Raw genomic sequence first — 72,089 nt, 5'->3', positions numbered from 1 at the left:
GACTGGTGGAGTTGGGGAGCTGAACCACAGCAAGCACAGACAAGGCTTCCCCGTGCTAAGGGCAGGTGGTAGCAAGATGTCTCACAGCCATGGGTACTCCTGGGAAGCATAACAGAAGGTTTCAGCATAAAACTAATTCCAAAGCCACTTATATGTTGATGGCAAGCTTCCTTCTCCTCATAATATCTCTGGGTGAGAAGCGGGAGTGATAATACCCCTTAATGGCCCATGCATTAGGGTCTCCTCAAGATTTGGCTAGAGGAAAACAATCACTCCCAAAGATGGCGTCAATTGCTGTACTTTCTTCTCAAAGAATGAGACATCCCATTTATGACCAGCAAGACCAAGATGCGTAAACTATTATCATGGCCAGTAGTGTCTACTTCTCCATGACTGTAATGTTACCAGTCTGACATTGGGAATTCAGTGAACCTGTACTGAGTTTTGAGTTTCTAACGAAACCTGAACCCAGAGGAGGTGTTGATGACTGTAGGTTTGTTGCAAACATTTTCTGGAGCACCAATTATTATAATCTGTTAAAATTAACTTTAAAAAACCCAAACCCTTTGTTTCTGTGGGTAATATAGACTCATATAATGTTGTGCCTATGTAATGATTTCCATCCTGGGTCATCACCAGTAACTGAACCTAAGCCCTCCAATGTGAAAATCATGACTCTCTACCAGGGAGCTGAAGGAGTAACCCCTCAACTTGGTAACCATAGTAGATTATATCCTCTGGGACCAGCCACTGGAGGGAAATATAAAACATTGAACACTGGGTCACATGCTACCCAGGTGGGTGAGCTCATTCTGTGGACTTGAACCAGTTCAAATTCTGGATGAATCCCTATTTGTAACAGCTACCATAAATAGTCATTACTGGAAACTGAACCTGAGACCTCCAGCAGTGGAAGCATAAGCCTCTGCTACTTGAACGTAAGGAGTAACTTCTTTAACTGCTAGCAGTAAACTCTTATAATCTTATGTGGGCCAGAAACTTGGAGGAAAACATAGCCTAAAAAGCACACAATCTGGGGTTTAGAAAGCAATGAAAGTCTTAATGGCTTTTACTGTTATATTTATGTAGTAGGGGTCTATTTTAAAAACTATGTAGCACAACTGAGAGTGCCAATCTCAGGTCAGGGTGTCAGAAAACAGGACAGATGCCCCAAACTGGTGGCATATTCTATAAACCAGTGACAGCTGTGCACTCCTGGATTACTATATTAATCTTACCATGGAGTCACAAACAGTCCCCTTTAGGCTCTCTGGAGCATCTTGCCACCCAGGCAAACTGGACTAAGAGATCTAAGAGATGAAAGGTTATTCAAATCAAAAATCACCACACATTAGATTTTTCCCAGCCCCAAAGGGCCAGTCACTTACCCTAAGTCAACGTATACTCAGGATCTCACACCAAAGCCAACACTGTAGATAATTTCTCTAGTAAACTAACTAAAGATGTATTAGCTAAGAAAAAGAGTTATTGAGAGGTTAAAGCAGGTAGACTACATTACAGATGACTCAGAATTTGTAAATCCAAATGATTACCAGGGGTATAATAATCTGCTGGTTTTTCATAAGTCTCTCAGGGTTACCCAAAAGGCTCTGGGGATCTCTATCCAATCACTCAGGTTTCCCTCTGTCAGAATCCATCAGTCCAGAGAAGCAGAATCGCTCCCAGGGTTCCTTCTTATAGTTGAAAACAGTGTGGCAAATGTTCTCAGCATAGCATGGGCTCTTGCTTTGTTGACTAAATGCAGACAAAGTTTGTGGATTTTCCATTGCTGACTGCAAAGACCCATGCTTTGATGTTAACATGTGACTTCATTTACAGTTCCAAGGCTCCAATCCCGTTTCATGGGTAATTATACATAATGCATTTAGTTACGGCCATCCAGACAATCTTTCATTAGTTTACAGGAGTAATGTGATAGCCCAAAACAATCCTTCATTAGTTTTCAGGAAGTTTTACATATTAAGCGAACTCACATCTAAATGCTAATACAGCCATTTGATCTAGAGCTAACTAAATACAATGTAAATCAATAATCTTCAGATGGGTGAAGACAATAATATTAGCATTTCACTAGTATTCAAGCATTTAGGGCAAATGTAATTATCGGGCATATGCCATGTACATGTAATGTGATAACACCCCTCTTTGACCTACCCTAACAAGCGAATCGGCTTGAACACATTATGACCTTTTCTCATTTCTTTGGTTTCTATTAGCATGCGAGTGAATTAACCTGTTGCCTTGGTCTGAGCTGGCAGCCAGCTAGGTAGCATCACACTATGTAAAACCCGTTTCTTGGCAATCGGAGATCTACATTTCTTTCCCTGGCTTTGAATTGCTTTCAGAAAGAGGAGGTCATTATACCACCTGCCTTGGTTATCGAAAGCATGCCAACATTGTCATGGAATAATCAAGGCGATGCTTCTTAAATAGGAAACAGAGCTCTGACATGGTGGTACCTTCTGCTTCAGTCGATGTTGGACTAATTGTTTTCCTGTTGTTGTTCAGTTCAGGGTTTCATTGGCCTTGGCAGATTTTGTAGCCAATTACAGCATATTTTTAGTGCTGGTGCACAACCATCATGCTGAAAATTATTAATAACCAATGTTATGCATGCTATTCACAGTACATTCATAAAGTTATCTTCTTGGTAGATATAATGAGTTAGCAGTTAGTAGTAATAATAATGTTAATTATATTTCATAGAATATCAGGGTTGGAAGGGACTGTGATGATGCACTCTATGATTTTATGAAAATATGCTAATGTAACTGGAATATGCTTCATGCAAAAGGTCTCTTGTTAGGTATCATTACAAAGCTTATAATCTACTGAGTGATCATCCTATTTGTATAAATGTACCACTCTTGTATCTGAAACTAGAAATATGAACTATAACTCTGAGGGCCTATTGTAATTATGCAAAGTGTGGGCCATTAATGGTGGTTTGGAATCTTGATAACTCCCATTAACCAGGATAATTGACTGCAGATGGTTCTGTTTTACCTGTAAGTCTTCCTGTATACGTGTGCTGACAAGTGGGTAATGTAGTCTCACAGGGACATGTGACCATGTCACCTGAACTGGAATCCATCTTTCCATTGAGAACGTGTGTGTATGGGGGGGGGAACGGACCAAGAGAGGGACAAAGGATTCCCGCCTTATGCAAGATATATAAATGGGTGGAACAGAACAAAAAGAAGGGCTATCATGAGAAATCCCCTAGCTACCACCTGAGCTGGAACAAGGGCTGTATCAGGGGAAAGGATTGTGCCCAGACTAGAAAGGCATAAAATCTGTGTGAAAGAAATGTATTGAAACATCTTTCAGGGTGAGATATTATCTGTACTCAAATGTATTACTGTATTAGGCTTAGATTTGCATGTTTTATTTTATTTTGCGTGGTAACTCACTTTGTTCTGTCTGTTACCACTTAAATCCTACTTTCTGTATTTAATAAAATCACTTTTTACTTATTAATTAACCCAGAGTATCTATTAATACCTCGGGGTGGGGCAAACAGCTGTGCATACCTCTCTATCAGTGTTATAGAGGGCGAACAATTTATGAGTTTACCCTGTATAAGCTTTATATAGGGTAAAACAGATTTATTTGGGTATAGACCCCGTTGGGAGTTGAGCATCTGAGTGTTAAAGACAAGAACACTTCTGTAAGCTGCTTTCAGTTAAGTCTGCAGCTTTGGGGCAAGTAATTCAGACCCTGGGTCTTTGTTGGAGCAGACGGGCGTGTCTGGCTCAGCAAGACAGGGTGCTGGGGTCCCGAGCTGGCAGGGAAAGGAGGAGCAGAGGTAGTCTTGGCACAGCAGGTGGCAGTTCCCAAGAGGGGTTCTGTGATCTAACCCATCACAGGGACCTTTCAGGTAGTTGAAAGCAGCTATCAAATCCCCCCCCCATTCTTCTCTTCTGCAGACTAAACAATCCCAGTTCCCTCAGCCTTTCCTCTGGAGATATTTAAGAGTAGGTTAGATAAATGTCTATCAGGGATGGTCTAGACAGTATTTGGTCCTGCCATGAGGGCAGGGGACTGGACTCGATGACCTCTCGAGGTCCCTTCCAGTCCTAGAATCTATGAATCTATAAGTCATGTGCTCCAGCCCCCTAGTCATTTTTGTTGCCCTCCACTGGACTCTTTCCAGTTTTTCCACATCCTTCTTGTAGTGTGGGGCCCAAAACTGGAAACAGTACTCCAGATGAGACCTCACCAATGCTGAATAGAGGGGAATGATCACATCCCTCAATCTGCTGGCAATGCCCCTACATATACAGCCCAAAATGCCATTAGCCTTCTTGGCAACAAGGGCACACTGTTGACTCATATGGTAGTACTCTCCATTTTGAAAGATTCCCAAAAGACTTTACAAACTTAGGTCATGATCCTGAATCTGGATCTATGTGCAGAGGCTAAATAGAATCATAGAAGATTAGGGTTAGAAGAGACCTCAGGAGGTCATCTAGTCCAACCCCCTGCTCAAAGCAGGGCCAACCCCAACTAAATCATCCCAGCCAGGGCTTTGTCAAGCCGGGCCTTAAAAACCTCTAAGGATGGAGATTCCACCACCTCCCTAGGTAACCCATTCCAGTGCTTCACCACCATCCTAGTGAAATCGTTTTTCCTAATATCCAATCTAAACCTCCCCTACTGCAATTTGAGACTATTGCTCCTTGTTCTGTCATCTGCCCCCACTGAGAACAGCCAACCTCCATCCTCTTTGGAACCCCCCCTTTAGCTAGTTGAAGGCTGCTATCAAATCCCGCCTCACTCTTCTCTTCTGCAGATAAAATAACCCCAGTTCCCTCAGCCTCTTCTCATAAGTCATGTGCCCCAGCTCCCTAATAATTTTCGTTGCCCTCTGCTGGACTCTCTCCAATTTGTCCATATCGCTTCTATAGTGGGGGGGCCCAAAAATGGACACAATACTCCAGATGTGGCCTCATCAGTGCCAAATAGAGGGGAATAATCACTTCCCTCGAAATGCTGGCAATGCTCCTACTAATGCAGCTCAATATACTGTTAGCCTTCTTGGCAACAAGGGAACACTGTTGACTCATATCCAGCTTCTCATCCACTGTGACCCCTAGGTCCTTTTCTGCAGAACTGCCTCTTAGCCAGTCGCAGTAGCAGTGCATGAGATTCTTCTGTCCTAAGTTAAGGACTCTGCACTTGTCCTTGTTGAACCTCATCAGATTTCTTTTAGCCCAATTCTCCAATTTGTCTAGGTCACTCTGAACCCTATCCCTACCCTACAGTGTATCTACCTCTCCCCCCAGCTTAGTGTCATCCGCAAACTTGCTTAGGGTGCAATCCATCCAATCATTCAGATCATTAATGAATATGTTGAACAAAACCAGCCCCAGGACAGACTCCTGGGGCACTCTGCTTGATACCGGCTGCCAACTAGACATCGAGCTGTTGATCACTACCCATTGAGCCCGACTATCTAGCCAGCTTTCAATCCATTCATCCAATCCATACTTCTTTAACTTGCTGGAAAGAATACTGTGGGAGACCGTATCAAAAGCTTTGCTAAAGGTAAGATATATCATGTCCACTGCTTTCCTCATTTGCACAGAGCCAGTTATCTCATCATAGAAGGCAATCAGGTTGGTCAGGCATGATTTGCCCTTGGTGAATCCATGTTGACTGTTCCTGATCACCTTCCTCTCCTCCAAGTGCTTCATAATTGATTCCTTGAGGGCCTGCTCCATGATTTTTCCAGGGACTGAGGTGAGGCTGACCAGTCTGTAGCTCCCCAGATTCTCCTTTTTCCCTTTTTTAAAGGCACTACATTAGCCTTTTTCCAATCATCCAGGACCTCCCCCAATTGCTACGACTTTTCAAAGATAATGGCCAATGGCTCTGCATAAGCCAACTCCCTCAGCACCCCTGATGCATTAGATCCGGCCCCATGGACTTGTGCATGTCCAGCTTTTCTAAATAGTCCTTAACCTGTTCTTTCACCACTGAGGGCTGCTCACCTCCTCCCCATACTGTGCTTCCCAGTGCAGCAGTCTGGGAGCTGACGTTATCTGTGAAGACCGAGGCAAAAAAAGCATTGAGTACTTCAGCTTTTTCCACATCATCTGTCAATAGGTTGTCTCGCCCATTCAGTAAGGATCCCACGCTTTCCCTGATCTTCTTCTTGTTGCTAACATACCTGTAGTAACCCTTCTGGTTATCCTCCACATCCCTTGCTAGCTGCTACTCCAATTGTGCTTTGGCCTTCCTGATTGCACCCCTGAATGCTCGAGCAATATTTTTGTACTCCTCCCTAGTCATCTGTCCAAGTTTCCACTTCTTGTAAGCTTCCTTTTTGTGTTTAAGCTCACTGAAGATTTCTCTATTAAGCCAATCTGGTCACATGCCATATTTGCTATTCTTTCTGCACATAGGGATGGTTTGTTCCTGCACCCTCAATAAAGCTTCTTTAGAATACAGCCAGCTCTCCTGGACTCCTTTCCCCCTCATATTAGCCTCCCAGGGGATCCTGCCCATCGGTTTCCTGAGGGAGTCAAAGTCTGCTTTACTGAAGTCCAGGGTCCATATTCTGCTGCTCTCCTTTCTTCCTTTTGTCAGGATCCTGAACTTGACCATCTCATGGTCACTGCCCAGGTTGCCATCCACTTCTACTTCCCCTACCAATTTTTCCCTGTTTATGAGCAGCAGGTCAAGAGGAGCATGGCCCCTAGTTGGTTCCTCCTGCACTTGCACCAGGAAGTTGTCTCCAACACTCTCCAATAACTTCCTGGATTGTCTGTGCACCGCTGTATTACTCTCCCAGGAGATGTCAGGGTGATTGAAGTCCCCCATGAGAACCAGGGCCTGTGATCTGGAAACTTCTGTTAATTGTCCGAAGAAAGCCTCATCCTCCTGGTCTGGTGGTCTATAGCAGACGTACATCACAACATCATCCTTGTTGCTCTCGCCTCTAAACTTAACCCAAAGACTCTCAACAGGCTTTTCTCCAGTTTCATATTGTATATTCATACAGTTTCATAAATCAAGGGGTTAAATAGAGACGTAGCTTAGACAAATGCAGCTCTCATAAAGAGATACAGTAGGTCTCTGTTGCCACAACACAACAAATTAATAGTCTCCTTCAAACACTGCTAGGGCAATTTCATGAGCTTACATAATTCTGGTTCTGCATGAATCAGCCATATCAAGTCTTTACTAGATGTCAATATACCACATTCATCCTTTTGTTTAAGGAGTCCAAAACATTTTCTCTCTGTCACTTTAATACATACAGTGGCTGCCTTTAAAAAGTCAACATTTATCAATTAGTACACACAGCAGTATTTGAAAATGATCAGTTGTCACAGCTTGAGTAATGAGAGAGTTGAATTTTCTTCAGTGCTTATTTGGGTTTTTATCTGCCAGCGTCATACTTATATGCCAATGGTTTCTTTACAAGACCAGCAATATGCTTAGATAATTGTAGATAGATTCTTTGTCATGCACAACATTTAAATAGTTTAAATGGCAAGAAAGCAATCATTTCTCTAGCTTTCGTGCTTTGTAGATTGGCATGTCATATATTTATACAAGTTAGTGAAACACACACTGTGAATACATTCGTACCTAGAAAAGCAATTCACTGTATCTGGCCAAGGGCTTAGAAGTAGACTCAGTGGCAGGGACTGATAATAATTAAACATGACAGCTACCCAATAGGTAGGCTCAGTGCAGATTCTGCAAGTGTCAGGAGCATGATCCTCGAGCCTTGAGAACAGTGAGTGATGAATGCTAATCAAGCGCACTTAAAAAAATTTGCAATAGTTACTTCTAAAAACTGACATGGGAAGAACCATCTCATTAATAGAGGGGGATGTTTTAATTGTTTCTTGTATTTTGAAGGTGATAAATAGCACACATCTTCCTACGGCACAGCAAAAGCACAGAGTGATGATGCAAAAGTGATAAATGTCTTGGGCTCTGAGAAGCTGTCACACAGCCAGCTATGGAATAAGGACAAATCTAGCCAGATGAAGAACATTTTGTATCAGCAGGTGTGGAGGGAATATAGCACCTTATAAGAGGCACTGAGCACCTACCGCATCTGATCCCACAGCCCCCAATTCAGCAAAGCCCTGACGCATGGGCTTATGTAACCCTTCTGCCAGGTGGAGGCGGAAGCAACAAGGACTGGATTCAATATCTAGGGGTTCCTTTTAACAATACAAAACAGAACTGGCTCGAGCCCCCACCCAGTAACCTGGCAAAACTTAACCCCATCCCTGGGTGCCTCTTTGAGACAATACTTCCCCTCTCGCAAGTGCTGAGTCGGCGTAGAACAAAGGAGAACTTTTATTAAAAGGGAAAGGGAATCGAGCATTAATTTGGAAAAACACCATAACCACATTCAAAAGCATTCAACCATAAGCAAACCCAACCCCACAATGCACTGGGCAGTGTACTTTGTCTCAGTTTCCCACCTTGCAGTGGGAAAGTCGACAAACGAATGTCCCTTTTAACATGTCACTCTCCTCTGCCTCCGCTGCATCCCTCTCGCAGTTGGCTGTCCTTGGTTAGAGCTCAGAGGTGTGTTTGCAGGAGGTCACCTCCCGTCCCAGAAAGCAATGTCTCTGTGGTCACTGTATGGCTCTTCAACTGGCTGTTTGCCACCACTGTCTGCTGGCAAGTTCAAGGGTGTGCAGGGGCTGGTGGATTCTGAAGGAGAGAGGATGTTGCATGAAGTTAATTTGTTTTATTTTGGGTAAATCAGGTTGGGAATCTTGCTCTTTTTCAGTGAAAAATATCAATTAAAATGAATTTATTTTCTGTTACATTACCATTTTTATTGAAAATTAGAGCTGGTTGAAGCATTTCTGTTGAAATGCATTTCTGGTAGCTAATGGCTTTTTTGTGGGGGGGGGAATGGTTTTCATTGATTATTTTTTCCCACAGAATCAGCCTTTTCCCATCAAAAATACAGTTACATGGAAAAGTTTTCATTGCTCTAATTTTTAGTGACAAAGTGGTTGTCATCTGCAATGTCAGGCTTGGCCATGATTCAGGAAAAGCAGTGAAGGTTCTGCACATGCTTCAGTCAATGGGATGCATGCATGTGTTCAAATTCCATTGACTTGAATGGGAAAACACACCCTTAAAGTTAAACCTGTACTTCAAATGCTTTCCTGAAATGGGGCCATGGATGGTGAAGTAGAAAGGGAATTTCTGTTATTTAGCCTTGTAGCCCTAGTCATGGACCAGGACTCCTTTGTACAAAAGATGGTCCCTACCTCAAAGACCTTACAATATAAATCTGTTTTGAATATATATAGTCTTCAATCAGCAGGCCTGAACAGCCATCTTACTTGAAGAATACATGATGCATATGGAATAGAAAGAACAGGAGTACTTGTGGCACCTTAGAGACTAACAAATTTATTAGAGCATAAGCTTTCGTGGACTACAGCCCACTTCTTCGGATGTATAAAGCTTTCGTGGACTACAGCCCACTTCTTCGGATGCATATGCATATGCATCCGAAGAAGTGGGCTGTAGTCCACGAAAGCTTATGCTCTAATAAATTTGTTAGTCTCTAAGGTGCCACAAGTACTCCTGTTCTTTTTGCGGATACAGACTAACACGGCCGCTACTCTGAAACATGGAACAGAAAGGTCATGTTTATAATGTTTACACATACTGTTTTGTACTGCACACATGAGGTCAATATTCACTGACGTTCTACACTGATAGAATTTATCGCAACTATCAAAACATTAAATTGTAACAAAAGATCATTTTGATGAGCATGTTGCTTATTTTGGTACAATGCTCAGGTAAGATGGTGCCTCATCTCATGCAGGAGAGGAATGCTGCCAAGAAAAATGTATCTTATTTTTTTTAGAAGTCACCTTTCCTAGGAAAAATAAATAGATGGGATGAGTTATATGTGCACTTGATAAAAAATGTCCATATCATGTAACCTTTCTCCCTAGCCCCTATTTTAATTTTTGTTCCAATATTTTTTATTGAGATAAGAAGTGACCTGTCCACCAAAATATGCAAAGAGGCAACAATTTTTATATACAGGATTTAGAGTTCACTCTCCAAATGGAAAATGGTGCAACACCAAGTGTAGTGAATTAAGTCACTTAAGTCAAAACTTTCAGATGTCAATGTCTAAAGCTGGACACAATCCATATTTAGATTCCTGAATAAAAATGATTTCCAGAGGTGCTGAGCAATGTAACCTTTATGTTGCCCCTTCATAAGACACCGCATCCACTAGTGCTCACATCCATTCTTATTAGTGTGAAGGAGTTTTAAAAATATAAGAATTGTGGAATCGCAACCCTGATTAATTAACGAGCAAAACAAATGCACCTCCATCATAGGAGGCATAAATCTTTCCAGTATGTGAGGATTGCTTTCTTACTCCCCGGAAATGCTCACTGGTTCATTAGACACATAGGGCTAGATCCACAAAGACACTTGGGGCAGTGAGGCGTAGCAACACTGAGCATAACTTTTAACAGGTAATGGGCAGAATGAACTTCCCATCCTGTGCTGATCCCCCTCACAGAGGAAGTGGCAGGTTCCTTCCCACTGGACAGGTTGTGGGGTCTCCACACTGGGGCCTAGCCCTGCACAGCAACTCCAGCACCTAGCCCAGCTGGCATCCCCACACCTTTCCGGATGAGCTCCTCCCTTTTAGACTCATAACCCACTTAGTGGTGACCCCTCCAAAGCCTGGACACTGAGTTGGAGTAGTGACTTCCCGGGCACAACGCTGATGTAGTCAGGCGGATCACTGCACTTGTGGTCAAAGCCTTGGTGCTGGCAGGCACAGCCCAAAGCTGCAGCTGTAATCTTACTCACACCAGGCAGGCAAGTGCTTCGCTGGCAGCCTGCTCCTTGGAGCCCAGTCTAGCAGCCGCCCAACCAGCCTCATCCCCCATCACCACCAACCTTAGGCAGCTGCCTGTCTGCCTATAGCTAGAGCAGCCTCTGCCTGCACTGTTTATGCAAGAGGCTGGGTGCTGCGCATGACCTCCCTCATAACTTCAATATTGTATGAGGTCTGACTGAGGTTTAGCTTAAATAAGGATTCACCCAGCGCCACCTACTGGCTGAAGTGTAATACAGTTTAGCATTCCTCTACAAGCCCTGTGATTACAATGCTCACCTGGATCATGGGAGACATCCAGTTCACGTCCCTCCTCCACTTGACGGGGAGACAGGATCTAAAAAGTGTCAGAGTTAGACTCTGGACTCACGGTTTGTCAGACCACTCTGTTTTATTAGCCCAGCACTCTGCTAATACATTCAGATAATGTGAGACCCCATGCAAGACCCAAAAAGTCTTATTTATACAGATAAAAGGGCGCAAACTAAACAAAGGGACAAAGAGAGCAAAACTGTAAAATTTACCTGGGGCACAACATGCATATCCTACTTCCTTACTAACTCTTATCGATCTAAGGCTAATACTTCACCAATCGCCCTTAAGTGGAGCAATTGTTCTATCTTAATGTCTGCTTTCCTGACACCTTGATCGCAGCATTTCTCATTTCTACTTAAAGGCACATACAGCATTATTTAATTCATTCTATTTCTTTAATATAATTCATTTCACTTTCACAAGAGGGATGAGTGCCCTAGCCACTGCCTATGGTATACACGGATGTGGGGCTCCCTCAGCCACTCCTGCTGAATTTGATGACCTGGGAGGTCCCTATCTGTCCTCCTATGGTTTGATTCATGAACATTCTTGGTCAACAAACAGGACTGTATCAAAGAACTACCTGCCTCTAAGGCCCATTTCTCCTCCTAATGGGAACAACCCACAAAGCCCTGAGTATTGGTTAACTGGTCAGACTGAAAAGCGGTGACATTATTGCCAGTCCCACAATTCCTGAAATCATGAGTCAGGCTCCCAAAAAATCCTGAGATTGGCTTAAAACTAGTAGCTTGTTTTAAATAATGAACTTTGAAATCTTTTTATTTGCCTTCCAGTTTCTGAGTCTTTTCGGATTCACTTGCTTCACATTTTCAGGCTTGAAGAAGGGTTGCAGGGGCACAAGACACCCCCAAATCCCACTGACCCTGGGAGCCCTGGAGCTGAGTAGCACAGCACAAAAATAGGACAGTGCTGGTGGGGCCAGGGTGAACAAGCTATATGCTGATCTCTCACAATCCTGATGCAGCTTCCATAGGCTGGGCTGCCATTAAGATTCCTGTGCAGTCTAAGCTTTCCACAATGGGACAATCCTTTGCGATGATGTAGAGCTGCTTAGAGTCTGATGCTAGAACATTACCAGGTTTGTGATCCCTCTAGGAACTTGCTTCCATGGGGTGGAGAGTGGATTTGTTCCCATAGTTTCCTTGGAATGAGGGATATTTTGTGCAAGGGCAAGTGCTTTCCTTATCCCCATTGCTCAGCCTTCCCCTACAACTAAATTCAATTAAGAGGTCCTGTCGGTGCGATGTGTCTAGTCCACCAGGCTAGAAGCAAATACCTTTTTGTCACGGGAAAGTATGCACAGTAAAAGATCCTTTGTGTAGATACACTGTGTTGTCCAGCCTGCCCCGTCATCCTCATTCCAAAATTGCACTGGAGCAAATCAAAGTGTTTAAACTCCATTTCATAGCTGCCTGTTTTCAGGCCCGTGTCTGCTTTTCAGCATCCCTTGCAGTTGATCCAAAATGAGCTGAAGAGAGACAGCAAGAAGAGAGGATGAGGGAGGAAAACAGGGAGGGGAGGAGGTGAGAGTGATTGTCACACAGAAGCATCTTTTCAACATCCCACTGATTAGCCATACCATGTCTATGAATTATTCAGGCCTAATTTTCCACCAGCTCAATGGTTTGAAAAGAGAAACTATCCTGTGCATGCAGGTAAATGAACTTTGATATCTGAAATTGCATGTCTGCACAGGAACCTTTGAAAAGTTAGGCCTATGAGATTTGTCCCATGAGTCAGTGGCAGGACCAGGAATAGAACCCCGAAGTCCTATTTCTCTCAGTCTCTGTTCAAGTTAATGGGGAGTTTTCCCATTGACTTCAATGGGTACAAGATATCATCCTCGGTCATCTGCTATAACCATGAGAAAATGCACTTGATGCTTAAATATCTATAAAATATACCAAACATTGTATCAATCCAACAAAGGAAACCTATTCTTATTGCTTAGAACTTGAAACAACCTGTTTATAGAGAATGAGAGAACACCTCCATTCACAGTTTAATGTGGACAGAGGAAAACTTGTTAGAGTAATTGAATGGATACTCTAATGAGAAGGTTTGTAAAGACTCCCATTACATTTCCTGCCATGAAGACGCTGTGGGATTTAAAACCTTTATGATTCTAATGTAACTTCTAACTGTCAATATTTCTTTATATGCACTTAGCACTAAACCACATCTGCTAACGTGAGTTTCATCTTATTGAGTGAGGAATCTATTAAATTTTACAACAGTAGGTTAGACTGTAGGCTTACTCAAGAGTAAAAATATTACCATACAGATGTTTCCTAATTCTTCTTGGTTCACCACACACAAGACACACACAGAGCAATTTTATTAGTAAAAAAAACCACTGAGCTAACATTTCAATGCCATTTTGAAGATTTCCTAGGAAGAATAGAGCAGCTGAATAATTTGTCTAGGGAGTTATCCACAGTAACTCCAAAACCATCCTCTCCCTGAGGGAAGAATCAAAAACTCTTTTTTCAGGTAACGGATACTGAATAATTTGCCTTTTCTCTCAGATCCCTCCTTAAGAATCACTGCTTCCATGATACCCGTAAGAAACAAAGTAACAATAATTATTATTTTAAAGAAGCTTTCTTAGAAGTGAGACATGCAGGTAATTCACATGCCTATGATAAGAAACCATGTGATCCTAATGCTGTAACACTTGTCCTTCCCCAGACTCTGTTTGTTACTCTCATTCATCATGCCACATCTATAATTAGATTGTAAGCTCTTGGAGGCAGAGCCAGTGGGGAGCTGGAGCTGGTTCGCACTGGTTCACAAGAACCGGTTGTTAAATTTAGAAGCTGGTGTAGAACCAGTTCCTAAAGGGGCAGGCGGGTGAGCAAACTCTGGTCCGCGGGCCACATCTGGCCCGTGGGACCATCCTGTCCGACCCGCCTGAGCTCCCAGCTGGGGAGGCTCCCCCAGCCCCTCCCTCGCTTTCTCCCCCCTCGCAGAGCCCAGCGCGCCACGCTGCCGGCGCCAGTGCTCTGGGCAGCTCTGCAGCTCCTGCCACTTTGAGCAGCAGGGTAAGGGGGTGGGGCTGTGAGCTCCAGCGGCCACGCGGCATCCTTACACAGCAGCATGGTAAGGGGGCAGGGCCGGGGCTGGGAGAAGGGGTTGGATAAGGGGCAGGGAGCGGTTGGAGGGGGCAGAGGCTTGGGGGGGGGCGGTCAGGGGACGGGGAATGGGGGGGTTGGGTAGGCGTGGGAGTTCCGGGGGTCTGTCGGAGTGGTGGTGGATGGGGTCGGGGCAGTCAGGGGACAGGGAGCGGGGCGAGTTGGGTAGGGGATGGGGTCCTGGGTGGCAGTTAGGGTGGGGGGTCTCGGGAGGGGGTGGACAGGGGACAAGGAGTGGGGGGGGTTGATGGGTTGTGGGTTCTGAGGGGGGCAGTCGGGGGCAGGACGTGGGTTGGGATCAGATGGGTGGGTCAGGGAGACAGGCACGTGGGGCTTGTATTCACCGCGCGGTTCCCTACCGGGTCTTCAGCAGCACTTTGGCAGCGGGGGTGTGTGTCTTCACTTGCTCCAGGTGAAGGACCTGCCACCGAAATGCCGCTGAAAACACGGAGCGAGTGAAGATCCCACCCACCACCTAAGTGCTGCCGAGGACCTGGTAGGGAACTGGTTCTTAAGATTTTGGGAGCTCATCACTGGGAGGGCCCATAACTGTTCATTCATTTTGGAGTTACTTTCATTGCATGTATTTAGCATAAGAACATAGGATTTACCATACAGGAGCAGACCATTGGTCCACCTAGTACAGCATTGTGCCTCTGACAAAAGCCCATACCTAATGGATTGGCTAATGCTGTGCCATCACTGCTAGAACTACTGATGTCTCACCAGGCTTGAGCAGTGATTCATTTAAATCTTTCTCCAGCCAGATCCTTAAAAACATCTACTGTTAAATAACCCATCACTTTGTCTATCTGCTTCCTGTCTCAGTCAGACTACTTGATGCTTACATGGTGTCTTCCATCCAAAGTACCATATGGCTTATACACAGAACGCTCCATTGAAAGGCAGGCATCTCTGGGGTCAAGTGCAAAAACAACAACAACAACAATCCGTATTCAATAGTCCAGGAAGGAAAGAGAGTTTTGATAATGGATACCCACCTAAACACCGACTTTTACCAAACATGTTATGGCAAAATTAGGGCCTGATTTTTCTAATTTGTGCATTTAGAGAGAGATGCATTCATATGCAACTAGACAGAATAAGACGTATGAGCCAATTAAGGGATGCATAGACCTTGTGTTGGCCCTCTGGGAGGTGATGAGTTTCACCCCTAATTTGCATATACAGTTACCACAATCATCTATGCCAGCAGTTCTCAAACTGGGGTCCGGGGACTCCAGGGTGTCCGCGAGTCATGTCTGGGGCTGCCGGCCCCACTGATCAACTCCTCCCCCTCCGTCCCAGTGCCTCCTGCAGAAGGTGCTGGCAGGGAGGGGAGGAGCAGGGACAGGGGGCGCTTGGGAGAGGGGGTGGAAAAAAGCAGGGAAGAGGAGGGGCAGGGGTGAAGCGGGTCAGGAAGAGGTGGGGCAGGAGTGGGCCTTGAGGGAAGAGGTCGAGTGAGGGTGGGGCCTGGGGCTGAGCGGGGTTGAGCACCCCCGGGGAAAATTAGAAGCTGGCGTGGGACGTCCTTGGAAATTTTTAAATCGAAATGGGGGTTCGCGGGTTGTTAAAGTTTGAGAACCATTGATCTATGCAAATCCAGTATTTGCACACACATTTGTGCATCTAACTGGTCATCTAGCTGCACAATTGCACAATATGCCTACAGAACTGCAGTAACTGTACTTGCAAATTAGGTGCAAGAGTTCACAAAGTGAGACCTTTGAAATTCCTTGTAGAAGGCGCTAGAAACAATAAACCAGGTAATCTGACCTGCTTTGTCCTCACTCAGGCTATTGGTATTGCATCTGAAACACAGCATGAGATTATGAGAGGAAAAGATTTCCTGGAGATGATGAAGCGTGAGCACCTTTGTTTCATCTTGATGATCATCAGTATTGCAGTTCATTATTGGAGAAGATTAAGGATGAGAATGCTCTTTGAACTTGAATGCTGTAGGTAAATTCATTAGATTCTGAAAGCTTACAATTCACATTCATTGAAGGATATGATGCTCATCCTATCCCCCGGCCTTAAATGAGTGTTGTTTCGATATGAATTAGGTGTATAATTTTGGCTTTCACCTGATGAAGAAAAAAGGCTATGTCATTTTAAATTAGGAAGCTGATTTATAAGAAAATACATTGATTTTAGTGCCTGAGGCTTTAAATGAACCGATTATTCAAAGGAGATTAACATGTGGACATAATTTGCTAGAGGATTTCCCTGAGGGCTAATATGAGAAAATGAGTCAGATGTGTTACGTTGATTAATGCGGCTGTTGGGTCATCATAATTCAGGCAATCAATTAAATCAATGTAAAGGGGTCAACAGCATCTGTCCAAACTGTACAGAATATAAAGGGGAAAGTGAGACAGGAAGGAATAAATAAAATGCATTCACAGGAGGAACACATGCAAAGGTTGTGTCACTGACTGGACCAGTAGTTCTATTTTTATTTTAGACTGACTAGCCAAACAACCACTGATATATTATCACAGACTTAACACACATAAGGTTGTTCAGAAGTGCTTATACTTCAAAATGTGTGTCCTGGCCTGCAGGGGAATATTCATTGCAGTGTGTGATTATTGGCTATAACCTTTCTTCTTAGACTGAAAAAATAAATAAAGAAAGGTTCTTAGCCATCAGCCATTATTGACTTTCATACAAGATGAAAGACATTATGGTAAATGACATATAACCACCTATTACACACACACACACACACACACACACACACAAAAGGCAACAACTTGATGGCTGTCTTCAATTTGTAAAAGGGCCTCAAACCAGATACAATAGCAGAGTAAATTAAGAACAAAGCGACATGGAAATGGAAATCAGCACTAATTTATTTAGGGGGAGGAAATGTAGTTCTCAGAGATTAAAGATAAATTTTCAAGATAAAAAATCATATTGAAAAACACCCTTATAACAGTAACTATTAACTTTAGATTATTAAAACTGAAAGGATCTCTCATATCAAATCTACTTTTCTACATTTACACCAGGGTATTTGGCATTTTACTAAATATGGACTACGAAACTAGACTGGGGAGCTTCAACTTGATTTGTAAAGAGCGTCTCTTCACATCAGCCGGGCACACCAGGTCAGACATTTAGGTGTCCTCGTCCCTCCCATCTCCTTGGCATTTCATTCCTGGCTAGTTTTCCCAATCAACTTCCTGGCTTCTGAGGATCCCTTTCCTAGGCACCTAACTCCCCATGCATTGTATGGGAAGCCTGGCTGCCTAACTTGAAGTCAAGTAGTAGGTGGCAGATGGCCTGGTAGGCAGGTGTCACAATAGCAAGGGGAAAAATGCTAAGTACATTTGAGGATCTGGGCCTAAGTGTCTCAGTCACTTTTGAAAATTAGATGTCCAAGTCCCTTAGGCCTTGCAATACGGAGCCAGAGCTACATCAAAGTGCTTCTAAAAATCTGGCCTAGGTGCCTCAAATTTGGCACCCAAAATTTGTGTCTCTTAAAATCAGTAGCCAATTTGAAAATGTCCGGCTTAAATTGCAATTTAAAACTCGTGATTTTCAGATTAATAGATTTTAAGGCCAGAAGGGACCACCATGATCACTAGTGTCACCTCCTACACAACATAGGCATTGGGATTCCTCCAAGGGATTCCTGCATCTCAACTTGTGGTCGAACTAAAGTCTCTCTCGCTCAATGGGTGAATCACTTTTCTGGGTAATGTTTTTCTAGCTAAAGGGAAGTGTGTGCTTATAATTTGTGGCCAAAATTTCAATCCTAAATGCTTAATGTGAGGGATTAAAATCCCTGTTGCACCTATGTGGAAGGCCGGATTTTCAGAAGGGCAGAGCTCCCATTGAGTTCAGTGGATGTCCTGCACTTTTGAAAATCCGTCTATTCTCATTTAAGTACCTAACTATGGATTTAGATCATTAACCCTAAGAAATGCTGGCATGGGTCTCTTGAAACAACCTGCATCAAGCATAGTGGTCTTAGGCCTGATCCAAAGCACAGTTATTTCAATTGAGTTCGGATCAGGCCTCTAGTTTCTCCTCTCACAGATACCACAAGTCTATATTAATCTACTTCTTTTTTAGTACTGTTGATATGCCTTTACTCATTGCCTTACAATAAAAGCTCCAGTAACTTCTCTTTGTTTCCCTAATAATTATGCAGTGTGGTCTTTTTTCCATTTAAATAGAAATCATTTTTAGCATGTCATTTTTCACTTTCCTCAAGGCCCTAGTCTTTTCTTTACTCATTGTGACACATAGCTCCACTATGCTCCTGCTGACAACCACATCTGTTTGACATATGCACGTATTCACACTTGAAATTGTTTTCTTAATAAGATTAGCCATGTATGAATCTCCATTCTAAGATAATCTCTTATATGTTCCTTAACATCTGAGAGACATTTTGCAATGAATTTGTCCTCATTTGCCTTTCCTAATTTCCATTTTTTTAATCTTTTCCCCCTCATTTGCCTTATTAGGTGCTAAATCATATCCCAAATAGATTTATTGTGAACAGAGTAGGAGGCCAGCATGTGGTATAGCCATGATAGACTCCACTGATTTTGTGCTTGCAAAAATTGAGCAAAATTACACACATGCAATTACTTGTGTGAGTGCAATTAGGGCTATTTACACGCCAAGTATCTGATTTGAAGGTGCAGTATGGTACCCAGATGTCTGTAACTTAAGTGCAAATAATTGTGAGCAAAATTGTATCCATACATTGAATACATACATACGTGTGTAGCAAACATTAGTGCATTACTGTATGTGTAAGTGTGTAAATACTGTATAGATCAAACATTAGTGCAACGTTATGTGTATTTATATATAGCAAGCATTATATCATTAATCTAATATTAAATAAAACCTCAAAACACTCCTTGGCTTTCTCCTGTCATTTTAGTTTCTTCACTCCAATCTTTTACTGCACTTTTTTCCTGTGTCTTTTTTTCAACCTGATTTCCTCTCTCTCTCTCTCTCTCTTTCTCTTGCCATTCCCTCATTCTTTCTCTGTATGGGTTGTCTTTCCTTCTTCTGTATTTTTATGTTCCTCCTTCCTCTCCATCTGGATCCTATTTAAATCACGCCTCAATCTCTTCCTCCAGTATATTTCAATACCCTTCTCTGAATCACCCCAGATCCCCAATTCTCACTCCCCCACTCCTCCTAGTCACCCAGCTCTCACATACCACATCAGAGTTGAGGAACCTTCCTCTCTCCCTAGGATAGGACTGGGCTGCCAGAAGAAACTTGACTTCTCTTCTCCCCAAAACTTCTAAATCAGCACAGTGTCCCCTAAGACCAAGGTGTTCAGAGGCAAGTGTACCAGCTACTTCTTGCCCAATACCCCTGTTCTGCAGCACCCTGGGCTTTCTTGGGTTGTCTCCTATCCAACTACTGGGCAGACCCAACAATGCTTAGTGTATAGAATAGATGAGATCACATCACCAGTTGGCATGGCGACAGACTACTTGATTGACTTATTTGTTTTTTGCCTGTGAAACAAAGAGAAATGCATGCTGTCTCCTCCTAGGGCCTGGCACAAGGGATGTACTCCTCAGGAGCTTCAGAAAGCTTCTCAGAGTGGCAAAGCTACATGTAACTCTCCTTGAGATGATGCCCTTCTGCACTGCCCCCTACTTGGGGCTTAATTGGCACAATCTGATCCCAAATGAACAACAAACCTCACAGTAATGTCAGCCTCCCAAGTCTGACAGGCAATGGCTGGCTTCTGTGAGCTGTGTGCACATCAATTTTCTAATTGGATAAGCAGTGCCTGCCAATCAACCAACCTAACAAAACAATTTCATTTGATCTGTTAATTTCTCTCTTCCTCTTGGCATTCACTTCAATGTGTTCTTCATTTGTATTCCCCCTTCATTCCAAACACAACGGATTCTGTTTACCTCTTATGTCTAAGTAGCTGCCCTCCAAAGGCACCTTGAGAAGTTGCAACATTTCAGATAGTCACTTAGGCCTAAGTTTTTGTCTGCCTTGCCTCAAAATGACCTTAGCAAAGATCCTACTGAGAACCAAATGTTGTGTTATGTGCCATAATTTCTGAACTGGCCGAGTCTTGGGTCGATGGTCAATTACTAGGATATAGTCATAGATTTTAAGGGCAGAAGGGACAATTAGATCATCTTGTCTAATCTCTAGTATAACATAGGCCATTGCATTTCATCCAGTTACCCCTGCATTGAGCCCAATAACTTGTAGATTATACACCTTTTTAGTTACATAGCATTAAAATGGTGCTCAATACATTGCAGGTGAGGAATATCTAGGATCACCCAAGTTTTCTATCTGTTGTTTTTCAATACCATGGATCACTGTGGTGCCTAAGTGCTGAGACAGATCTATTCTTCCTCCTTGGCTAACCAGTTCAGTCCTTTTTTTTTTTTTTTTTTTTTAGGAGGCGGTTTCCCCATAATCCTTCATTGAAAAGAGTTTATTTATTTATTTATTTATTTGTTTATTTATTTTTATTTTTAAAATAGACTCCCATTCCTTATTTACCTAACAATGGGCAGACATGACTACAACAGCGGGACTGAACTACATTTCCCAGAATACTACAAAATGATTGTCAAGATGACTGCTAGATGATGAGAGGGTTCACTCCTCTGTCTTAGTTATAACCCATCTGCCCCCAGCTTCATTCTGTGTCTTCATTATAGGGAGCTCCTGAATGCAAAGAAATGTCCAGGCTAAACAACAGTGTAGCATTCACTGGCCATCCCATTGCAATAAACATCTAATCAGCTTACTGCAAACAACAAAATAAGGTACTCTTTATCAATTAATATGCAGCTCAGTATCTGTCTCTGGGTTTAATAATATAATAAGTAACTGGCCTCTTAAGTGTGTACTTTTATCACCTTTTATATACATAATTGTGTGGAAAGATTGCCCTATTAAACATCCTACTTTCCCCCAATATATTTCTTATGTCAGAGGAAGGCCTTTATGCTTGAGCTGCAGGTCACACAAAAATGAAAGAAAGTCAGCTAGGAAAAGAAAAAAACAGAACCATAGACATTCTTTAGTTTAGAGTATATACATTTCCCCATACCCACTGGCAGTAGCCTGTGTTTTCGTCCCATGCATCCCTCCCAGCCTACCCTATCCTGGTAGGCAATGGACACAATATTTCTAGCAAGACTTTAAATCCCATAATAAAAATACCATGTTAGCCAGTCTGAGGGATGTCTTACATCCCCCTTATCTTAATGTAACCTACAGGCTACAATGAGCAGTTGCCTTTGGGAAACTTATGTCTTTAGCTTCTTCTAGTTGTCCTGCTTTCTTAGTGTATTTTTATGGTAGGGCATTTCTTAGGGCTTGTCTACACTACCGCATGGGGTCGATCTAAGATATGCAACTTCAGCTACACAAATAGCATAGCTGAAGTTGATGTACTTAGATCTACTTACTGCAGTGAAGACACCGCAGTAAGTCGACAGCTGACGCTCTCTCGTCGACTCCGCTTGCACTCCTCATTTTGGTGGAGTACCAGAGTCGACGGGAGAGTGCACCTATTGCGCATTTAGTGCGTCTATACTAGATGCGATAAATCACACCCCGCTGGATTGATCGCTGTCCGTCAATCCGGCAGATAATAGACAAGCCTTAGTATTATATTAGATTGGGCATTGACATCAGCAGCCTTTTCTTGCAGACTGGTTGATGGACTGTCATAATGAGGCTTCCCTATGTGCTTTGTAAATCAGGTGTGACAATGATGTTGATTGTCTTTGTAGAGCAGAAGGGCTAATGCAGAAGAGTAGGGTGAACTTGAGAGCAGAGGCCATAAACATACTGGATCAAAAGACCCAATGCTAACAGGGATGACAAAACTTCTTCACTGAATGGATGAGAGACGGAGATGAAAAAGTAAGGCGGATGGCAGGCTAAAATATATATTCATCGGCACTGCAAGCTGTTCTGAGAAATCCTGAATAAAATAGCAGGTGTATTCAAGATAGCCAACAATGAACAAAGTCCCTATGGAAATGGGATAAAATGTAGTTCTTTATGCCCTGGATGATTCATATATTATAAAGCCAGGACTATTGTGATTATTTAGTCTGCCCTACTACACAACATAGGTCAGAGGATTTCATCCAGTGATTCCTGCATCTTGTGTTTGAGCTACAGCATCTTTTAAAGGCTACATCTACACTACTAGCTAGAGCTCCTGTACACATACTCATGCTAGCTTGGCAAGAACCAGTGGTAATATAAATAGCAGTATAGCCTGTGGTAGAACGGGCTAGCTGTGCCAAGTACAAACCTGCCAGAAACCGGTGAGTACATACTCAGCACGGCTAAGTCATGCCTCTGCTGTTGCTGCTTATGTTACTGCAGCTATATTGCTATTTATATTCGCACTAGATCCATGAGAGCTAGAGTAAGTTTGGGTACACCACTTCGGACTCGCACCTGAAGCTCGTCCTGTAGATGTAGCATTGGAAGTCATTTAAACCCAGCACTACTTTATTGCCCGTCTACTGTATTTTTAAGGCACCCAGTCATTGTAGATTATGTTTCCAGAGGTTTCGATGTCTTCCATTGTTTCCTGAGTTGACATTTGAGGTTGCCACAATGCTGCTTCACGGCAAGCCATAGTTCATAGACACTGTATATTGAGCTAGTTGCTCAGCCCAGTGAATCACCTGAGAGCACTTTGGAGCAGCCTTCTAGTAAGAGAAAACTCAAGGGGAAAAAACATTTTAAGATTACAACTGATAGATCTTTTCCCTCCTCGGGTACTGCTCCTCACATTGGTCTTCTTGGAACCCCTGCAGACTTCTTCCCACCCTGACAGTACTTCTATACTCCTAGTGACACTTCCTCCCCAACCCTTAGGTTTACCTGCTATTTGAGGACTTCTGTAATTTTAACTTCTCTTTTGTACACACTCGCTGGACCCATTATCTGTCGTCTTTGTGTGCAATCCATGGCTGAGGCCTCATTCCCAAAGAAATGCCTCCCAGTGGTCATTAACATTTGTGATGCTAGTGCAAGCCCAAAGAATACATGCACAAGTTAATCAGGAAGGTATTTCTTTTAAATGCAAATGTAACGCTTGTGAGATATCCTGGCCTGAAAGATTTAGATCCTCCAGCTTTCTGCAGATGAGCTAAAGTACAGGTGGGACACAGTGCAAGCCCCCCCTTCCCCAGCAACCTTCCTGTGAGCCTATAATAGAGGTTCCATTTCTAGGGGAAATGTAGCTCATACTCTATGTCAGGGGCTCTCAAACTGGAGGTCGGGACCCCTCAGGGGGTTGTGAGGTTATTACATAGGAGGTCACGAGCTGTCAACCTCCACCCCAAACGCCGCTTTGCATACAGCATTTATAATGGTATTAAATATATAAAAAAGTGTTTTTTTAATTTATAAGGGGGGGTCGCACTCAGATGCTTGCTGTGTGAAAGGGGTCACCAGTACAAAAGTTTGAGAGCCACTGCTCTATGTCCATTTAAACCTTGGCCAACCAGAGTGATCACAGTACTTTTTGTTGGTGTGAAAACCAGTCCTCTGAGAATTGGACGGAGACATATCCCTCTCCCTCACCCCCCCCCCCGCTCATCTCCTATAGGAGAACACACAACTGTTGGCAAATAACTTTGTGTCACTGTTGAACTGCAGCCAAGTCTACCAGGGCATGTTCATCAGATTAGCTTTGACACTGGTTAGTAGGTTGCTGTAGCTCTGTTAGGATTAGCTCCTTATCTTTGTAAACTGATATTCCTATATTCAAAACAAAAAAGAACATGGCCTTCAGCCCAGTAGTTAGGTGCTTTATGTGCTGCAGTGGCAAATAAATTGTTTGTTGCTTTCATCAGATTAATATTCCCAAATTATTTGATGGGGCTAAGGCCTGATTTTGAGACTCACTCTAATACTGCAGCAGTGTTGCCACATGTTGTGGTTTTATTACAAGTCTCACAATATTTACTGTTTTACTTAAAGCCCCAGCTTCTGGAGTCATGGTGTAATGTGGGAATCTCTGTTTTCTTTCTTTTTTTTTTTTTTTTTAATAAAATCTCTAGCCCTCATGGCTGCAAAAACCTTGAAAATACAAGCCCTAAAGGATTCAAAACCCAAAGGCACCCTACCTTAAATTTTTTTTTTTTAAACTCACAATTTTTTAGCCAATCTCATATTTGAAGAGAGTCAACTCATTGGCTGACTCATTTTTGTATGGTTGGGATGGGCAATAGTTCTGCAAGCACAATTTTGCATTCACAGTTAAAGATGGGTCCAGTTAAGAGCTACCTTATTTGCAAACACAGGCAATGTGTTACCCATCTGAGTTCCATGACTGCATGCTCCATTCAGATAGGCTCACGAAACTGCGGGTGCATTTATTTGTGGACACAAAAATATGCTTGTAAAAACAGAAACTGAATTGAGGCCATTTCAGAAATTGGGTTCTTAAACTGACTCTTTAAAATGGAAAAGATTAATTGGGGCAGCAGGAGGGAGGGGAAAAGGGAAGGAAAAGCTTCTTTCTCAAATATATAATACTTTTATTAATGCCAAACACTTATCTTAAAAGATTAAGGGACAGGTTATGTATAGTGTGTTAAAACAAGTGAACAGTCGAAAGGAAACAATTCCAAAAAGAAAATCATGAAGCAGAGATGTGTTGCATGAGAGTAGTTGAATTTGCATAGGGTTAAACAAGGATTCATGTACATTTATTTTGTTTGATTAATTTTATAGAACATACATACTCTGTGTTCTGCCAGAAATGGTTTTTATTATTATTAATTACCATAAGAACCTTCTGTCATATGCTTGAATGCAGGTGCACTAAATGTATTTGCATTAACTGTTTCCCAGCAATTGACATAAATTGCATTTCCCTGCATTAAAATATATTTGCCATTTCCATTTAATTCAGACGGACACGTTTCTTTAAAAATCCGTGGGCAACCAAGCTACAGCCAAAAAAAAGAGGTCTAATTATTTGTAGATTTAAACCAAAAGCAATGGGCTCCAGAAACAAAATATCAGCTGTGCAGTCAATTGAGGATATGTACACGAAGGATGTAATGGCCAAAACATGTATTGTTGGGAATAAGCTGATTTCTGATTGGCAAAAGTTAAGGACAACTTTGTTCTCTGCAGTCATAATGCATAAGAAGAATGAAGCCTGATTTTAAAAGGGGCCAAATGCCTGATGCTCCCATGGGAGTTTACCCCACCAAATTCACTGGGGTCATACAGGTGTAAGAGAGCCAAACTTGCCCCTCTGTGTGTAAATTTCCCCCTCTGAAATGTGGTGTTAATGATACTTATGTGCTTCTCCAAGAGTGTATAAGAATCAGTTAGATTCTGATTGTACAGAACTCTAAAGATATAAAGCAACATAAAAATGCAAAATGACATTACCACGTTTGGCAGGGGGAAACTTGCAAAGCCTGGCACTAAAACATCAAAATGTTCCCAAAATTCTGAATAAAGAGAAAAGTCTCCTTATCAGGAGATTTCAAGCCTGATTCTCCACTGCCTAGCAGCTTGTATGCTCATTTGTACCTGTGCAAAGATATTGTAAAAAGCTAACAGTGTGGTGCGAGTGGTGTATTCTAATCTGTTATCATTTTAACCCTGCTTTTGCACAGATGCCAATAACTACACAATGTGCAAGGCACAGGAGAATCATGCCCACCCTTAGGGTGACCAGATGTCCAGATTTTATAGGGACAGTCCCACATTTTGGGGCTTTTTCTGATATAGGCTCCTATAAACCCCCATCCCCGTCCCAATTTTTCACATTTGCTGTCTGATCACCCTACCCACCCTTCATTTCTTATAGCAGGGCAAGGGCATTCCAGAAGTCCAGAGTGAAAGCCTTTTTGTCTCACAATGCCCATGGAATTCAAAAACTCACTCCCCAACACTGGAGAGGACAAGATAATACCAAATGTATCAGTAACACGCAAGGAAATGTCATCCAGTCAGGGATTTAAACAAAAACTAAATTTCATACTCAGTACTGAAAGGATCTAGTCACAACGTAATCGCATTCATGCATTCTCTCTGGAGTGCTTATAACCTCTCAGCATGCGGCATCTCTGTTTACTTTGGTGGTGTTTGTGCATTTCTTGTTTTATTGCAAGTGTCCTAGCAGTTACTCATCATCTAAGTAAAATAAAAATAGTGCACAGCTGTCAGGAAAAAATCTGGAATGATGTTACCTTTACACACCTTAAAGGGGCCTGATTCTTCACTGCACTGCAGTGTTTTATTCAGCATACCAGAGAAACTACTTATGACCACAGCACTGACGTACATGTCATGCAATCCATAGAGAGTCAGGGCAGAATTCGGCCCTGATCGATGAGGTAATGGAGCTGTATCTGTCCTACATGGAAAGTCGGGCCCCAATCTTTGATCAAAAAGCACACAGCAGAACTAAGGATGGGAGGTGGGGAGCTTACCAGACATTAAGACAGCACATTAAAGGAAATAAACTAGTTTTTCAATGTTTTATTTTTGTTTCTTTTTAACAAGGAAAGATTATGTCTAACTCTTTGGTCAGGCAAAGCTCTCCCACAGGCACGTCTGGGAGGAGGTTACATTTCTGTTTCAGGAACGCTGATTGGAATCTGCTGTGGACAAGTAAAGATGAGGACAGCTAGAGCACATTGATACTTGGAGACCAAGTTACAACACAGTTTAGCTCCACAATCTCATACATATTAGTTTCTGGAAAAGCAAGACATCAGATGTCTCTGGTCCCATTGAGACATCCAGTTCCTTACCTAAAGCACTGAGGATCAAAAAGTATTTAGTCCCAGGAAGTCTGGACTTCACTGCATTAACTCAAGGAATAACTCGAGTGATGATGACCTGACTCCTGGCCACATACAGAAACCTCTCGCTGGAGGTTAGCAGTGCTTTAAGCTCAAGCTAGCTGGCCTAGCAGGAGATGTGGGTTGAAGCTTGAGTGCTGCTGATGCTTAAGCTAGTAATGCAGTGGGGATGCAGGCCAAAGCTCTAGGTAGCACAACTCATCAGCTGCTACTCCAATCGGTGTGTAGCTTGTTATTTCACAGTGTGGCCTTTGTCACTCAAACTAGACTAGCTTGAGTGGAGAAACTCGAGCCAGCTGTTGCCGTGAAGACAAACCCTAGTTTTATTTACAGACATCAGAGAGTCATGTAGTCATGCAATAGGGCAGTAGCCATCATGCTTCGCACTAATAAAGCTTAGCCCTTATACAGCTCTTTTAATCTCCAAAGGACTATGCAGATGATAACCTGCACAAAAGCCCAGTGAGGTAGGCAAATTCTATTAATTCTATTTTACAGATGGGGAAGCTGAGGCAGAAAGGTTAAGTGATTGGACCGAGGCCGCAGCAGGAGCCTATGTCGGAGGTTGGATTTGAATTCAGCAATTCCCTATGCATGACACCTGTCCCTAAATACAGACAGCACAGACTGTTCTGCACTGGCATTTTTTGGTTTTAAAAAGCTGTGACTTGTTTCTTACTCTAAAATATATTTACAATTTGCGGCTTTAAACCAAATACTAGCAAGCTGTGGTTGGTCACAGCTCCGTCCCTGGATCTACTCTGTAATGCATATATAATAATAAGAGATGGTTCAGTCACAGACCAAAATTTAAGACCTGTTTCATAATTTAAGGACACTTTGCTTTGCTCCATACAAGACTTAAGCATGGGCCTCTGTGTGTCCCACCCATTCACCTCCACCTCAGCAGTCAGTTGAATTATTCTTATTTATATTACAGTAGTGTCTAACTGCCTCAGGTGAGATTGGGACCCCATTGTGTGAGGCACTGTACAAACACATTGTAAGAGACAGTCCTTGCCCCAAAGAGCTTACTACCCCAAAAGATAAGATAGGCAAAGAGTTGGATGGGAAACAGAAGTGACTTCCCCAAGGATGCACAGAAGGTCAGTGGCAGGGCTGGACTAGAATCCAGGCGCTATGTACTTGACCACACTGCCACAATTCAGATTTCATGTGTTATTGTGGTGTTCATAATAGGTACCCAAGAGAGCTAGGTAAATACTGCAAAAAACATTCTATGAATATTCACTCCAGCCCCCCTTTGTTTTTACTTTCTGTCAACATTCATGCATTTAAGTTTTACTGGAAAATTATGGTTAGAAAGCAAATTTCCAAGTCGTATGAGTAAGTACTTGCAATAACCAAGGAGTGATTAAAAAGACTAGGACTGTTCAGCTTAGAAAAAAGACACCTAGGGGGGATATGACAGAGGTCTATAAAATCATGAATGGTGTGGAGAAAGTGAACAGGGAAGTGTGATTTATCCCCTCACATAGCACAAGAACTAGGGCTCACCCAATAAAACTAATAGGCAGCAGATTTAACACAAACATAAGGAAGTACTTCTTCACACAGCGCACAGTCAACCCATGGAACTCATTTCCAGGGAAATTTGTGATGGCCAAAATTCTAGCTGGGTTCAAAAAAGAATTAGGTAAGTTCATGGAGGATAGGTCCATCAGTGGCTGTTAACAAAGATGGTCAGGGCTGCAACCCCATGTTCTGGGTATCCCTCAGCCTCCGACTGCCAGAAGCTGGGAGTAGATGACGGGATGGATCACTTGCAATTTCCCCGTTCTGTTGATTTTCTTTGAAGCGTCTGGCACTGCCCATGGTCATAAGACAGGATACTAGGCTAGATGGCCATTGGTCTGACCCAGTATAGCCATTTTTATGTCCTAACCAAATTTTAAAATCACTTGCCTGAGCATGTCTTGCTCACTCATTTAATCAGGGAGTAGGAACACCACCATGTGACTTATCTGACCAATCACAACTAACCAAAACAATTTGAATAGTTACCATTAAAGTGAACTGTTCACAATCAATCCAAAGAGTCAAAAAAATCATTGAATAATTTTAAAAAACACATACATTTGAGAAAATTGCAGTCTGCTCATGGATATTCTGTGAGCAGAAAAACAGGTTGTGTCTTTTGGATAAATTATTCATTGTTAACTATTTGCTCAGCTCTAGTATCCAGGAATAGTCTGGGAGTCCCTTAGGATTTAAAGCAAGCTGAACAACTGACAATATTAGAAGAATTCAGGTGTGGTTTTATAATATCTGGTTCAATGGGCTGCATTAGATCACTCTCACTAGCAATTATGTGTTTCACCAGGCATCTGGAAGCTTCATCTATATTTATGTTTTCCTGCAGGTGAAAGAGAGAGAAATTAATTAGCCAAACAGTAGGCACAGTATGTCGGATATCTTCTATATTCTAAGGTCAATTCTGGGCAACATCTAACGTTTACTTTCCTATAAAAGCAGACTTTAAAAATTGACAGCATGTAATAATGTTTTGTACAGATTATATTAATTAGGCATTATATACATCATCATTCAAATATCTATTAAATAACACACAGCAATACCATTTAGCCTACGAAAATCATTGGTCATTTGTATTGCTTTATGAAGGATAACACACCAGCAGAGAGTTTCAAAAATGGGTACACCTGAATAAATAGCCATATATGTGCACCTGCATAAGTAGCCTGATTTTCAAAAGTCTTGAGTACTCAGCAGTCATTACTGCCTTCTATCGCATTTGTGTTTTAAAATCTTGTCCATTTTTTCAGTTGATTTTTCTGCCCAGTGCCCAAAACGATACGTGATGAACAAGATCCCTGAATACGCAGATACAGAATTGAGTTTCTCCCAGTACAAGTAAGCTGTAATGCAATATTTGGGTTCATTGTTTTGTCTGTTATCGATACAGAGTTAGCACCTATTGAATTCTCAGAAAGCAATATCACTTTTAGTCCAGCTTCAGAGATAGAGATCCCGATCCCGAGGAGTTAGGCTCAGAAGCCCGGCATATCTTTATACATTTGCCTTCACGTCTTTAGTTGTCCTGCTCCCCTTGTAGCCAACGGCAACACTCCATAGATACAATGGAACCAGGTCTCATCCCTTTGTACTATAATAAAGAGCTGAAATCTAGGGAGCTGATCAGTCTTTTAATTGGTTCCTGGGTTTTAAAGGATTTCTTTCTCTCTCTCTCTCTCTCTCTCACACACACACACACACACACACACACACGACTCTGCTTACATATTTAAACTTTGACCCCTAAATAATATCCCTTGATTGTAAACAAACAAATCATAACACAAGACATTTATAAATCTAACAGCTAGTATAGAACTGGGAATCAATATACACCACCTGCAACCTCAGAACTACAGTGCATCACATGATTTTCTGAGACCAGACTCCTAAATTCCTCAGCCATGCAACAAGTCATTTTCAGGGCACTGTGAAATTTAATTAGAAGACATAGCCAACAAGAAAATGATCTCAAAGTGCCAGTTCTGAAAAAAGAAGATGAAATAGAATCTCTCTCTCTCACACACACACACACATACACACACTTCTGCCACATTGTATTTGATGTCCTTAATAAAGTGACAAACATTCCATCTACCCCCAGGCTGCCTCCCTTCTGGAGAGGCAGGACGAAGTTCTAAGGAATACTTCATCAACTATCTGAAAATTACCTAAACTCTAGTAATATTTAAAAACTGTAAACAAAACGCCTCATTAGTTGTGGCTTGAAATAAGCTTCCTAAGGGGATGATAGAAGGGAAGGGAACACTGGAAATGAGCAAGAGGGAGGTGTGAATATTTCGCCAGCATAGCTCCATCAGTTAGGAGCGTGTGTGGGGAAAAATCATACCCCAGCCAACAAATATCCTGGCAAAAGTCCTGGTATAGATGCAGTTAGACTGGCAAAAAAGGCCTTTTGCTGATATAGCTTGTTTTTTTTCAGGAATCTGGTATAAGCTATACCAGCAAAAGAACTCTATTGCTGGCGTAAGATGTATCTCCACTATGAGTAGACGAGGTAAACAAAATCTGCCTGTGGTCTCAACCTTTCATGGATTCCTTCTGTGGCCTTAGGCAAATTATTAAAGGGAGTAACCTCCCTACCTCAGTTTCCCGTTCTGTAAAAACAGCTGAAGACGTGCTTTTTGTCACCACAAGCATAAAGTGAGGTTTAAGTAAGTGGGAGTAGAGCTAGTTCAGTGGTTTGAGCATTGGCCTACTAAACCCAGGGGTTATGAATTCAATCCTTGAAAGGGCCATTTAGGGATGTGGGGCAAAAATCTGTCTGAGGATTGGTCCTGCTTTGAGCAGGGGGTTGGACTAGATGACCTCCTGAGGTCCCTTCCAACCCTGATATTTGTCCATTCTTTGAGGATGAGCATATTCCTGTGCTGTCTACTGGACACAAATGCTTAGTGAGTATGTTTCTGGATGAGTGGGGGACTGATTGCACCATCACTTATACTGGCTTTACAGAGGTGATACGCAGGGTTGTCTACATACAGCATTCCACTATTGTAACTCAAGAATTTATTTTAAACCCAATCTGATAGATTGGTGTAACAGGCTGCATGTGTAACGTCGACAGACCCCGGTTGTCAGTGGGTGGGCTCAAACTTGGGACCTCTGTAGCAGGGCCGGCTCCAGGCACCAGCTGAGCAAGCAGGTGCTTGGGGTGGCCAAGGGGAAGGGGCAGCATCTCGGGCTCTTTGGCGGCAATTCGGCGGAGAGTCCCTCGGTCCCTCTCGGAGGGAAGGACCTGCCGCCGAATTGCCGCCGAAGAAGAAAGTGGCGCAGTGGAGCTGCTGCGGATCGCAATCGCAGCTTTTTTTTTTATTCTCTCCCCCCCCCCCCCCCCCGCCGCTTGGGGCGGCAAAAACCCTGGAGCCGGCCCTACTCTGGAGCTTAGCGCATGAGCTAAAAGCCAACTGGCTGTTAGCTAAGGCTGTAGAGCAGACTCATGAATTGCTTTCTCTCTCTCTCTAAGTGGTCTCAGTGCCACTAGATGGGACACAACACCACATGCAGAAAGTGTGTGGGTTACACAGGCACACGGGTTTCATTTTAAATCAGTTATTTCACTTAGATGAAGTCAGTTAGGAACACATTTACGCTAAATTGAAATATGTCGATTGTAGGGTGTGTCTACACTCTGACCTGCAGAGGGGGCGTGACTCCCGGCTCGAGGAGACATACTTGCACTAGCTCCTATTGAGCTAGCATGCTAAAAATAGAATGTCACTACAGCGATGGAGCAGTGGGAGGGGCTAGCTGCCTCAAGTACGTGCCTAGCGTCTCAGACAGCGACGTCTTTGGAAAAACTCCCATGGACTTCATGGATCAGCCCCTAAGCTGGAGGATAAACAAACCTGCAAATCTCAGTATTATACAGGTGGTGGCCTCTTATTTTATACCTTGCACATATGCTCTAGACAGGTGGTGTATATTTTAGAGCGGTTTCATTATAACAATACGTGCCTAATTTTATTTCAAATATACCATTCACACACCATCTGCCCCCATACAGCCTTTAGTATCTCTGAATTCAACCAAGGCATAAATAAACACCCTGCTACTACATTCGGTGGCCTGATGAAGAGAATGAGTCCTTGGTTTTTAATCATTTAATTTTTCAAATATAATTTTCTAAACATCTTTATTAACATTTTAGTTACCACAAAATATCTCTTAAACCACCCACTTTAATTAACCCCCAAGTATATCTGTGGCCCAATCTGAGCATTTCATAAACCTTAATGAATTTATCCTCATGTCACCTCTGTGAAGTAGGGAGGTATTACCTATCCCCATTGTACAGGTGAGAACTGCAGCACAGAGAGGTTAAGTGACATGCCCAAGGTCACACAGGAAGTCTGTAGCAATGCCAGGAAGTGAATCCAGTGCTCCCAAGTCCCAATTCAGTTCCTTAACCACTTGCCTCCTTACGTTTATATAACCTTTTGTTGTGACCCTGACCCAGCATCTTAGGGCCGTGGATTGATCTCTGCTGTATTTCTTCTGCCTTCTGGTCTGTCTAATGAAATATTGATTTCCACCCCCACCCCCAATGTGTTCTGCAACTAAATCAATAGCCCACTAGACTGCAAAGCAGCTGTAGACAAAAGAAGGTGATCTGCTATCCCAACATGGACACCCACAGGTTCATGGATTTTAGAGAGTCGGATGTGCTGAAAAATCAGGGGAAGGGTGTGTTCAAAGAAGCAAAAGAAAAGATAACTACCAGAGACAACACACAATAAGATGGTGATGATGGACAGGTTAGAATAATCAAACATGCCCCAGTGCTGGTACTGAAACAGCTCACAGTATAACAAGAAATAACATTCATTGTCTTCTAAAATAGACAAAAAACATAGGAGGAGTAACTGACAGACTGAAGTAGTGTCTTCCCATTCTCCTCCTTTACCATTCCCTTATTGATTGCCTTTGTTCTGTACAATACAGGCCACAGGAATCCCACTTCTGAATGCAATTCAAACAAAGAAATGTTGAAACACTCAGTCCACCCTTGGCTTTTCCTTATGTTTTAATCACCTTATAGTTGCATGTTGAGTATGCTCTTCCCTTCATTCTAAAGGGTGCAATACAGAACCCATCTCTGGGATAGTGCCACTTTAGATCATCATGGACCTGGCCCCATGGATACTGTGGGGAATGCTACTCCCCACCTGGGATTGCTGCCACTCCTGTTTTAGCCTCCTGTGAAGTCACCTTTATGGCTGTCCAAAGAATATGGAAGTTCTAGCTATCTAAGATACTTATATGGCCCCATCACCATAGCAGAATCTCACAACCCCGCAGTGAGCTAGGGAAGTACTATTATCTCCATTGACCAAGTGAGCTACTCATACACAGAGAACTTAAGTGGTTTGTCTACAGTCTAAGGTCACACAAGAAATTGTAATTTGCTTTGCATTACACCTTTAACTATAATTCCATAAAGGAAGGGATAGCACCTCTATTTGTGTGCTGCTTTCTGTGGGTTTTACATGACTTACAACTTTTTAGCCAATTGCTACAGGAAATAATGTCCCTGTCTAGAAATGTAACCTTAAACGAATGAGAAAATAAATACTTTATTGAAAGGGTCTCCGAGCACTGCACAGTCTCAGCGTGCTACTTAGTATTCCTGACTTGTTTCCGCCCCCCATCTGTCATCTCATTCTAACACAAATGCGAACCATTAACATCAAGAGCATTCAGTTTTAATATCTGAAATAAATCCGCTTGGACTAGACTGGCTTTTATTTCTTTACTGATGAAAAAGGACCTTTGTTAGTTTTATGGGCCTTTCACACTTCCAGTGAAACATTTTATTCTTTGCAATGTGGAGAGCTTGGATTTATTGCCCGGGTTGCCCTCGGGTGCAAAATTACTCCTAGATTTCTATTGTCAAGTAGCTTCTTTCTATGACTGCAAATGTGTTGCTTCTGAAATCGGCAGGGATCTATAAATGAGAGTTAGACACATGCAGGTGTAGTTGACCCCACTTGGATCTGGCCTTTGGACTTTCAGAGGTAAGAGTACAAGCCTGTATCACTTGAGCTAAAGGAACTGATAGGAAAATACCTCCCTCTAACTGCAAGTAGTAGCAGATGTATAAACCTCCAGCCACTAGATGGGGGCACAGACCCACACTCATACTCATCTAGTGCAAGTTAACCATTTTCCTACAGTTTCCCCACCAAACACTGGAACAGACTGACTGTGAATCAACCACCTGGGAGCCCATGATCTCGGTCCCCACTGCAACCAGATAATACTCCCTTTCAAGAAATGCAGCAGAGAATCACCAGGGCAGGGTGGCGCAGCCATCCGGCCTGTGGTCTCAACAGGAGATTTTTGCTCTTATATTGTGTTTTCAGGGAAACAGAGTCTGCAGGAATTCTGCAAAGAGTACAGCTGAAATGAAAGAGTCCCCGTTACTGGTTTGGCTCCAGTAGACAGTGTATAACAGCAGCAGCTGATACTTTTGCGATCACATGTGCTAGAAACTTCCTTGGATGAATTAAAAAGGAGAAATTAGGGAAGAGAGTGTCATGAATCCAGCCTGGCAATTTCAAATGGGACACTTTGGTTTCAATTAACTGAAGAACAGATTAGATTTGATGTGACAAATACATGTCCCAGCCTAGTTTTTCTTTGTGGAAATCAAAACTAGCTACCCTGTTCCATTGAAAATCTTCGATATGGCTTGTTTTTAATAGTCATATTTACTACTTAGAAGCGCTTACTACTTAAATAAATAATACCTAGCTCTTATATGGCACTTTTCATCCATAGATCTCAAAATGCTTTATAGAGGAGGTCAGTACATAATCTCCATTTTATAGGTGGGAAAACTGAGGCACTAAGGAAAGTGACTTGCTGAAAGTCACGCAGTAGGTCAATGACAGGACTAGAACACAGGTCCCCCAAGTCCCAGTCTTGCACACTAGCTGCTACTAGGACACACAGTATGGAGAGGAAGTGCATAGCCTGATAGACAAATGAACTACCATTATCATCCCTAGTTTAGGGATGAAGAGCTGAACAATTATATAACTTCCCCAAGATCACAAGGGAATCAGTAGCAGATTCCAGACGTGAACCCAAATCACCCACTTGCTAGTCTGGTACCCTAACCACACTTCCTACTCTTACCTCAGGGGTTTTCTTTAGTGGTTAGGGTAGGGAACTAGTCAACCTCGGTATAATCCCAGCTTTGTCACTATATGAATTTAGGAAAGTTACTTAACCTCAAATTACCTATGTATAACCTCAATGGAATGAATGCACACCTACTCAATGTTTGTAAAGTTCTTTGGATGAAAGTGACTATAGATATGCAATGCATTATTAATAGACTTGCTGGACAACTTAGGACAAAAATTAATTTCCTTTCTCCTGCATAAATTAGTAATGCCAGCCGGATATTATGTATAGGGGGGAGGGGGATAGAGGAGGTAATCAAACTAGAACTAGAGCAATTCTTTGCAAAACAGCACACACAAAACTTTAGCAACTTGCAATACATTTTCAAGTGATTTCCGAGCCAAGACTTAAAAGTATACCTAGTTTTGCCTGACCTGGCTTGTTTCCACATACAAATCATGTCCATTTTCATTGGGAAGTGACAATGAGGCTGAAATTATTGCCCTTGCGGGCACAGTTTAAAGCCCATCTATTTGAACAGGCAATAGTGGTGATGCGTAGGTGTGTGCTGAAAGTCATGGATCTCTGTCTGATAGCAAAGCATGGAGGAGGTTTTCAGCTTTATTGGTGTGTGGTACGAAGGAGAAGTCTTGCTGCTTTGGACAATGCATCTTTTGCAACTGCTATGATATTGTGGCTTTAAATTTATGACAGGATTGCCTAAAAAATGTGGAGAGTTTTTTAGACTGAAATCTATACAACTAAATAAAATATTGGGAGATAAGCATACATCAAAGAGAGACCAGGCCCTCAAGTGAGAATGTAGCAATAAGTATCAATTATCACTGTTTTGCACTGTGTTCTTACACTGTGTTCTTACACAGCAAAGCAGCCTGTCAGAGTGAATCTCCAAGTCCTTTCAGTACCCTGAAAATGGAAATGTATTAAATATTTCCCTTAAAAATATCAAAGAACCAAAAAAATATGAATACATTCTGTGTCCCTAAATATTTTGTTTTTAAGATAATTAAGTTAAGAAAAAATAGCACTAAGGAATGATACAACAATATCCTATGGTATAATTCTCCAACAGTTTCAAATAGAATTTTAAACTCCCTGACAGCCGGAAAGATGATCGGTATGTATATAACACACAGTCTTCTGCAATGTATCCAGAACTAAAGGGGGCATTTTTATAAATAATCACCTTTCTTTTCCCAAAAGGCATGAATCATATTCACTCTGCTCTGAAAGCTATAACAATTCCAAGCATGTTTCCAAAAAATCCTCTGGAGAGCTAATTACACCAGAATTGAGCAAAAAAGAGTCATTACCTGTTTGAACTGCTAGCTGCTGTATGATGGATTCTCAGTCAGTAGTATTCTACTTCAGAAAATAATTTCTATTCGCTATGTAAAATGTAGGTGGATTTTTATTTCCCCTACCCCTGAGTTCAATGATTTAATTTGCCCCTGGCTGAAAAAGACTAGAGCCTTTCCTGGTTTTAAAGTAATTGTAATCATAACTTTAAAAAAAAAGTTGCATCATGGCCTTAAATTCAGAACTAAGACAAACTGGGAAGCAATTCTGATCTCACTTACACCAGTTATACACTGGTGTGACTCTCCTGATTTCAGTGGAGTCACTCCTGATTTGAAACTTTCTAAGGTCCTGACCCTGTAAACATGTGAGTCATTTTACTCATGTGAGTAGTCTCATTGGATTTAATGAGACTACTTACATGAGCGAGTGTTTGCAGGATGAGGTCCTAAGATGAATCAATCAGGTTCACAAAGTTCAGATACAAATCCAAAGTTTATCTGAATTATTTCTACCAGCAAAGCCTGAAAAATTGGTGTGGAAATTTACAAAGAACAGCTTATCAGGATAATGGTGGCACTTCTGTGTCCAATCACAGTTGGGAGTGAAGGAAGTATCTGAACATTTCAAGATATCAGATCATCATCCGTTAGTGTACAGGTACAAAAGATAGGGATGATGTGCGTTGTGCCCCCTGACCATTAATAATTGGTTGTCCACTTTAACATGGCTGCAGGACTCAAAACTCAGTCATACTTGATGTCTTCCCCACCTCTACATGGTTCGAACTGTGCTTTGGGAACTGTTTGACTATTAGAGATGTGGGAACTAAATAATATAAGGCCTGAACCAGAGCTTTCTCTAATTTAGAATTAGCTAAAAATCCAACCTCTTTTGGTTCAAAGGAGTTTGGATTAATGCTCCACCCATGGTATTCTTCCATTTTCATTGTCCTCTGCTCTTCCAGGTTCCACCCAGAATAACTTCCCAACATCACCCTGGCAAAATAGCTCAACTTTGCCACAGATGAACCATCCTTGAGCTCAGCAGTACATTCATGCTCCATCAACATGACTGAATGCTGAGTTCAGAGGGCTTGCTTGGCTTCTCTGAACAGACTGCCAACACTTTGGTGACGACTGCCATGTTCATTTTTACCATGGGGACACCTGACTTCTAGGAACCAGATTAACACCACAAACTCATTTCTCACAGGTCAAACACCAGTGATCAAATGAATGACCTTGCTAACCTGAACTGGTAACCTAGAGGTTTGTAACTAAGAAAGGCAGAATACTCTAAAAAATTATGACTTGGCTCATCCTGTTCCTACTGATATTCATTAGTAAGCCTTTTAGGTCAGGGAACTTAAATTTAGCTGCTTTTCATACATGATCACAGTCTTTTTGAGTCTTTCTTGTCTTCAGACATTAACTTAAACTTACATGTCTTGTCCCTAGCATGCAAATGATATGAACTTAGATTCCCAGGCACATCAGTACGAAGGTGGAAGTGGTTGTAAGACAATTTGAGTCTATAGAAGTCTAGCATACCTCACCTTACACATCACCTTTGAGTTGGGCCCTAAACACCAAGGTATTTGGGTGCCTAAAGATGCAGATAGGTACCTAGTGGTATTTTCAAAAGTGCCTAATGCCTAATTCCCTTTGAGTTAAAACCCCTAACTCCTCCACCCCTCCTTGTTTCAGCTGCTGTTCTTAATGCCTCTTTTGTCTTTGTTATTTGAATGCACAAGATGTGTTGTCTGGCCTCTGTTCTTGTGCAGAAGCCTGTGTAAGACATTTTCACCCATCTCTTGAATCTAACTCAAACAATTTTTATTGTTAACGCTTAGATAACGCTTCTTTTTCATGTTTTTCATGTTTTTCTTCTCTTGGTTTCCAGTCTGGCCTGGAAATGGATGTGTCAAAATACCATAAAAAACTAGATGCTATTGAAAGCAACAGAGGGTCCTGTGGCACCTTTAAGACTAACAGAAGTATTGGGAGCATAAGCTTTCGTGGGTAAGAACCTCACTTCTTCAGATGCAATCTTCTTCTTGCATCTGAAGAAGTGAGGTTCTTACCCACGAAGGCTTATGCTCCCAATACTTCTGTTAGTCTTAAAGGTGCCACAGGACCCTCTGTTGCTTTTTACAGATTCAGACTAACACGGCTACCCCTCTGATACTAGATGCTATTGAACGACTGCCACCACCAGCAGGAGTGAAACACTGGACTCTAGTGGCCAGATCCTCAGCTACAGTAAGCTAGCAGAGCTCCACTGACTTCAGTGGAGCTACACAAACTTACACAGCTGAGTATCTAGTCCTAAGTATGCAAGAAATTTTAGCACTGGAAAAATACTTCTAACAAGTAAGAAGACAAGCTACAGACTTTGGCCAAACTGATTCCCTTAAAGCAGTGGTTCTCAACCAGGGGCACACATACCCCTGGGGGTACACAGAGGTCTTCCAGGGGCTATGTCAACTTGTCTAGATATTTGCCTAGTTTTACAACAGGCTACATAAAAAGCACTAGCAAAGTCAGCACAAACTAAAATTTCATACAGACAATGACTTGTTTATACTGCTCTATATACTATACATTGAACTGTGAGTACAATATTTATATTCCAATTGATTTTATAATTACATGGTAAAAATGAGAAAATAAGCAATTTTTCATTAATAGTGTGTCATGACACTTTTTTATTTATATGTCTGATTTTTTAAGCAAATAGTTTTTAAGTAAGGTGAAACTTGGGGATGCACAAGACAAATTAGACTCCTGAAAGGTGTACAGTAGTCTGGAAAGGTTGAGAGCCACTGCCTTAAAGCAGGCTACTGGAACTAGTTTTATGATCTACTTATTAACAAGATAAAGACTATGGAGTACTGAATACACAGATAGCTCAGTAAATAGCAGTGCTAACAACAGCCCAAGACTTGTAAGGTGCTCCATGCCTTTCAAACAGTTCATGCCTTTACCACAAAACCAAACTCTCTCTGTATGTGAGGACCTGACAGCTCAGATCTTTCAGACTGAATACTTACAATGATGGGAATATTAGAACTGCCATAGCTTACAAAAAGGCTGTCTCTTCTCTGTGTGGAAATGAACGAGCTCACGGCATCTTTCATAAGAGGAGCTCCATTGCCAAGACGCCTTCTTCCCAGGGCCGGCTCTAGGCTTTTTGCCACCCCAAGCAAAATAATTCTTGGCTGCCCCCACACGCCAGCCCAGGGCTCTCTTCCCCTGTCACCCGCACCTCCTGCCGTCCCAGCGCTGGAGTCTCTCTTCCCCAGCCCCCCGTACCCCCTACCGCCCCAGCCCTGGGCTCCCCCACCACCAGTGCTGACTCCGCCCTCTCCCCCCTCGCCTCCAGCCGGTCCGGCACTGGCAGGGTCGGGGTAAGCAGCAGGGCTCCCGGGCCGCGCCTCACCCCAGGGTCCCTCCAGCCAGGGCTCCCACCTCCAGGACCGGCCGGGACCCAGGAGGGCAGAGCCGGGGGACCGCCCCGGCAGGGGGCTGAGGAGCCAGGCAGGGTAGCCCCAGAGGGAGTGGAGCCCCAGAGAGTGGGACATGGGCCCTGCACAGCAGCGCCCTACCCTCTGCACAGCAGCGCCGTGCCTTCTATGGCCCCGCTGCTGCTGCTGCTTCTGGCCGCCCTGCCACAGTCCCTGGGCAGCTCGGGCCGCTCCAGCCCCGGCTGCGGCGCTGGGGGGCGGCCGCCCTGTGGCACCTGCAGGCGGCTCCATGTGCCCCGCGGGGCGGGCCCCAGCCTGAGTGTCCCCCATTCAGAGCCTGCCCGGCCCAGCCACAAGGTGCGGGTGCTGCTCCCCAGCGGCGTGAACCGCAGCAGCCCTAGGGCACCCCCTGCACATGACGCACTGCAGCTGCCAGGGCCAGCTCTAAGCTTTTGCCGCCGGAAGCAAAAACAAAAAAATGGCCAGAATGCCGCCCTTGAAAATGTGCCGCCCCAAGCACGGGCTTGGTTTGCTGGTGCCTGGAGCTGGCCCTGCTTCTTCCTCACACTGTTATGCATATGCTGTGCATCAGATACACACCTTAGCAGTGGCTGCATTTCAGAGTGTTGTATGTAGCTTCTAAAGTGCTTTGAGATCCTTTGAGATGAAAGCTTCAATATAGATATACATTCTCTTCAAAAGGTGTTATTGTTTTTTAAAAGTGCGCCCGTTTACCCTTCATTAATTCAGCAGCGATAAGAGCTTTGCAAGGTACACATTGCAACTGAGTAACCCGTTTTAGTAGTTAATGTCTCTGCATTTGGGGAATGCTTCTCACACATTTGGTTTATTAAAAAAGAAATGTAGTTACCTTAGCCGATGTTTCAAACCATCCCACAAACCCATTCTCCTTGCAGAACTGGTCCATCTTGAGACCGTTGTTCGTAAGCACATCTTTCCCCTGGTCACATTTGTTTGCTAAGAGAACGGTCGCCACGGGTTTGCCATTCGGGAGAATCAACTTAGAGTCCAGATCCTCTTTCCATTTTGTCACCGCTTCAAACGTCGCTGGTCTTGTAACGTCAAAGACAATAAAGGCTCCCATGGCTTCTCTGTAATAGACCCTTGTCATGTTTCCAAATCTTTCCTGACCTGTGATGATGAAGATGGGAGGGAAAAAAATCATTTGAATCATCACTTCCAGGCTGAGTCAATATTTCACATGCCCGTGTGTTATCTGGCAGAACATTATCTAGCCTGCAGTTTAATGCTGTAAAGCCGGAAAGCTACAATTCATCTAAACAATAATACAGAGTGATAGACTCATTTGTGTGAAAATGCCAGTGAGTGTAGAGAGCAGAAAGCGTTTAATAGGGCTAGAGTCTAAGGAAATGTAATAACTTTATCATAAGCTCAAATATTAATAGTGCTAGAGTTCTATTAAGCCAGTAGGTTTCCAGGCCTATGGGAAAATACCAAGGATCTTAGCAGGCTTTACAGATATTAATACATCTCACAAGGCATATAAATGTTATCCCCATTTTACAGATGGGAAAACAAAAGTACTAGAGAAACTAAAGGCAAAATTCTAGCCTTACAGTATAAAACGCACTGTGGAAGGTAGAGCAGCCGTGGTTAACCAAAGGGCTGTATGGTTCACATGGGCCCCGGGAGCAACGTGCTCCATAGTAAAGCCCCTGATTACTGCTCCAAAAAGGAGTAATATGCACCTCATGACAATAAGAGCATTTGTGCAAGACTAATGCCTGGTCATGCTGCCAAATTGTTTGTTCATGTGCATTTGAAGATCTGGAGTGCTACTGTTATAATAGCCAAGTGTTGTGGATCCACAGTATCTGTGCTGTGCTTCTAGACAGTCTCTTGGAAGAACCAAGAGGATTCACTCTTCCTTCAGGGTAGGCCATACAACCCCACTGCCTCCTAGACTGAGATACTGGGCTCCCACATTCCTTGTTCACACAGTGAGCTCTGTCCAGTGAGTCCATCTGAGAGAGACTCCTGGTAGAGACTTGTACATTCTTCGCCTGCACCCCAGGCAGTGTTTACAGTGACACCCCAAACTGTTTTCAAAACAGAGTAGGGTTTTTTAGTCAGGTGGAACACAGCATTGCCAGTGCGTAGGTTAGCAGAGAGAAATAAAGATTCAAGTATAGTCCATTCTGGTCAGCTTATAGCAATTCACCACCCAAGATGTGGTAAACTCCATTTGCAGACTCTGAGGTTCTCTAGTTGGCATAGGTAATCCACCTCATCAAGAGGCGGTCACTAGAATTCTTCCATAGACCTAGCACAGTCTACACTGGGAAATAGGCTGGCTCAGCTATGCTGCTCGGATGGATTTTTCACACGCCTGGGTGACAGTAAAGCTGACAATTTTCTAGTGTAGACCAGACCTTAGTCACTTCCAAAGTCAGAGAGCCCAAGCTTCTTCCAGAGCTCGCACTTATCCTGCCTCATTCCACCCAGTCCTTTGTTCTAGAGCTGGGATCTGTATTTAGCTTCCCTGATGAAAGGTGGAGAAATCTTCTTCCCTCTGTGTTGTTGGTTAGTTGCTCCCATTGTCTTCTCAGATTTTCCATTGATATGGGTCGGCCTCAGACAGCCTTTTTTTTTTTAATGACACATTCAATCCACTCAGACAGCTAGGTGACACACACATCCCTCCTCTCCTGGCAGAATGAAGTTTGTTTTCAGGGCATGCTACTACCCCACCTCGGGTAGGAATGCAAAGTATGGGGGAAAACTGAGGCACAAATAGGCTTCATCAAAATGTTACAAAAAAGTCCTGCTTCATCACACCAGAGCCCTGTCTAGCACTCAGAGGAATGCTCAATCTAATCTGCCCTGTCCCTGTTGCATGCGTCTGAGGGTAGCATAGGAGGGCATGGAGCCTCCCTAGCTCTTTGCTCCTACATAGAACAAGGCAGAATTTTGCATGAAGGGATTTTGTGAGGTCACACAGTGCGGTCAGGTGCAGAGTACGGCTCCACTGCACGGGAGATGTGATTTCCAGCTCACGTAGATGCACACACACTAGCTTTGATCGAGCTAGAACACTAAAAATAGCAGCAACAGAGGGTCCTGTGGCACCTTTAAGACTAACAGAAGTATTGGGAGCATAAGCTTTCGTGGGTAAGAACCTCACTTCTTCAGATGCAAGTGCAAATTCAGAAGTGAGGTTCTTACCCACGAAAGCTTATGCTCCCAATACTTCTGTTAGTCTTAAAGGTGCCTCAGGACCCTCTGTTGCTTTTTACAGATTCAGACTAACATGGCTACCCCTCTGATACTTAAAAATAGCAGGATAGCCATGGCGGTACGAGCAGCAGCTCAGCCTCGCCACCCAAGTACGCACCAAATATCTTGGACAGGATTGTACTTCGGTGCCTACCCCAAGCCACTGCCTGTGCTTCTGCAACTGCACTGCTATTTTTAGCACACTAGAGCAATCAAAGGTTGAGTGGCTTTTACCTGGGCTAGAAATGACACCACCAGCTGCAGAGGAGACATACCCTGAAGCTGAACCACAGAGTTGGAAATAGAACCCAGGAGTCCTGGCTCCTGGAATGCGTACTCTCATCATTAGGCCCCATTGCCTTTCCATGCTATCTTCCAGTTCTTGGAAGTCACATTGAGCAAGCACACCCAGCACTAGCATATGGAATTCTGAGAATGTGTATTACGCAGATAGTACCACAGATCTGTGATATTTAGCTTTTGTTTTCTAGGTTAACATTCAGGCTAACAAGGAGATCTTCATTCACATGATACAGAAGCCAAGAGTGAACTTCCATCTTTTCTAAATTAGTCTTGGTTTCGTATACCTTAAACAAACACTGCTCTGCATTGATGAAAGAAGACTTGGACATATCATTGCTGGAAAACATAAAGTCATGTTGAACTATTATTATGGACATGTTTTATAATAGTGTCTTATGATCTCTCTCAATGGGCTAATCAGATGAGTGGCTAAGTCATGTGTTATTCAATAATCTACTTGTTGGGAAGATTTTTTTTCAGACAAAAGTTAATTTCTGTCCAACAGCCTAGGATCGACAACAGCAACAGATATAAATAATGTTCATGTATCATGGCTCAGTAACACTTCCTATTTTTCATGGAAGGCTCTCAAGGGGTTGACACTGGTGATAAGCATGAAATAGATCAGTAAACTTGTGCCTCGCAGTGTTGTTCTGATGGGAGTAACGATCATACCCATTTTACAGATGGGTAAACTGAGGCCCAGCCACCTTCAGAAACTTGCCAATGGTCATACTGCAAGTCAATGGCAGAGCTGGGAATAGACCGCACCGATACACCAGGCTCATGGTCTCTTGCTCGCCAAGGGCTAGCCCTTGCTTTCCTTCACATGGAAGTAGTCTCCCTGCCTTCTATGCTCTCTACTTGGCTGAGTAAAGACTGCTCAGACTGCACTTCTGGCCATGAGGGTGCATGCCAGATAATGCCTCTTGGCACTAAGTTAGCAGGGATGAGACAGAGAGGAGAATGATTTAGAGGACCCCTGGTTCCACCCGGCTCCCTGCACTCACTGGCAGAGTAATTAGCTGGGAGCACAGGGGGCAGTAACTTCCTTCCTCCGCAAGCGAGGGAAGAGGGGAGGGTCTGTGCCTCCAAGGCACATTTCCTTCCCAGGTCTCCTCCTGGGGCGGTGCAGATACCTCCCCACTTCTTACTCTGGGCTGAGCCTAACAGTTGAGTCTAGACCTGATCAGTGCAGTATATAAATAACATGCCTCCAGTCCCAGTAGGACCTTGCAAATCCACTAATGTGCTTACTGCAGATCTCACTCACCCCCAGTGCTGGCCTCTCTTTCCACCTTCCAGTGAGGATTTCACAGCAAGGTGCTGCAAGGACGGAGGCCCCACGTTACTAAATTACGTTTGCAAAATATACTGCAGAACCTTGACTTGTTTCCCGGGAAAAAACTAGTAATGCAAACTGGACTACGTTGGGCAAAGTGAATGAATGTTCATTGATGCATCAAGGGGTAAATAAGGCCTCATTGATCTTTAACACTGGGGTGCTTACCATGCCCTTCACAATGAACCTCTCCGGCCCTTGCATTGGGAAGCTCACCACGATGGCCCTACAGCTCACCACTATGGCTCTTCCCTGGCTAGCTCAGTCAATGCCCACCATCATGGCCATTTGCAAAGAGGAGCCTTTCCTCTCCTCTAGTACAGGCTTCTGTGTGGCATTCCTGTCTCATTCCACCAGCCTCACTAATCTGGCTGGACAAAGAATCTACGCTGGCAGAAAGCCTCTCACTACCTCCCTGAGCAAGGGTCAGAAATGGAAGACTAAAAAGTTGTCCGGCAAAGCAGGGAGGGTGGGACAAAAAAACCTGGACTTGGGAGGTTTTTTCTGCTTCTTTCTGTGGGATAAAAAAAGTCTGAAAGGTTTTTGGTTTTGTTTCAAAGTTTTATTTTCTGCTTGTGTTTTAACATTAAAATTTCCTGGAAAACTCTCTGATTGCAGAACGAGTGGAAGGATAATGTCACAGTAACCTACGTGTGAAAGCTGAGCAAATGATTGAGGGAAGGAACTTTAGTCAAGGCTGCCTAAAATTTTGGTTAATGAACATTTTGAAGATGTGGAAACCTTGTTAAAAATTCAGCACCCTCTCACCTCTTCAAACCAGGGGTGAGGAGAACAATTTACATCCTCTGAGATCGTCTCTAACAAGTCAACCAGCAAAACTAGGGGAGACCAGAGTTGAGCTTCCTGATATTTCTAAGATAGAAACAAGCTTGTCAGGCCTTCATTAAACATCATGAGCATAAAGAGGGTAAAAGATCAATTTTAAAAAATCCTTCACAGGTCACCTTTAATAAACTGAGGTCATCTCCAGACCTGATTTCAAGTCATTGGCTACCACTTCAGAAGCACATTAGGAGACTTACTGTGGATAAGACATGGACCACCGCCTGAGGCAGGCATTCCCCCTGTCCACGATGCAAGGATGCGGCCTTTTGGCAAATGGAAGGGGGGTGGAGCGGCCAACATTCTAAAATTGGCCAACGTTCTAAAAAATGTGAGAATTCCAGACCAAGCGATTTACTCCCTGGTGTGTTAATTTTGATGGAATAAAAGCAAGTCTAAGCTGTTAACATGATCCTGTCACCATAGAATAATAAAAAAGTCAGCCCTAGTTCAGGGGGTTAAGTACAGAGGCTTTGGCCTACTGGGTCCCCCCGCAAACTAAACAAAGCATTTTGAAATTGAAACTGAGTGGCTATGCAAAACAAACTTAATCAAAATGTATCAAAGTCCCTTTTTCAGACTGAGACTGTCAGTTACAGTCCCTTACTCTGTCAAGCAATCCTTCTTAGTGGGGAAGAAAGGGTTAGTTCTGTTGATTTTTGAGATGACCGCTGTGAATAGTGGTTATTTTTCCTGCTTTTGACAAAACAGACAGACACAAAACAAGAGATAGTCTAGTGAAGGTGGGAAAATAGGGCTATACAAAGTGGCTGGTCAGTCATGGGTGGTAAGCTGCCATGACAGCTGTTGCTCTGGACCCTGCCTGATGTCCCCAGTCTGGGATGCCATTTGGCTGGCCTGACCGGGTTCCTCTCCTTCACTGGTCCTTGCCAGGCTGGGCAAACTCATCCCATTGTGCCATTTCTGTGCAGTACAGGTGGTCTCAGGATCAGGTGAAAAGCCAAGACAGAGGACTGGAGGAAGTTGGGGGATAGAAAGGAACATGAGGGATGGGAAGACAGAGCAGGGTTTCACATGTATGAGGCTGGGGTTTTTCATGATCCAGTGGTGATGGTCAAGCATCCTCACTGGTGTGATGATGGTCTGGGCATCCCAAAGAGGCTCACCAATGAAGGACAGAGTCTCTGGAGAGAGGCAGAGGCCTGGCAGCCTTTCTGCAGGGAATCCCTCATGAATCTGTTCTTCCATTTCCTTGAAGGCAAAAGAAGATAAACACATGCAAAAGGGGAGCAGCAAAGACAGAAAATGCAGCTTCTATCTGGCGCTGACTCTAACTTACAACCTGGAGAAACACAGGCACAACACATGGTCTGGTCAGACACACCAAGACCTGCCAAACTTGTACCAGCACTGGTCTGCTTAGGGCATTGTTTTTAGCTGCCTGTCTAGTCACAGGCTCACAGCAGTGTTGCAAAAGGTGCAGTCTTGGCCAGCTAAGCCAGGTGTTCATTAAACAAAAGGCAAAAAGAGAGCTAGGGGAAACTGGTGGCGGTGGCAGTATCATCTAGGTCCCTCTCTCTGGCCCGGTCTGGTCAAGACAATGAAGGCCCAACAGTGTCATGGTGGATCCTTGGGTCCCAGGAGATGGTTGGCATGGCAATCATCATGGTAGAGCTCACTGGTTTTGTCCCACTTGTCCTCCACATTTTGTTCCTCCCCCCCAAAAAATCTCTTTTTTAAAGACTCCAAAAAGGGACGATGGGTGGAATGGTCCCTGCCCTAATTTTGTTCACCAATTAGGCCTAATTTCTGACGTGCCATTTTGGGCCATTAATTTCCAGTTCCAGACTCTTGTTTACTGGTGATGTTCTTAACACCATCCTTGGGTGGGATCAGCAGACATTTTTGTTCAGACTAATCTAGTCTGTCTTTTAACTTTTGGACCTTTTTCTAAACAATGTAATATAACAATATGAGCTGGACTTTTGTTACCTTGGACAACTGAGAGCGCAGGTCTGTGCACAATAACCCACTCAGTCTTTTTGAAGCAGCTACTCTGCAGCCACTAGCCAAAGTCCTTTTCCTAGCAGACAAGTCCCTCCTGGCAAGAGCATGTAAGATAGAATGCATTTTTGTGTCATAAAAAAAGAGGGTTGTCCTTCATCTTTCATACAATCACATTATTTCTTTGAAACATAGGTGGTCACCAGCCCATGAACCAATGGGCAAGAATTGTGTCCTAGGTATCCAAACAGTGTGATCATATACACAGAATAAACCACTTTCACTAAACTCCAATTATTTTCTAAGGAAACTATGAGTTAAATATTCTGTACACTGTAAAGTACTGCACTGTGACTGTATCAAGTCATTAGACCAGTAAACTGACAAGTGTAACACTAATGACTGGTAAATTGGCACAAGATATACTCTGTTCCTGTTGCGATAGTGTAACTAAAGGCCTCATTATTCAGTCCAGTTGTTGCGTGTATTTCAAAAACTTTGTTGGGATAAATCACTGACGTTATGGGCTAAATTTGAAAACTTTATTGTAGTTAATCCATTCTGATCTATTTGTGAGTAGTGCAGTTGCAGCATAAGGTTGTTTGTCACTGTGATGCTTCCTGGGGCTACCCAGGGTTGTGAGGCATGTGGCTACTCTTGCCCTTAGTATAAGGAAGCCGAATCTGTCAGCTCCCCAATTCCACTGTCCGCAAGCAACACAAGCATTCCCCGCTAGGCCTGGCAGCTCCACCGTCACTCTACAGATTAGCAATTGGCACATTCCAACCCTCGATCCCTCCCTGCATCTCCCTGGAGTGTCCAACCCTTAGACACTTGATCCACTTCTTCCAAAGAATCAATACACCACCGCTTACCAGTTCCAACTCAGATCTCTGCTCTGCTTAACACACAGCACTTAGATATGTTAATGGTGAAATAAAGTATCTGATTATTTAACAAAGCATGGACATTCAAGTACTATAGCTGCAAGAAGTAGAAATATTGGGGAAAAAATGGTTATATACAACATAACACATTCTAGAGCCTAGACTTAATTAAGAAGATACTCTCATGTCTAATCTCATGCTCACCCCAAACCCTTACAATGCTTTACAGCTAGACAGGCTGTGACCCTTCTTTCCTGAGACATGCACGTAGTCAGTTTGCCTCTTAGGTGAAGGTATGTCTTTTTGCACTCCAAGATATACCACCCCATCCTTTGTCTTTATTCATAAATGGGATACTCCTCTGCAGTTTGTTTCATCCTGTAGATTTCCTTCCTTGTAGATTTCACAGTGTCTCAGTTTGCACTTGGCTTAGGATGCAAATAGTCATACAACGTGAGGCATACAATACACAAGTGGTCAGACAGGGAGATAGGTGTCAGTTACCTGCTGACTGAAAAGAAATCTCACAGGTATGTCAGCTCCTGGTGACCTGCCTTATCTCCAAGACCTTAAGAGCAAAATTTTCAGTATAGATACATAACTCCTTAAATATTATCTATGCATACGTTTCGCAATGATTACGATGACCATTTGGCTATGGACTTTTGGTAGAGACCTCACATGCCACCCTTCGGTGAGCTTTTACACAGATATCTGACCCAGGGAATCCCTGTAAAACCCTATGCACCCCCCTGTATCTGCTGCTGGTTGGCATCAAGGGGTCCCTGGGTCAAAGTCACTAATAATCAAAACAATTACTTAATGCAGAGGCTCTCAAAGTGTGCTCCATTCACCACTGGTGGTCCCCGAAGAACTGGCAAGTGCTACAGTGTTGACCCTGCCTCCTGCTCCAGCTGCTTTAACAGATGTCCAAGTTCTTCATTGCAAAGAAGAGCCTGGATGCATGTGAAAGCAGCTATTCACAAAGCGGAGACCACATTAGCAACCTCATTACATTAGGAGGAGGAGAAAAAGAAGCCGTGCAGACTTGGCGCCAACGGCTGAGCAAAGTAACCAAGACCCAGATCCTCAAAGGTATTTAAGCAACTAGCTCCCACTGAATGCAATGGGAGTTAGGTGCCTAAATACCTTTGAAGGTCTGGGCCTAAATTCTTTCCTGATGTTCTTTTTCCAATTACATTAGATGCCGTAAGGATTTTGTATAATTGTGAATGGGAAAGGAGGTTTCTCCACAAACTACACACGTGTTTTATTAAGATGTGATCCTCATTAAGGAAAAGTGATCCCTTGCATTAATGTTTGTATGGTGCTTTGAAGTGGTGTTATAGCTAGAGTGCCAGCCAAACTCCTTTACCCCAAGGATTTTGACATATACCAACTAATGTCTTGCTCTGCAGGTATACCTAATCCCAGTCAGTGGGATTACTCATGGAATACAGTCCCATTCATTGTGAGTGTAGGTAGCAGAACCTGGCTTTACAAGCGGGAGTTAGACACAGACAGTGAAGTGACGGAGTTAGCAAACAGACCAGTCATTATGCCCTCAGCAGTATCTCAAACACAGCCTTGAACATTAGAACCTGTTTTACTGCAAGAGGGAGTGTTGATCGAGACACCAGGATTATCTCCTGCTCCTCACAGGATCTTTGGTTTCCTCCTTTACAGGGATGGGGAGAAGGGGGCTGGGCTGTAACTTGTCATCAGAAGCAGCAGAAATTTAAGGAATAGTTGTTTGTTTGGCTCATGGATACAACAGTGCATCTCTTTCCAGATCACACAATTTATTTATTTACGGCCAGATTCAAAGTACCTTCACTCATGTATTTTACTCTACAAGTGACCCCCAATGAGCTCAAGGTACTGGAGTAAGGTCATATACACCATGAGCAATCAGGATCTGAATACAACCTCACTCCACAAATGGTACCATTGGTCTCAGTGGAATCACTAGTGAGGCGTAAGGTATCATTCAACACAAATAAAGATAAAGGACACCGAAATCTGGGCTTTATTGATTTCTAAAAATGCACCCTACATAATCTCACCAGCAACCACATCATAATTTATACTGCAACCATGAACATGTAGCTGATCAGTTATACTTTAAAAACTGCCTCTGTATCTGCTCAGAGTCTGAAAAATATAAACCAAACGTTAAAACAAACGCTCTCTGCTCCACAATTCTATCGCGTATCTGGCTAGAGTCTGTGGAACAGGCAGGCTTTGCACAGTGCCCTTAAGGCAGTCACTTGAGCTATCAGCAGTGGAGGAAATTAATTCCAGAATTGAAAGCCCTCCACTAAAGACCCCCTGCCAGCCATTCCCAGACATTTAAATCTTGGTCAAGCGGTGTGTAGTTGATTTCGGCTGCAACAGAAGATCATGAAGAGAGAGGTGACTTCTTGGGGAGATAGTCATGGGCAGAGTGTGTACCTCCGGCTCAAGGAGGCTAGTCCCCTTCCACCGGAGCCCAGAGCCCACCACCCACGGCCACCGGCCCCTGCCTGAAGCTAGTGCCCCCAGCCCCGGAGCTCCAGGAGGGCGGGTGGTGCATGCAGCCCCAGCCCCAGCCCAAGCTGGGGCCATGGCACAGGGGAACTAGGAAGAGCCAGAGCGGGAAGCAGGAGGGGGCCTGGGAGCAGAACATGGGCAGGGCCATGCCTGGCTGTTTGGGAAGGCACAGCCTTCCCCTGCCTATGATACCTGCTGCCCCTGGAGATAGTACCCAAACACACAGTGCTTTATAAGTCACTAGCACCCTTTTCAATTGCACCTGGAAGTGAAGAGGAAGTCAAATACTGGAGAGCAGATATTTCCCTGCAGCCAGTTATCAGCATTCCCATATTACATGATTTGAGCTTCAGTCAGCTAACCCTCATTCAAGCCCCTATATCAAATGCCCTTGGATAAATACTTTTTCAGACAATCTCCATGGCTAGGAGATTGTGGAAGGTTAAAAGCTAGGTCACAGCTGAACTGATCTTTCCTCCAAAGCCACCTCCACTCACCCCATTCCCTGTCATTGGTGCCACTATCCTGCTTCTCAACCAGGCCTGGGAGCTGGGAGTCATCTTTCACTCCTCCCCCATCTCCCTGCACAATTCCAGGCCATATCCAAACACCGCTGCTTCTTCCGCCATAGCATTTCTAAAATCTAACCCTTTCCTTCAGCCCACACAGCTCATTCAGGCCATCATCTCCCATGTTGATTATGGCAACATTCTGGCTTCCTTCATATCAAGTATAAAGCTTTTTGTCGTCACCTTCGGGGCCTGTCACAATTCTGCTCCTCCTATTTGTCCACTCTTGCCTCTTATAACATCACCCCATGACCCTTTTTACTCCGTCAACAATGCCAGCCTTGAGCACCCATTCATTCACTCTTCCCACAAAGCTCTTTCACATGAAATACCCTTGTTTAACTGAGCCATAAAACTACTCTCCCCCCCTTTTCTTCAAATCCCTTCCCAAGAGCAACTTCTGCAGCACCTGTTGATGGCTACACTGAAGGATAGTTGAGGGAAGTCAATATTTATTTGTATAATTACAACAACAACAAAAGAAAAAATGGAAATACATTATAGGCAGAGCTAGTAGTGCTGCCTATAGTTAAGGTTTCCTGATAGTTTCTATTCTAAGATCCTGTTTTCAGTTGCCTATGTTTTTGCCAAACTTTAGGGGGGCAGGGATAGCTCAGTGGTTTGAGCATTAGCCTGCTAAACCCAGGGTTGTGAATTCAATCCTTGAGGGGGCCACTTGGGGATCTGGGGCAAAATCAGTACTTAGTCCTGCTAGTGAAGGCAAGGGGCTGGACTCAATGACCTTTCAAGGTTCCTTCCAGTTCTAGGAGATGGGATATCTCCATTAATTAATAAAAATTAATTAACAGTTTGGGCTGAAATTTCACATACAGGGTGTCTGCATCAGGCTGAATTTTCTTGGCAAGTTTCAGCAAAAATGGTTCAGCCATTTGCGAAAACAAGATTAGGGACTAATATGTTGTTTTGTCCATGTTACAGTACATTTTTAAATCACTTCACTGCGAAGCCTCATGCTAGGTCATGGACATTCATTCAGCCTAAGAAATGCCCATCCCTTACATTAGGATATTGAGGGAAAATGTAGTTGTAGTGTATAGGAACCAGGTATTACCCCTTTAAATTGTTTGTATGGTCTCTGTATTCAGGAATTGGGTAGTATCTAATTCTTATACACTACAACAGTGGCCACATTTTCAAAGCCTTTGAAAGTCCACTTGTAAATTTGGGTATTGGGCCTCCCCTAATGAACAGCTAATGGAAAGTCAGTGGGCTAAGGAGCGAAATGTAAAGGGTCACTGACTGAATGTATCAGGCTTTCCTGGTTCAGACAACTCAGTTCCTGTCACCTTGTGAGAGGCAAAGGGTCCCACTGATTTGAAAATAAAATGGTTGGTGATGAAGGGAAATAGGAATCCCCTCCCATGAACTCTAGGGTAATGTGAGAATTCCACTCACAGCTTAAAAATAGTTGAACCCAAATTCCCTTTTTTGCCCATATTCTCTGGTGACTGGGGCGAGTGGGGGGCAGGACATCTCCTTCTACCTCCACTTTCAAGTAAAAATTAAAACAAAAAATCCAGTCCAAAACCAGGCCCAGATCCATCTGCTTGCCCACCAGGAGCTACAAGAGATTAAATGTATTCCTCCATCCCTATGGTTTAAGTAACCACCAACCTTTGCTGGGAGAATGGACACGGTCAAGGGCTTTCTTTCTTCAGGGAGCTCTGAAACCTCCACACCCCTCCGCTTTCTCCCCTCTCCCCCCATTTCCCAGTGAGTAGCTTTTGGTCTGGGACTTTCCACCTCAAAATGGCCTTTCTCTGGTTATGGGGAAGACTCTGCACCATTTAAATCAGTGGGAATTTTGCCATTAGCTTCAGTGGGGGCTGGACTGGACCCTAAATTGGCATGCAGTGGATTTAGTCTCTGTCATCAACTGTAGGGTTACCATACGTCCGGATTTTCCCGGACATGTCCGGCTTTTGGGGGCTCAAATCCCCGTCCGGGGGGAAATCCCCCAAAAGCCGGGCATGTCCAGGAAAATCGGGAGGGAGGGCTGGGCCGGGCGCGCGGTGCCGGGCGCGCGGTGCCGGGCCGGGGCCGCGGGGTCGGGCCGCCGGGGGGGTGCGCTGGGCCGCGGGGCTGGGAGCTGGGGGGTCGGGCCGGGAGCCGGGCCGCCGGGGGGTGCGCGGGGCCGGGCCGGGAGCCGGGCCGGGGCCGCGGGGCCGGGCCACCGGGGGGGTGCGCTGGGCCGCGGGGCGTCCACGGGGCCGGGAGCCGGGCCGCCGGGGGGGTGCGCGGGGCCGGGCCGGGAGCCGGGGGGTCGGGCCGGGAGCCGGGCCGCCGGGGGGGTTCGCCGGGCCGGGAGCCGGGCCGGGGCCGCGGGGCCGGGCCGCCGGGGGGGTCCGCGGGGCCGGGAGCCGGGCCGCTGGGGGGTGCGCTGGGCCGCAGGGCCGGGAGCCGGGGGGTCGGGCCGGGAGCCGGGCCGCCGGGGGGGGTGCGCGGGGCCGGGAGGTCGGGCCGGGAGCCGGGCCGCCGGGGGGGGTGCGCTGGGCAGCGGGGTCGGGCCGCCGGGGGGGTGCGTTGGGCCGCGGGGTCGGGCCGCCGGGGGGGTGCGCTGGGCCGCGGGGCCGGGAGCCGGGGGGTCGGGCCGGGAGCCGGGCCGCCGGGGGGGTGCGCTGGGCCGCGGGGTCAGGCCGCCGGGGGAGTGCGCTGGGCCGCCGGGGCCGGGAGCCGGGGGGGGTGCGCTGGGCCGCCGGGGCCGGGAGCCGGGGGGCCGGCCGGCAGTGCTGGGCGGGCCGGGGGTGGTCGGCCGGGGGCCAGGGCCGGCACCCGAGGGCCCGAGCCGACCCAGGCTGGCGCCGCCGGGGGGGCCAGCCTGGGCCGCACCCCCTCCCCCCACACCCCCCCTTACCTGCCCAGGCTTCCCGCGAATTAAATGTTCGCGGGAAGCAGGGGAGGGGGCGGAGACTTTGGGGAGGGGGCGGAGTTGGGGCGGGGCTGGGGGCGGGGCTGGGGGCTGGGGGCGGGGCCAGGGCCCCGTGGAGTGTCCTCCTTTTGGAGGCACAAAATATGGTAACCCTAATCAACTGAGACTTCGGCAGCTTGGAAATCAGGCTGCAAGTATAGTGTGCTGGCCCAGGCCCGTAGATGATGACAGATCACATTACAAACCACAGACAGTCTCTGTGCAAGAGTGAAAGAAGAAGCGCATTTAAGGACATGGGACTTCTTCTTTATGACTGCAGAGCAGTAATTTCAAGGGAGCTTAGCTGAGAAATCACCATGACTATCTTCTTTGTGCATATGACCCAAAATGATTGGCATCCTTCTAAGGGCATGATTTACTGAGGACGTAATATGCTCAGCATTAATGAAAGGCTCGTTTGCTCGTGATAGAACCTAATGCTGTTATAGACTTTACAGCTTTTTAAACATTTGAACAGTATCTGTGCAAATGTGTCTGTCTCTGAAGGTGAAAATTGCATGGATGGGAAACAAACCCGTTTGTACTACAATGTTGCTGTCTTCAATATGAGGGGCAGACACGGGCAAAAGTAACAGGAGTCGATCCAAGCTAGGAAAATGCAAACCAATATATCGGAGAAATATATTGAAACCAATGTGCTCAGTGGGACAGGGAAACCTGGAAGCTATAATTCTGAAAGAGACCTAGGGAGTGATAGTGAACAGCAAATTAGACATGAGTTTGCAGCATAATACATTGTGGCTTCAAAACAGTTCTGGACTGTATTTGCCAAGCATACCACTGCAGGCCAAGTAGATAATAGTGTCTGCCTCCAAGGCTCTGATTCAAACTATGCCTGGTATTTTTGGTTTAAGGTTTAGGCACCACCTTCCAAAAGTATACTGACAAATTGGAGGGAGCTCAGAAAAGAACAACAAAAAGATAAGGGGCATGCAGGGACTGGAAGATTAACAAAGCTAATTATCTATCTCTTGGCTAATCAATAGCTAAAGGAGGATTGGATAACAGACTACAACTATTTGAAGGGTGTGAAATCCAAGTTGCAAGAGTATTTATGTAGGGACATACTCTGAAATATAACTACGAGTAATAGGATGAGGTTAAGATAGGGAAAAGGTAGGCTGTGTATTAGGAAAAACTTCCTGGAGTATTGGTTTGTGGAATACCCTCCCCGTGGATGTGCTGGAAACACAGTTGCTTGGAATTTTTAGAACTTGCCTTGATTAAAACACTAAATTCATAGATTTTTTTAAAGGCCAAAGTGGACCATTATGCTCACTTAGTCAGAGCTTTTGTAGAAAACAGGCTGTACAGCTTCACCCAGTAATTCCTGCATCAAGTCCGTAACTTCGCTAGAGCACATTTTTTAGAAAGGCATCCAATCTTAACTTAAAGACATCAAGTGACGGAGAATCCACCTCATCCCTTGTTAAATTGATCTAATAGTTAATTACCCTCCCTGTTTAAAGTTTGTGCTTTATTTCTAGTCTAAATTTAATCCAGTTTCAGCTTCTAGTTACTAGATCTCATTATGCCTTTTTTTCTGCTACATTAAGAATACTAAGAGATATACCATCAGGGATATTCCTGCAGTGGCAGGGGATAGCACTGAATGAGGTAGTTTTGTCTTTTCCATCTCTTACTTCTATGTCTCAATGAGCTATTCTGTGCACAAACACCTCACTGGAAAGTATAAATTCATGCTAGAAATAATGCAGTCACCAGGGGCTCTAATCTTCAGTGGTGCTGTAATAGCAATTGTCAATGCTCAGCACCATTCCGAATCCAGCCCCATGCTACTTTTTCTGCTGAGCAAATTATGGGGTCGATCCTGCAATTTACTACCGTGTGTAGCACCACTGAAATGGACAATTGATCTACTCATGCGAGTAAGCGCTATGTTTGGTAGTACATTCAGTGACATTGAAGTGGAGAGCGTATAAGAACTCAGACTGATAAATCTGCAGGATCTTCTGCTTTTAATGTTGCCCTAATACAAAGCCAAACCTATCCATTTGTTTTGTAGGATAAAGGGCATTGCTTCCTCTGCAAAGCTAAGCATTATCTTACAAAGATATTTTCCAAAATAGACCCAGAGCAGCTCTGGAATTTCACTTGTCCACTCTTATACTTCGGATATTTGTATTTTGCTCACAGTGGTTCTCGGCAGTCAGAATAAAAGAAACAAAACAAAACACTGCTTGTGTTCACTGCCCGTCCCCAATCAAATTTATTTCCCTCTGATTTTCAAGCAACTTGTTTTTCACACCAGCCAGCTGCCTTACTCATGGTAGCTTTCAAACCAGAATTGTGCTGGTTTGAATTTAAAGTGTGGCTTACGGAAGTTATTTTCTATTTTACATTGGTCAGCAACTAAAACTCCTTAGAAGCCAGACGCTAGAACTCAGATGGTAACTTCTGTTTGTTATTGAGCACTGTACTGACCTTCATTGAGATTTTTGGAGGTTAGCAATTCAGTTTAAGTACTGTAATTCTCTCTGTCATGTGTGATCACTCAGAGATTGTGCTAGCCATTGAATACTATACTACTGCTTGGTGTAATTGCTTTCAAACCTTCTGCTGCCTGACTGAAAGCTACATCATATGATCCAACAGCACATGATTAGCAGTTTAATATAGTCTCTGGAACAAGGCATGCAAAAGAAGTTTTTAAAAACTGTGAGTACATGTCTCATTAGAGATGCTGCATCTGTTTTTAAGGATTTAAATAGTTTTAATATTGTGCATAAACCATCTTCTGTGGCGTGAGTAGTTTTGATAGTACAGTGCCAAATTCAGAGCTCAGATATGAGCTAGCTCATCTGTCTATGCCAAATACACAAGTATATAAAATCCCCTTATTCAAAAAGAATGCTAAGAATTTTCTTATTTCACTGTCCTTAGTAGGTGTAATTCTAGAGTAAGTCAATAAACCTAAAATACAGGTCAGAAGTCAGAATGTAAGTAGAGCAGATAACATTTTCTCTGAAGTTCCTTACTTGTAAAGGTAACTTCTTAATTCATTTGAATGAAAAAGGCCTTCCTTTGTGTTATAGTAGTATAAAAAATTCTGAGTTATAGTAGTAGTATTTAAGGTTCCTCTCTTATATAGACTAAATGAAAAATTGGTACTGACATGCTAAATATGCAGTTGAGACATATTTACATTTTGCACACTGAAATCCAATTAATGGTTATAAAGAGAGACTGTGAAAATGAAAACTCATGATTTTAATTAGAAGCAAAATATAGGACAATGCAAAAAAAAAAAAAAACTTTCCCAAAATATCTATTGCAATGATGTGGCCTTATTCTGTTTAAAAAAATGGAAATAAAATAGGCATGATAGGATGTTGTTCCTTTTTTATTCTTTTTTTCATGATGCAGAATAATTTACCAAATTTTGCTTTATATTACTGTAAAATGTCTAGGAAATATTAGTAAACCATTTATTGACAAGTGAGGTTATTCCTCAAATAGAAATAGTGATTTTTTTAAAAAAAACAGTGTGAATAACTCTATTTGATTGCACCGGGGTGGTGGGGGAGAGAGGAGGAACAGAAAGGAAAAAAATCAAAGAAGTTTGCTAAAATAACCCAACAATAGCTTTTCCTCGGTTAATAACTACAAAAATCACATGAACAATTCTGATGAGCCTTTTCTTCCTCCAGAAAATGCACAATGAGGAGACCATTTTTCCCACTCCCACAAAAAAAAAAAAACAGCCCAAACCCCAAAACCTCTTAGGATTGTCAGGCAAGGTGGGTGAGAACAATTTGAATGAGAGGGGGAAATCATAAAAGTGATGAGAGACTCTGTCAATGTGCCCCTGTCACAGTGTGCATGTACATGGCTGGGGAAGAAGATGAGAGAGACTAGACAGAACTGCCTTACCACTGAATCCCCAAGGGGAGGGCATACCCTCCCTCCCCCACCCTTGGGGGAGCTCTGAAGTTTTGATCTAAAGTGAGATGTTCTCTCCTAGGTCTCCTCCATTGTTTTTAAAGCATCAGTAGTTCCCAGTTCAAGGCTTGATGCTGTTTTGGGTTAATACTTCGTGCAATACTAGACAGATGTGGGAGCAAGGGAATTGGACCCCTCCCTCTGTCACTTCCCTTCCCCTCTGTACTAACCAGCAATATCCCAGAGCTGCAGCCGTACCACCGTCTCAGCATCCCAGTTGAGCACCTTCAAGGCAAAGTCCACCCCAATGGTGGCCCGGTAGTGAGGGGAGAAGTTCTGGTGGACGTAGCGCTTGATGATGCTGGTTTTGCCCACACCCAGGTCCCCAATCACCAGTAGCTTGTAGAGATGCTCTTTCTGACTAGGCTTCTGCATCTTCCCTGCTGCTGCTGCTCCCTGATTGCATGCTCTGCTGGTAGGATCCTGCCAGGCTGAGGGGGAGAGAGGGAGTGAGGAACCAGGGAGGGAAGAAGTGAAGGGAGGTGGAGGCTCTCTCCCCTATCACAGAAGCAGCAACGCCCAGATCCAGCAGCCAGCCGAGCTGGAGGATGAAAGAAATATGAGAGCAAATCAAGCAGGAAAAGTCTTCCAACAAAGTTTTTTTTTTTTGCAGAGTTTAGTGTGAGGTGTCTGTGGGCTAAGTAATACCACAGGGACTAAAGGGTTTGCATGGAAGACAATGCAATAGACAGCCCTGGCCATGTTTCACTGCTTGTTGCACCGAGAGTCCCTCATGTGTGAATTAGATTTAAGGCAGTTTTTAAGAACACTCATCCTTTAATAATGGATATTTTCCCCTCTGTGTGTTTCAACAAGCACACAACATACCAGGCATTAAAAAAAAGAAGAAAAAGAAATTTCCTTTCAGATCATCACAGCTTGGCTAAGGCCTGGTATACACTTAAAAGTTTTACTGATATACCTATGGTTAGGGATGCACGGTTTTTTTAGCATAATTGTTATACCAGTAAAAGCCTTCATGTGGATGAAGCTATTCCAGTACAAAGGTGACTTATTCCCTTTCCCGTATAGGAATAGTTACGCCAATATAAAGCATCTTTAGATCAATATCACTGCTTCCACATTAGAGGATTTGTACCACTTTAACTATACTGGAATAGTTAAGATTGTATACCGTTTAAGGGTAAACAAGCTCATAGCCACTCCACACAACTGATTTAGTGTTGTTCTTCCTGTTCATAGAACTGGAATCTAAAATGAAACATGATGCACACCAGTTCCAGCAGCGTTTTCCTGGAATGCTGATAAACTTCACTCATGAGAAACAGGACAGTATTGCAGAATATGGATGTGGGTGGTCATTGCTCTGTTTGCCAAAATCAAAAGCCTCAACCCTGCAAAAACATATATGTATGCTTAACTTTACACAGTATGAGTGGTCTGATTTGCCTAGGCTAGGAGATCTAGGCTTTCATTTTGAGAGCTATCATGGTAATCAGAAGTTAGGAATTGTAGAAAATTGATAAGGGAAGCCAAGGGACACAAGAAGCTCTCTATGGCCAGCAGTGTTAAGGACAATAAAAAAGAGTTTTTTTAAGTATATTAAGAACAAAAATAATCCTGGTCCATTAGTAGATGAAAAGGGTAGAATTATCAGTAATAATGCAGAAAATTCAGAAGTGTTCTGTAAATATTTTTATTCTGTATTTGAGGAAAAACAGATGATACAGTCTTATTATATGGTGATTATAAAACTCTTTCCATTCCACTAGTATCTCTGGAGGATGTTAAATAGAAACTACTAAAGTCAGACATTTTTAAATTAGCAGGTCCAGATAACTTACATCTAAGAGTTTTATAAGTTGCTGAGGAATTCACTGGACTCTTAATACTGATTTTCAATAAGTCTGTGAGCACTGGGAAAGTTCTAGAAGACTACAAGAAAGCTAATGTTGTACCAATATTTAAAAAGGGCAAATGGGATGTCAGCCTGACATGGATCCCAGGCAAGATAATGGAGCAGCTGATACATGACTCAATTAACAAAGAATTAAATGAGGGTAATGTAATTAATGCAAATCAACATGGTTTTATGGACTACATCTTGTTGAAGTAATTGATATTTTTTGATGAGATTATAAGATTCATTGATAAAGGTAATAGTGTTGAAGTAATATACTTAGACTTCTGTAAGGCATTTGACTTGGTACCACACAACATGTTGATTAAAAACCTAGAATGATATAAAATTAATATTGCACAGTCTGTAAGTACCTACATGGAGAGCAACTATGTAATAATGGGTTCTTCAGTCTAGCAGAGAAGGGTAGAAAACAATCCAATGGCTGGAAGTTGAAGCTAGACAAACTCAGACTGGAAATGAGGTGTAAATTTTTAACGATGAGAATAATTAACAAATGGAACAACTTGCCAATGATTGTGGTGGATTTTCCATCATTGATGATTTTTAAATATGGTAATGGATGTGGTAAGAGAACTTAAATAGGAAATAGATTGATAGAGAATATTTATAAATATTTAAATGGAAAAAAAGTTTTGAAGTTATTTCCATTTTGCCAAGTTTGAACTAATCCATTTATTCTTTTTTCAATTTTTTTACATTTTTTCATAGAAGTTTTTATCCAAATGTTTATTTAAATGATTAGTGATTTTTTTCATTTATTAAAATACAGGTTTTCAGTAAACAAAACATTCCAATAACCATTTCAATAAGATTTTTCATAAAAACTTCTATACAAATTGAATTTAAAAGTTTTGCAAAAATTTTTGTGAAAATGGAAAATTTCAAAAAAGTCAATATTTTTCTTGAAATTCTTTTGTTTTTAAAGATAAAATAAACCCTTTATTTCAAAAAATTTCAATCCACTCTTTTTTGTAGCTCTTCTATGTGGAACAATGACACTGATAGGCTACAGCTTTGTCATGGAGGTCGCGGAAGGCATGGAATCTGTGACTTCCAAAGACCTCTGTGACTTCAGCCCTGGCCACTGGGAGCTGTGAGATACCCTTGCCGCCTGAGGCAGCGGGACCCCAAACTTTCAGCCGCCAGGGGCAGTGGGGGTACTCCACAGCTCCCAGCCGCTGCCGCAGGCAGGGGGGGAATCCCCCAGTTCCCCACCAGCCATGCCAGCAGGGGCACCCCAGCAGCTCCCCAGCCACCACCCCGGGGCAGGAGGACCCCCACAGCATCCCACTGCCACCATGGGGCAGGAGGACCCCAGCAGCTCTCCACTGCAGCAGTGGCAGGGGGATCTCTGCAGCTCCCCACTACTGCAGCAGCAACAGGGGGATCCCTGCAGCTTCCCGCCACCGCAGTGAGGCAGGGTGACCCCCGCAGCTCCCCTGCTGCTGTGTGGGGACAGGGGGAACCCTGCAGCTCCCCTCTGCGGCGGTGGCAGGGGGATTCCCGCAGCTCCCCACCTCTGGGGAGGGGGCAGGGAGATCCTGCAGCTTCCTTCCACCGCTGGTGGCAGGGGGGACCCTGGAGCTCTGAGGCCCCCACGGTGGTGGGGGGGCCCAGAGCTCCCAGCCACCCCCAGCTGCCCAGCCCCTTCCCATTTTATCATAGATATTTTTGGAAAAGTCAGGGAAAGGTCATGGCTTCTGTGAATTTTTCTTTATTGCCCATGACCTGTCCGTGACTTTTACTTAATATATGCCTGACAAAATCTTACTGACAAGGTATGCCCACCCTGTATATCGGAGGTGTGATTGAGCACATGTGGCATACCTCTCTTTAACTGGGCTAGCTTGCTAAACACAGCAGTGAAGCCATAGCAGCATGACATTAGCTTTACAAGCCCGCCTGGGGAACGTCCCTGTGCTGCCTTGGCTTCATTGCTATTTTTTGTGAGCTGTCTCAATCATGGCTTGCTTGGGTATGTCTTCATGTGCTGGGAGCACCCCTCCTCACTGTGTTTTGGACACACCCAGAGTCTAAATAGCTGCTATGTTGACTGTAGTCAGCCAGACTGAAATGGCAACAATTTAGGGGAAAAGTCAACATACTCCATCCAAACAGTTGTTAACTTTGGCCCGATCCTGTGTTGTCAAACCACGCATTGACTTTGCATTGTTACCTTTGGGTATACAACATGTGGCTCTTATTCCTGCATATCTCTAGAACACAAATAAATTGCACTTATACAGCATTTACCAGCCAAGGATCTCCAAGTGCTCACTACACACCTGTGAGGAAGGGTGTATTAGTGACCCTATTTCACAGACGAGAAAACTGATGCAAAGAGTGGTTAGGAACATAGGAAATATAGGAATTTACATATTGGAGTAGACCCAGCATCCATCTAGTCAGTATCTTATCTCTGACAGTGGCCAATACTAATGGCCAAAGGTGCAAGAAACTCCATAGTAGGTAGGGGTAGGATAATTTGCCACATATTAATGTCTTATCCCAATCCCTAATAATCAGAGTTTGGCTTAAACCCTGAAGCATGAGGTTTTATATCCCTTTCCCTATATCTTGTTAGTATTCTCTAATATAATGCTGGATATTCCTGTTCGTCATAAAAATGTCCAATCCCTCTTTGAATCTTGCTAAACTCTTGCCATCAGAGACCTCTTAAAATAATAGACTAAAAAATGATAGAATCATAGGACTAGAAGGGACCACAAGACAATCTTTTCTCTCTATTGTTGGTGCATGACCTTATTCTATACATCTTAACTAGTCCATCAGTCTATTTCTATGAGATCCAGGGAATAAGCATACTGTAAACAAAATGTCAAATTATTTGGTACTTTAATGTTCAGCTTTTAATAATCTGTGTCTCCTCTAACAAACACACATAGACTAATTATTTTATTGTCAATACAAATTATTTTAAAAATGAAAACGTATGTGACAATAATAGTTTCTCATATTACTTTACCTTTGTAATCCAAGTACTTGCATTTCCCATTCTCAACCCATATTTATTGTCATCTCTTGCTATGCTACGTCTGTTTCAGGTATAAAATCCTTGTGGTGGGAATTTGTCACTTTTAGTGGCCTGGTAGGTGCTCCATACACTCCAGGCATTCTATAAATAACAAGAACAGAAAGCTGCAACAAACTAGATGTAGTAGTTTGAGGGAAGATGTGTAACCCTGTCTACAGTAGTGTTTTTTTAGGATTGCTCTTACATCAGTGCCAGAGATCATAAACTTTGGGCCAGGGACCATGGATGAAGTTCTGATCTCATTGAAGTCAGAAGTAATTGGGCCCAGGATTTCATCACGTCTTTGTACAGCACTTAATACAGTAGGGCCTCAATCCTCATCGAGGTCTTTGGTTGCTACTGCAATACAAGTAAATAATATTTTCCTGGGTGGTGAAATGGCTTTATGCAAAAGTAGTTGGGTTTCCATAGCTTTAGTCAAAGAGACTGATTGAGACTATGAGAAATGCATGTACTCATATGCACTTAACTACCTATCTAGGTTTTTATACATCATCCATCAGTGCAGTTTCTGATTGCTTCACATGTCTTAGATGGCATGGACTGTGCTCTCAGTCAAACAGTATACAACAGAATTTGCATTATATAGAGCAGAGAAGGAAGTAAAATAAAAAAGATTTACACAAAACTCAAATGACACAGTACTATTTTGTACTTTAGATTTTTCTCTTTAAAAGTAATATGAATTATAGAAAAGAAATTTTAAGCCTAGGCTTCTGCCAAACTCTGAGATCATAGATTATTTCTTATGCTGTGTCTTGATATCTGTAGCTTGCTAAATAAGAGAGAGACAGTTCACCTTTCATTAACAAATTATCTCCTTCATTTGTCATGGCACATTCACTGACTCTGTTATGGGGGTGCTAACACATAGCAGAAACATCCTTTTACCAAGAAATATACTGTTTTAGGGAAAACTGTGCATTTCCTTCCACTTTTCTCTTTAAGACAAGAAAGATTGCATTAGTTTGGATTTCTCTCTATTTCTAAAGTTCTTCTGATGAAAACATTCCTTGGGGTGAATTGACTATTGACTCGTCAAACACACCTGTAATGGAATGGCTGTTGACTTACCAAACACAGCTATAGAGGTCCATTGATTAAATTATTGTGTTTAAGTTATAATTAACTTGCAGACAGACATTTTATCAGAAAAGACATTTGCATTAATATGCAAACAATCTCTTGCTCAATCCAGAGAGGTAGCTATTAATTTGTTCCTATGGTCAAGTGTCAAAGGTTATTCTGAAGTAGGTTAGAATTTCAACATGCATTGGTACTAAAACATTGAAATCCTAGTCCATATGACAGTTGAAATTATGTTATCAGAGGTGTGGCTTGCATGAGTTTCCTCCCCTGAATTATGTTCTGACTTTTTACTAAAACAGGCTATAGACAATTTTTCAGGGGGAGTCTATAGCAAGGTTTATTTAACCTCAGAAACACCCCTATCCACAATGGTTGGGAACATTTTTCTAGCACAGTTAAGTCACAGTATAGAGAAGGACTTAAAGTGACTTAATACTGTAGCTTGGGTCCTGATCCTGCAATGAAGGGCTTGTGGGTAAAATCCTGCCCCAGCATGGAACTAATTGATATCAGTGGGGCTATGTGCAGGGAATCTTTCCACACAGAGCCAAACATCAGGTGGAAATAGATTCCAAATTTTAAAATCGATTAGTGCATTAATAATCCTATTTTAAAAATGAGAATTAAAAGCTCCCTGACACAAACACCCATTTTGATGAGAGGACTTCACTTAGCTACTCAAATCATGCCATAAAGCAAACACTTGTATGGAAGGCCATGATCCATTGTACTTTCTACGTGAGTTAGAGCAGTACGTCAGCAAGACACTACCATTAAGTTAAAATCATGCTTTTTTTTTCTGAATACAAGATTATATCAGCATTAACCATCTCCTCTTTTCCTAATGCTGAATTATTTATCGAATTCGTAGGTTGTTCCATGTCTGAAGGGCATGGTCCTTTTTTAAAAATTATCACAGCACTCAATTGCTTTTGAAAGAATTCCATGCAGTTGGCTTTTCTGAAATGAAATAGGTAGAATGAAGATGCTTCATTTTAGGCATTGGTCAGACAATATGGTGATGATTGCTATAGAAAAGCCAATCAATTAATCAATCAATAAAGTTAGTGAGTCAACAAGTTACATGACAGTAAATGGGTGTTACAAAAGGATTGGAAATGGCTTGTGTGCACCAATATGCCCTACCAGAACTCCTCCAAAGCTACTGTCTTTTTTCCTCCAGAATCTCAGCTTTCTTTCTTAAGGAAGTCTCTAGCTCTCATGGTTGCAAAGAAAACCGCAAGAGTATGAACCGATTGTAACTGATGCAGAGATGTTCAGTGAGTCTGCACAAAGCTCTGAGCTGCCCCATTCTTCTCAGTGAGGAGTTAACACAGATGCCTAGTGACGGCCATTTATATACACATTTTTGTATTCCTCATGTAAGAACAGAGAAGCAGGATCGCAGATCTTCACAATTTAAGGTGAGTGACGACTAAGACTGTGTGTCTGACATGGAGGGCATGGATTCCGTGACCTCTGTGACTTCTGCAGTGGCTGCTGCAGCTGGCTCTGAGGCTGCCTGACCAGCCCCTGAGCCAGCCACACTGGCTGTTACTGGGGCAATCTCGGGCCACTGTGTCCCGTCCCGCTCCCAGCAGCAGCAGCAGTAGTTTGGATGTGGGAGAGGGCTCAGGGCTGGGGCAGGGGGTTGGGGTGGGGGTGCGGCACTTACCTCAGGGGGGCTCCCCGGAAGCGGCTGGCATGTTCCTGAAGCTCCTAGGCTGAGGGGCCAGGGGGCTCCGCACGCTGCCTCTGCCTGCAGGCCATAGTTTTGTGCACGGGGTGTGCCGGGTGTGCCCAGGCACACCCTAATGGAGGGGTGGGCAAATGGCCCCCCTCTCCCGGCGTGGCAAGCTGCGGGGTCCGCGCTCCCGAGCCGGAGCGCACGGCCGAACGCAGCAAGCCGCCAGCCCCTCCCCCGTCTTGGGGGAGGCAGGGAGCGGGGGGGTTGTATGGGTTGGGAGTTCTGGGGGTCCTGTCAGGGGGTGGGGAGCAGTTGAATAGGCATGGGAGTTCCAGGGGTCTGTCTGGGGGCGGGGGTGTGGATAAGGGTTGGGGCGCTCGGGGGACAGGTAGGGGTAAGGTCCTAGGGAGGCACTCAGAGGACAAGGAGCAGGGAGGCTTAGGTAGGGGGTGGAGTCCTGGGGGGCAGTTAGGGGCAGAGGTCCCAGGAGGGGATAGTCAGGGGGGACAAGGAGCGGGGGGGTTGGGGGTTTTGAGGGGGGAAGTAGGAGGGAGTGGATGGGGACAGGACTAGGGCAGGGGCAGGGCTAGAGCAGGGCTCCCTGGGTGCACACCCTAATGAAATTGGCTGCGCATGCTTATGCTGCAGGCACCGCCTCTGTAGCTCCCATTGGCTGCGGTTCTCCGCCAATGGGAGCTGTGGAGCCAGCGCTCATGGTGGGGGCACTGCGCAGAGCCCCACTGCCTCCTCCCCAGGATCTGCAGGGACATTCCGGCCGCTTCCAGGGAGCTGCACAGAGCCAGGTAGGAAGTCTGCCAGCCCCGCCAAGCTTCCGCCAATACACCCCCCCAGCACCAGTGGGGGTCCCGGACCGCGCGCTGCTGCCCGCCCACCCCCTCCAGCACCAGCGGGGGGGCCGGGCCACCCCTCCAGCACCGATGGTGCCCCCCGGGCTGCCTACCCCAGCACCCACGGTGCCCCCCAGAGCATACACGGCCCCCGGGACCAAGTTTTAGTTAGGGGTATGTAGTACAAGTCACGGACAGGTCACAGGCCGTGAATTTTTGTTTTCTTCCCGTGACCTGTCCATGACTTTTACTAAAAATACCCGTGACTAAAACGTAGCGTTAGTGATGACTCATTTTGGTGCCACAAGTGAGTGAGATATGCTACCACTTTTTACCCTTCCCACTCCCAATCACGAAGGAACCAAGCCCACCAGAGCTCCTAGGCATAGTCAAACCCCAAGAAAGGGAAATCAAGTTCAAGGAGCCCAGTGGAGTCCAGAGACCATGCAAAATCAGATTTTGAACCTTTGTACAATACATTTCGTGCGGTGTGTCATTCTGATGACTCAAATAGGTGGAATTTATTTTGTGATTGGAGTTTGAAAGAGCACCACCACCCTTTTCCACCCCCTAATTTGACCCCCTGGCTCTAAGTAACTCTAAGGCAGTCTAAGCTGCTGACCATCTAGTGCCCAGTGCAGCAAAGAAGTCCATACACTTTGCATAATTACAATAGGCCCTCAGAGTTATATTTCATATTTCTAGTTTTAGATACAAGAGTGGTACATTTATACAAATAGGATGATCACACTCAGTAGATTATAAGCTTTGTTTTCCAATGTGCCTTACTTTACAGAAACTTGGAGCAGTACAGCATCATCATTCATTCCTGTCCATAGCTTGTTCCTTCATTAAGCCCAGCCTTGTCATGTCTTTGTGTACGATGTCCTGCCATCTAGTCAGTGGTCCTCTTCTAGATCAGATGACCTAGGTTGTGTCTTCATTATTTTCTTTGCCATCCTATCATCTGTTTGTCTTCTGCAGTGTCCTCACCATTGAAATATTTTTGTATGTAGTCAGTCCTGAACCCTGATTTCACATCCTACTCTTCTAACTTTGTGCTAACTTCTTCATTTGTCCTAAAGTCTTTGCACTTTACACCAGCCATTTTTTGAAGAACAAAAATGATTAAAGGTCTAGAAAACAAGACCTATGAGGGAAGATTGAAAAAATTGGGTTTGTTTAGTCTGGAAAAGAGGAGACCAATAGAGGACATGATAACAATTTTAAAGTACATAAAAGGCTGTTACAAGAAGGAGGTAGAAAAATTGTTTTTCTTAACCTCTGAGGATAGGACAAGAAGCAATGGGCTTAAATTGCAGCAAGGGAGGATTGGATTGGACATTAGAAAAAATTCCTAACTGTCAGGGTGGTTAAACACCGGAATAAATCCACTAGGGAGGTTGTGGAAACTCCATCATTGGAGATTTTTAAGAGCAGGTTAGACGAACACCTGTCAGGGATGGTCTAGATAATACTTAATCCTGCCATGAGTGGAGGCGACTGGACTAGATGACCTCTCGAGGTCTCTTCCAGTCCTTTCATTCTATGATTCTATGGCATTCCTATGAGCTGGAGAAACCCCCTTGGGAGCTGCCACCCGATGTGCAAAGACTACCTCTGCTCCTGTTTTCCCTGCCAGCTCAGGACTCCAGCACCCTGTCTTGCTGAGCCAGACTTTCCCATCTGCTCCAACACGGACCCAGGGTCTGAATCACTTGTCCCAAAGCTGCAAGTTTACCTGAAAACAGCTCACAGAAGTGTGCTTGTCTTTAGCACTCAGATGCCCAACTCCCAATGGGGTCTAAACCCAAATAAATCCGTTTTACCCTGTATAAAGCTTATGCAGGGCAAACTCATAAATTGTTCGCCCTCTATAACACTGATAGAGAGATATGCACAGCTGTTTGCTCCCCCGGGTATTAATGCATACTCTGAGTAAATTACTAAATAACAAGTGATTTTATTAAATACAGACAGTAGGATTTAAGTGGTTCCAAGTAGTAACAGACAGAACAAAGTAAGTCACCAAGCAAAATAAAATAAAATGCGCAAATCTATGTCTAATCAAGCTAAATACAGATAATCTCACCCTCAGAGATGCTTCAGTAAGTTTTTCTCAGACTGGACACCTTCCAGGCCTGGGCACAATTCTTTCCCCTGGTACAGCTCTTGTTGCAGCTCAGGTGATAGCTAGGGGATTCTTCATGATGACTCTTCTCCCCCCTTGTTCTCTTCCACCCCTTTATATATCTTTTGCATAAGGCGGGAAACCTTTGTCCCTCTGGGTTTCCACCCCCCACTCACTGGAAAAGCACCAGGTTAAAGATGGATTCCAGTTCAGGTGACATGATCACATGTCACTGCAAGACTTCATTACTCACTTGCCAGCACACACATATACAGGAAGACTCACAGGTAAATACAGCCATCTGCAGACAATGGGAGTCATCAAGATTCCAAACCATCCTTAATGGCCCACACTTTACATAATTACAATAGGCCCTCAGAGTTATGTTTTATATTTCTAGTTTTAGATACAAGAGTGGTACATTTCTACAAATAGGATGATCACACTCAGTAGATTATGAGCTTTGTAATGATACCTTACAAGAGACCTTTTGCATGAAGCATATCCCAGTTACATTATATTCACTTATATTTTTATAAAACCATATAGACTGCACAATGTCACAACCTCTCGAGGTCTCTTCCAGTCCTTTCATTCTATGATTCTATGGCATTCCTATGAGCTGGATAGGGTAGACAGGCCCCGCAAGCCTTTACATCCAAAACTAATTTGTTATAGCCAACCTGCTTTATGTTCTAAAAACAGGCAAGTCCTCCGAAAAAAGTTAAGGTTGCAACGTCAAGCACTCCAAAGCTTGCATCACGTGTTATGACATCACAGTCTTTAAATACATGCTCACATTCTATTTTTTTCCACAGGACTCATGCCTCATTCAGTAAAGAAGTATTCAATCTTCCTTTTGTTCCTCCTCAGTCAGTGTGTGGCCCCAGGCTTGATTTAAATATAATAGGGAGACTGACTCTAGTGAAATCACAAGACTTGGTAACTGTAAATGAGATTTTTCAAAGGCGTAGAACACTGTCAAATGTGGGTGGTTTGGCAGAAGGTACATGCTTGACATAAAGGTCACACCTTTGTCAAATTTTAAGCTCCCGCTTCAAAGCCTGGGTGTGCTAGCACATCTCAAGGAAAAGGTCACCAGAATTTTAACATTTGTTCTCTGAAATGGCTGAACTGTTTTAGCTGAAACTTTTTAAAATAATTTTGTCTGAGGCAGACACCCAAATGATAACCCAAATTGATAAAGTTTGGCAAAACTATAAGCAACTGGTAACAGGGTCATATAATGGGAACTGCCAGGCAACCTTAAGTACAGGTAGCACTACAGGCTCTGCCTACACTGCACAAAGAATCCTATATAGCACAGTGCAGCATGATATGGAGGTCAAGCTAATGTTAAAAGAAGAACAGGAGTACTTGTGGCACCTTAGAGACTAACAAATTTATTAGAGCATAAGCTTTCGTGGACTACAGCCCTCTTCTTCGGATGCATATAGAATGGAACATATATTGAGGATATATATATACACACATACAGAGAGCATAAACAGGTGGGAGTTGTCTTACCAACTCTGAGAGGCCAATTAATTAAGAGGAAAAAAAAAAAAAAAAAAAAACTTTTGAAGTGATAATCAAGCTAGCCCAGTACAGACAGTTTGATAACAAGTGTGAGAGTACTTACAAGGGGAGATAGATTCAATGTTTGTAATGGCTCAGCCATTCCCAGTCCTTATTCAAACCGGAGTTGATTGTGTCTAGTTTGCATATACAAACCCCGATGCCAACTCTGTCCACATATCTATTCAAGTGACATCATCATAGGACCTAATCACATCAGCCATACCATCAGGGGCTCGTTCACCTGCACATCTACCAATGTGATATATGCCATCATGTGCCAGCAATGCCCCTCTGCCATGTACATTGGCCAAACCGGACAGTCTCTACGCAAAAGAATTAATGGACACAAATCTGACATCAGGAATCAAAATACTCAAAAAACAGTGGGAGAACACTTTAACCTGTCTGGTCATTCAGTGACAGACCTGCGGGTGGCTATATTACAACAGAAAAACTTCAAAAACAGACTCCAACGAGAGACTGCTGAGCTA

General features: G+C 43.7%; 1 protein-coding gene across 1 annotated transcript; it reads right to left on the bottom strand.

Moving 5' to 3' along the window:
• Positions 1 to 26,868: 26,868 nt before the first annotated feature.
• On the bottom strand, positions 26,869 to 59,795 carry RAB38 (RAB38, member RAS oncogene family). Its single transcript, XM_054017185.1, has 3 exons — positions 59,493 to 59,795; positions 41,582 to 41,862; positions 26,869 to 29,586 (listed from the first exon to the last, which is right to left on the bottom strand). Exons 1-3 carry the CDS (start codon positions 59,695 to 59,697, stop codon positions 29,434 to 29,436), a joined length of 639 nt encoding a protein of 212 aa, XP_053873160.1. The 5' UTR covers positions 59,698 to 59,795; the 3' UTR covers positions 26,869 to 29,433.
• Between the last annotated feature and the right edge of the window lie 12,294 nt (positions 59,796 to 72,089).

This window comes from Malaclemys terrapin, chromosome 1 (genome assembly GCF_027887155.1).
Source record: "Malaclemys terrapin pileata isolate rMalTer1 chromosome 1, rMalTer1.hap1, whole genome shotgun sequence".
NCBI lineage: Eukaryota > Metazoa > Chordata > Testudines > Emydidae > Malaclemys > Malaclemys terrapin.
This window is presented reverse-complemented; position numbering and strand designations above follow the sequence as displayed.

What these genes read in the sequence shown, in the direction of transcription:
- RAB38 (XM_054017185.1), bottom strand. Translation starts at nt 59,697, where the DNA reads ATGCAGAAGCCTAGTCAGAAAGAGCATCTCTACAAGCTACTGGTGATT. An exon ending in GCAGCTCTGGGATATTGCTG is followed by an intron (nt 41,863 to 59,492) that starts GTTAGTACAGAG and finishes TCATCATCACAG; the next exon opens with GTCAGGAAAGATTTGGAAAC. An exon ending in GGTTTGAAACATCGGCTAAG is followed by an intron (nt 29,587 to 41,581) that starts GTAACTACATTT and finishes TTTCACCTGCAG; the next exon opens with GAAAACATAAATATAGATGA.